Source organism: Hordeum vulgare, chromosome 5H, assembly GCF_904849725.1.
Source record: "Hordeum vulgare subsp. vulgare chromosome 5H, MorexV3_pseudomolecules_assembly, whole genome shotgun sequence".
Taxonomy (NCBI): domain Eukaryota; kingdom Viridiplantae; phylum Streptophyta; class Magnoliopsida; order Poales; family Poaceae; genus Hordeum; species Hordeum vulgare.
In genome coordinates this window covers 510,706,288-510,778,376 of record NC_058522.1, presented here as the reverse complement: position 1 = coordinate 510,778,376, position 72,089 = coordinate 510,706,288, and the positions used below count along the sequence as shown (strand labels likewise).

The window sequence follows — 72,089 nt, the reverse complement described above, 5'->3', positions numbered from 1 at the left end:
GGCATAACACTAACACCGGCTCCAAGGTCGCATAACGCAGTTCTAATGTAGTTGCCTTTAATGGAGCAAGGTATAGTGGGCACACCGGGATCACCTAGTTTCTTCGGAGTTCCACCCTTGAAAGTGTAATTGGAAAGCATGGCGGAGATCTCAAGATCAGGTATCCTCCTCTTATTAGTCACAATATCTTTCATGTACTTGGCATACGAAGACATTTTGAGCATATCGGTCAAACGCATTTGCAGAAAGACGGGTCTGATCATCTCAACGAAGTGCTCAAAATCCTCATCATCCTTTTTCTTGGATGGTTTGGGAGAAAAGGGCATGGGTCTCTGAACCCATGGCTCCCTTTCTTTACCGTGCTTCCTAGTAGCGAAGTCATTCTTATCGTATCTCTTATTCTTAGGCTGTGGGTTATAAAGATCAACACTAGGTTCAATCTCCACATCCTTTTCACTGCTAGGTTGAGCATCAACATGAACATCACTATTGATATCATCATTAGGCTCATGTTCATCACCAGATTGTGTTTCAGCATCAGAGATAGAGGCATCGTTTGCACTCTCAGGTGTAGCAGCAACAGGGTTGCTAGCGTGCAGGTTCCTATCATCTTTCTTCTTCTTTGTAGGATGACTAGGTGCATCAGTTCTAACTCCTTGAGACTCTTGTTCAACTCTCTTCGGATGACCCTCAGTATATGGAGGTTCCTGGGTCATTCTACCGCCTCTAGTGACGACTCTGACGGAATTGTCATTCAACTCGTTGAGCAAGTCATTCTGAGCTTTAAGTACTTGTTCTACTTGAGTAGTAACCATAGAGGCATGTTTACTCAGAAGTTTAAGATCATTGACATTTCTGTCCACACAAGCACTTAAATGACTAAGCATACGAGCATTCTGTTCCAATTGTCTGCTAACGTAATCATTGAAACTCTGTTGTTTGGCAACGAAGTTATCAAATTCATCCATGCATAAGCTAGCAGGTTTGTCAAAAGGAATATCACTCTCATCAAACCTACGCAGAGAATTTACTTCTACTACCTGTATCGGGTTATCGAGACCATGGATCTCTTTGATAGGTGGTAGATTTTTGACATCTTCAGATTTAATGCCTTTCTCTCGCATAGATTTCTTGGCTTCTTGCATATCTTCAGAGCTGAGGAATAGAATACCTCTTTTCTTCGGAGTTGGCTTAGGAGGTGATTCGGAAATAGTCCAAGCATTCTCATTGCACAAGATGTTATTCAATAGAATCTCAGCTTGTTCTACAGTTTGTTCCCTAAAAACACTATTGGCACAACTATCTAGGTGGTCTTTGGAAGCATCGGTAAGTCCATTATAGAAGATATCAAGTATTTCATTCTTCTCAAGAGGGTGATCAGGCAAAGCATTCAGTAGCTGGATGAGCCTCCCCCAAGCTTGTGGGAGACTCTCTTCTTCAGCTTGAGCAAAGTTGTATATTTCCTGCAAGGCAGCTTGCTTCTTATGGGAAGGGAAATATTTTTCAGAGAAGTAGTAGACCATATCTTGGGGGCTACGCACACATCCAGGAGAAAGAGAAGTGAACCAGGTCTTAGCATCATCCTTTAGCGAGAAAGGAAACAGCTTGAGCATATAGTAGTGGCAGATCTTTTCCTCGCTAGTGAATAGGGTGGCTATATCGTGCAGTTTGGTAAGATGGGCTACAACTGTTTCAGACTCATAACCGTGAAAAGGATCAGATTCGACAAGAGTGATTAACTCAATGTCGACAGAGAATTGATAATCCTTATCGTTCACAAAGATAGGCGAAGTAGCAAACTTCGGGTCGTATTTCATCCTAGCGTTGAGAGATTTTTCTTTCCACTTCCGCAGAAATTTCTCAACATCATAGCTATCCTTACACGCAAGAAAGTCCTCAGCTATCTCTCCCTCCATAACATAGCGCGTATCAGGCATAACAGGCAATTCAGGCATAGTAGCAGGTTCTACTTCAATAGTATCAGCAGTTTCAGAAGTATCATCACATCTAGCAGCAGCTCTAGCAATATGTGCATCAAGGAATGCACCAAGTGGCAAAGCAGTATCAGGCATAGCAGGCATAGTATCTAGCATAGCATCATCAGGCATAGTATCAAGCATAGCATCATCAGGCATAGTATCAAGCATAGCATCATGGACAACAGAAGTAGCATCATCAAGCACAGGCGACATATCAAGATTTCTAGCAGGAGGCAAAGTCGCAAACTTACTCAAAACTGAAGGTGAATCAAGTGCAGAGCTAGATGGCAGTTCCTTACCTCTCTTCTTAGTGGAAGGTAGGATTTTAGTTCTTGGATCTTTCGGATTCCTCATAGTGATCAGCAGACGTCAATCCCAAGTGACTCGGAGAATATAGTTGTGCTTCCCCGGCAACGGTGCCAGAAAAAGCCTTGATGTCCCACAAGCGTATGGGATCGCAGTAGTTTTCGAGGGTAGAGTATTCAACCCAAATTTATTGATTTTCTCAAAAGGGGAAGCTAAAGGATATTCTCAAGTATTAGCAGCTGAGTTATCAATTCAACCACACCTTAAAGAAGTGCGTACAAGCAAAGTATCAGTAGCAAGGTAGTACGATAGCAACGGCACTAGAAAAAGCTTTGGCAATTCCCAGCAACGGCGCTAGACAAGGCGTTGTTGAAGGGATGTTAGCACCAACGAAGTCTTGCAACAAGTAACAGTGGAGTAGCAAGGAACAATAGTAGTAGCAGCAGCAAAGTAACAAGTAACAGCAGTGGTGACAGCAGCAGCAAAGTGGCCCAATCAATTTTGTAGCAAGGGACAAGCCTAGGCAAAGTAACGTAGCGAGGACCAGTAGTAAAAGACTCGTAGGCAGTGGATCGGTGATGGATGAGTATTGCGGATGTGATTCATCATGTAACATCTATAACACTGAGAGATATGTGACTAGCTCCCGTTCATCAATCTAATGTAGGCATGTATTCCGTATGTAGTCATACGTGCTTAGGGAAAAGAACTTGCATGACATCAATTGACCATCCCTCCCATGGCAGCGGGGTCCTAATGGAAACTACGGGAAATTAAGGTTCTCCTTTTAATAAAGAACCGGACCAATGCATTAACACGCGGTGAATACATGAACTCCTCATACCATGGTCATCTCCGAGAGTGGTTCCGGCTATTGTCACTCCGGGGTTGCCGGGTCATAACACATAGTAGGTGACTACAACTTGCAAGATAGGATCTAAAACACACATATATTGGCGACAACATAATAGGTTCAGATCTGAAATCATGGCACTTTGGCTCTAGTGACAAGCATTAAGCATAGCCAAGTAGTAGCAACATCAATCTAGAACATAGTGGATACTAGGGATCAATCCCCATCTAGAACTAACTCGATTACATGATAGATCTCATCCAACTCAACACCGTCCAGCAAGCCTACGATGAGATTATTCACGAACGATGAAGAGTATCATGGAATTGTCGATGCAGAAAGGTTGATGATGACGATGGCGACGATTTCCCCTCTCCGGAGCCTGAAACGGACTCCAGATCTGCCCTCCAGATGAAGAACAGGATGTGGCGGCGATTCCATATCGCAAAACGTGATGAAACCTTCTCTCTGATTTTTTTCCAGGAGAAACGAAAGATATGGGAGTGAGATTGGGGGCGGTGGTGCCACGTGGGCCCCACAAGCCCTCATGGCGCGGCCAAAGGGGGTGGCCGCGGCCCACGGGCTTGTGGCCCACTGGCACGCCCCCTCACGTGAATCTTTGCGCAGGTATTTTTCTTTTATTCCAAAAAAATCTCCGTAAATTTTCAGGACGTTCCGAGAACTTCCATTTCTGCACACAAAAAACACCATGGCAATTCTGCTGAAAACAGCGTCAGTCCGGGTTAGTTCCATTCAAATCATGCAAATTAGAGTCCAAAACAAGGGCAAAAGAGTTCGGAAAAGTAGATACGACGGAGACGTATCAACTCCCCCAAGCTTAAAGCCTTGCTTGTCCTCAAGCAACTCAGTTGACAATGCACGAGCACAATTATTATTGTTCACATCGTTCGATCGTGCAAATTAAAGGCAATAATGATGATATATGATGAATTGACTCAGACTGAAAAGCTGGTATGTGAACTCTATCTATTTTGTTTTTGTAAATATGACTAGCTTGTCGACCCAGATTTAGCTTTGTTGTGAGAGATCCATGTTTGCAATGACAACTTAGAGATCATAGTTTATGATGCCATGCTTATTTAGCTGAGAGTTTATAATGGTTTGTCTTGAGAGCCAACATAGATTTTGAGATGACTATGATGTAGTATGATAGGATGGTATTCTCCTTTGAATGTTTCAAGTGGCTTGACTTGGTGCATGCTCATGCATGTAGTTGAAACAAAATCAACATAGCCTCTATGATGTTTGTATTCATGCTGATTTATATCTTGTTCATGCTTGCATTCAATGTTAGTCAAACTCATTGCATCTTGATGACTTTGTCGCTCTCTAGTTGGTCGTTTCCCAGTCTTTTGCTAGCCTTCAGTTGTACTAAGCGGAATACTGCTTGTGCATCCACTTGCATAAACCCAAAAGTTTTTCCATGAGAGTCCACCATACCTACGTATTTGCGGTATCTACCTGCCGTTTCAAGTAAATTTGCATGTGCCACTCTCTAAACCTTCAAGAAATAATCTGTTTTGCATGCCCGAACCGCTCATGTGGTGACAGGGGGCTATTGGTATCTTCCATGCTAGGAGTGTTATCCTCGACATGTGTTTATTCACTGTCATTCACGAGAAAGGGGCCCATAATTGGAATGCCCAGTTCCACGCTTAAATCAAAAACATAACTGTAAAACAAGACTCCCCCAGGATTGATGTTAGTATGGACGGTACCCGAGGATTCGCCTTGCCGTGGAGTGTGATTGATTGGTGGTGGGGGAGTTAAAACTTTACTTTTCTATTTGGGAACCGCCTATAGCATGAGTAGCATGGAAGATATTGAGAACTCTTGGTCATTGCGTTGACAATGAAAGCATGCCACCCAAAATTATTATCTCTGTTTTCAAAGCTTGAGCTCTGGCACCTCTGCAAATCAATGCTTCCCTCTGTGAAGGGCCTGTCTATTTATTTTCCTGTCGAGTCATCCTCCTCTTATATAAGCACCAATTAGAGAGCACCTGTGTCATTTTTATGCTTTGCTTTTGATTGATATTGAGTATGACTGTGACCGTATCTTCGTTCTTTTGAATTACAATGTTTAGTCAGCCCTTGATCTTTGAAAGTGCTCTCATTTATGTTTTGCGGTCTCAGAAAGAGCTACTGGGATACCACCTATTCATATTGCTTCATGCTTGTTTTGATTGAAGTGTTGGTATTTGAAACTCATTATTATTTGCTCGTTAGCTGATTATGCCATTGATATTAGTTTATCGTGAGACCTTTGTGTCATTTGCTTATGTGGTTAACTTGTGATCTTGCTGAAATTCTGGTTATGAGTTAGACATAGTTGCAACAACAAGATCAAACAGAGTTTGTCAAAGTTTTTCTTTCTCTCTCAGTTTGTCAACTGAGTTGCTTGAGGACAAGCAAGGTTTTAAGCTTGGGGGAGTTGAACGCCTCCATCGTATCTACTTTTCCAAACTCTTTTGCCCTTTGTTTTGGACTCTAATTTGCATGATTTGAATGGAACTAACCTAGACTCACGCTGTTTTCAGCAGAATTGCCTTGGAGTTATTTTTGTGCAGAAATCAAAGTTCTCCAAACGTCCCGAAAATCTACGGGGAGCATTTTTGGAAAATATGAAAAATATCTACGCCAAGTTCCACCTGAGGGGGTGGGACAGTGGGCCACAAGCCCTGGCTCCGCCACCACCCCCTGGTGGCGGTGGGCAGGCTTGTGGGGCCCACACGGCTCTGCCGCCCCCAACCTCAGGTCTATAAGTTCCCTTTCTTCCCAGAAAAAATAAAAAGAGAAGTTTTCGTCGCGTTTGCGATACGGAGCCGCCGCCACCACGTGTTCTTCATCTGGAGGGCAGATCTGGAGTCCGTCTTGGGCTCCGGAGAGGGGAAATCGTCGCCATCGTCATCATCAACCTTCTTCCCTCTCCAATTCCATGAAGCTCTTTGTCGTTCGTGAGTAATCTATTCGTAGGCTCGCTGGGCGGTGATGAGTAGGATGAGATGTATCATGTAATCGAGTTAGTTTTGATGGGGATTGATCCCTAGTATCCACTATGTTCTGAGATTGATGTTGCTACTACTTTGCTATGCTTAATGCTTGTCACTAGGGCCCGAGTGCCATGATTTCAGATCTGAAATTATTATGTTGTCACCAATATATGTGTGTTTTAGATCCGATCTTGCAAGTTGTAGTTACCTACTATGTGTTATGATCCGGCAACCCCGGAGTGACAATAACCGAAACCACTCCCAGTGATGACCATAGTTTGAGGAGTTCATGTGTTCACCAAGTGCTAATGCGTTGGTCCGGTTCTTTATTAAAAGGAGAACCTTAATATCCCGTAGTTTCCTTTTGGACCTCGCTGCCACGGGAGGGATCGACAATAGATGGCATGCAAGTTCTTTTCCCTAAGCACGTATGACGACACACGAAATGCATGCCTACATCACATTGACGAACGGGAGCTAGCCACATATCTCTCCGTGTTATAACTGTTGCATGATGAATATCATCCAAACAAATCACCGACCCATTGCCTACGATTTGTCCTACTGCTGCTGTTACTTGTCTTGCTCTGCTGCTGCTACTACTGTTGCTACTGCTGTTACTTGTCTTGCTCTGCTACTACTGTCGCTTGCTACTGTTGCTACTTGCTACTGCTGTCACTACTGCTTTTCCTTGCCGCTGCTATTGCTCGTTACACTGCTGCTACCTGCTACAATTTTGGTTCGCTGGTCGTTGACGGGAACTGACAACTTCCGTCAACGAGGCAACTTGGCGCCATTGATACGACAGTTAGGAATAGTCTGCCGTCAACAGATCGTTTCTGACACCGTTGTTATCATACTACTTTGCTACTGATACTTTTCTTGCAGATGCTAATCTCTCAGGTGTGGTTGAATCTGACATATTCAGCTGCTAATACTTGAGAGTATCCTCTCACCTCCTATAGGCGTACCAACAAATTTGGGTCGAATACTCTACCCTCGAAAACTGCTACGATCCCACGCGTTGGTGGGCCGTCAACAACATTCTTCTAATACTCGAGAGTATCCTCTCACCTCCTATAGGCGTACCATCAAATTTGGGTCGAATACTCTACCCTCGAAAACTGCTACGATCCCACGCGCTGGTGGGCCGTCAACAACATTCTTCTAGTTTCGATTGCCAGGGAGTGCTAGCAGCATTCTTCTGGTGCCGTTGCAAAGGGAAGAACAGTTGACATCAAGCATTTTTCTGGCGCCGTTGCCGGGGAGGTATTGCTATATTCTCTGAGTCACTTGGGATTTATATCTGCTGATCACTATGAAGAATCTGAAGGATCCGAAGACCAAAGTCTTGCCCTCAACTACGAGGGGAGGTAAGGAATTGCCATCTAGCTCTGCACTTGATTCACCTTCAGTTATGAGTAAGTTTGCGACATCACCTCCTGCTAGAAATCTTGATACATCGCCTATGCTTGATGATGCTACTGCTAGAGATGCTACTTGATACTATGCTTGATGATGCTATGCTTGATACTGCTAGAGATGTTATGCTTGATACTGCTTTGCCTGATGATGCTAGAGATGCTATTTTGCCTGATGATGCTATGCTTGATACTGCTAGAGATACTACTTTGCCTGATGTTCCACTAGGAGTGTTCCTTGATCCTCATATTGCTAGAGTTACTGCCAATGCTCGTGATGCTTCTGATACTGCCGATACTATTGAGATAGAACCTGCTTTTGCTCCTGCTAGATCTAGCTCTCCTAGATATGAATTGCCTGATATACCTGAGGGTTGCGTTATGGAGGGAGAGATAGCTGAGGATTTTCTTGCGTGTAAGGATGCCTATGATGCTGAGAAATTACTTCTCAAGTGGAAGGAAAAATCTCGGGAAGCTAGGATGAAATACGACCCGAAGTTTGCCACTTCACCTATCTTTATCACCGATAAGGATTATGAATTCTCTGTCGATCCTGAGATAATCTCTCTAGTCGAATCTGATCCTTTTCACGGTTATGAGTCTGAGACGGTCGTAGCCCATCTTGCCAAACTTCACGATATAGCCACCCTTTTCACTAATGAGGAGAAGATCCGCCACTACTGTATCCTTAAGCTTTTTTCCTTTCTCTCTAAAGGATGATGCTAAAGCCTGGTTCACCTCTCTTGCTCCTCGATGTGTGAGTAGTCCCCAGGAGATGGTCTATTACTTCTGTGAGAAATATTTCCCTGCCCATAAAAAGCAAGCTGCCTTGCAGGAAATATACAACTTTGCTCAACTCCAAGAAGAGAGTCTTCCACAAGCTTGGGGGAGGCTCGTCCAGCTACAAAATGCTTTGCCTGATCACCCTCTTAAGAAGAACGAGATACTTGATATCCTCTATAATGGACTTACCGATGCCTCTAGAGAGCACCTAGATAGTTGTGCCGGTTGTGTTTTTAGGGAACGAACTGTAGAACAAGCTGAGACCCTACTGAATAACATCTTGATCAACGATAATGCTTGGACTATTCCCGAACCACCTCCTAAGCCAACTCCGAAGAAAAGAGGTATTCTATTCCTCAGTCCCGAAGATATGCAAGAAGCCAAGAAATCTATGCAAGAGAAAGGCATTAGATCTGAAGATGTCAAAAATCTACCACCTATCAAAGAGATCCATGGTCTCGATAACCTGATACAGGTAGTAGAAGTGAATTCTCTTCGTAGGTTTGATGAGAGTGATATTCCTTTTGATAAACCTGCTAGCCTATGCTTTGATGAACTTGACAACTTTGTTGTCAAACAACAGAGTTTCAATGATTATGTTAGCAGACATTTGGAACAAAGTACTCGTATGCTTAGCCATTTAAGTGCTTGTGTAGACAGAAATATCAATGATGTGAAGCTTCTGAGTAAACATGCCTCTATGATTACTACTCAGGTAGAACAAGTACTTAAAGCTCACAATGACTTGCTCAATGAATTAAATGACAACTCTGTGAGAGTCATTACTAGAGGAGGCAAAATGACTCAGGAACCTTTGTATCCTGAAGGTCATCCTAAGAGAATTGATCAAGATTCTCCAGGAATCAATGCTGATACACCTAGTCATCCTAAGGAGAAGAAGAATGATGATAGAAGCCTGCATGCCAGTTCACCAAATACTGTCACACCTGAAGACCTAATGATATTTCTGCGTCTGATGCAGAAACACAATCTGATGATGAACATGAACCTGGTGACAATATGGACAGTGATGTTCATAATAATGCTCAACCTAGCAATGATGAGGATGTGGAGATTGAACCTTCGGTTAATCCAGATAACCCACAACCTAAGAGATACGATAAGAATGACTTCACTGCTAGGAAGCATGGTAAAGAAAGGGAGCCATGGGTTCAGAGACCTATGCCCTTTCCTCCTAAGCCATCCAAGAAAAAGGATGATGAGGATTTTGAGCGCTTCGTTGAGATGATAAGACCCATCTTTCTGCAGATGCGGTTAACTAATATGCTCAAGATGTCTCCGTATGCCAAGTACATGAAAGATATCGTGACTAATAAGCGGAAGATACCAGATCTTGAGATCTCCACCATGCTTGCCAATTACACTTTTAAAGGTGGAACTCCTAAGAAACTTGGTGATCCCGGAGTGCCCACTATACCTTGCTCCATTAAAGGAAATTACGTAAGAACTGCCTTATGTGACCTTGGAGCCGGTGTTAGTGTTATGCTGCTCTCTCTTTATCGTAGACTTGAATTGGACAAGTTGACACCCACTGAAATTTCTCTGCAAATGGCCGACGACTCAACTGCTTTCCCTACCAGCATTTGCGAGGATGTGCCTGTTGTGGTTGCTAACACCACTATCTTGACAGACTTTGTTATCTTGGATATTCCCGAGGATGATGTCATGGCTGTCATCCTCGGAAGACCCTTTTTAAACACTGCAGGGGCTGTTATAGATTGCAACAAAGGCAATGTCACTTTCCATGTCAACGGTAATGAGCACAACGTGCACTTCCGAAGAAACGATATCAAGTACATTGTGTCAATGCTATCGAAAAGACTTCATCGATTCTCATTGGGAGCTTTGAATGCCCTATTCCTCGTGTCAAGATGAAGTACGATTTGCTTGTTGGGGAGATACATATCCCCATTGAGGTGACTTAGTGGCTATCAGAAAATTCTCCATTCTCTCTTGCGATTCGAGAAGGTTTTGTCATAAGGACTTGATCAATCCCATTGATGGATTGACCATGAAACAGATGAATCAAAGAGTCACATACCTCTGTTTTGAGCTTTCATTTTCTGTTGCTTAGAAGAAAAATGATAGAATTAGTTTAGTTTTTCCTGTTTTCTGTTTTAGCGTCCCGGAGAAAAAATACCTCGAAAATAAAAGTTCTCCGATGGTCCTGAAAATTTAGTATGATTTTTTCTGGAATTTTTGAAAATTACTAGGCCTGAGAGCTGGCCTGGGGGCCAGACCAGTGGGCCACAAGCCCTGCCACCGCCACCCCCTGGTGGCGGAGTGCAAGCTTGTGGGGCCCACAGGGACCCCCTCCACTCATTCCAGCTCCCAACCTCTTGTTCCACCTCCAGAAAAAATTGTTTCGCAGCTCAAACCCGTGTACTTGCTCATTTGGCTGTGATTTTTGATCTCCTTGCTCAAAGCACCATTCTCCGAACCGTTTTGGGGAAATTACTCCTTGGTAAGTCACTCCTCCATTGGTCCAATTAGTTTTTGCTCTAGTGCTTTATCCTTCGCGTATTCTTGCTAACTTGGTGACCCTGTTCTTGAGCTAGAAATGTTGATTTTAGCTGGTTCCAAGTAGTTTTAGCGCGTGATACGGTCTCTAGGCACTAGTAGGAGTAGTTGCTACAAGGTGTGGTTGGTCTTTATTCACTTTTCTCTTGAACTTCAAAAATTTCAGTAAAAGGAAATTATGTTCAGGAGGAAGTTTCATGGTGATTCCTCAAGTAAGAAGGGTCATTTTCTTTCTTTTTGGGAGCCCGAACCTTTTCAACTAAGGGACGCACCGGTACAACCATGTGAATGGCCTTCTGATGAGTTCATGATCGAAGCAGGTTTCAAGGATGAGTTTGATACACTTGTCCGCAATGCCGGGTTAGAAGAATTCCTCTCAGATAAATGTGAACAGTATGCTATGCTCACTGCCTCTTTCGTGCGTAGATTTAAATTCTCAGTTGGCCGTGACTCATCCATACTGTTTGATCTATACGATAAATCCTATACCGTGGATTTGGAGGATTTCAATAGGATTTGCAAGATACCCGATGGGGGTAGTATTAATGATCCTTCTAAGTCTTCGGTCAGAGACTTTGTCTCCAGTATAACTGTTGGAGAAACCAGAGATATCACGCAAGCCACCATAGGAAGCATCCATTTCCCTGCCTTGCACTACCTTGCCCTCTTAATAGGTAGGTGCATTAACGGCAAGGGTGCACATTGTCACCTATGCGCTTCCGACCTTAGTATCCTTAAGAGCGCAGTAACAGGTGACAAGAGCTTCAATATGGGAGCTATAATAGCAAGGAGGCTGGATAAAAATGCCAGTGAGGGGGATTTCTTTGGTGGAGTTTATGCTACTCGCTTAGCAAATTTTCTTGGAGTATCCATCCGTCTAGAAGACCCTCCTCTCCGTACAACCTACCTTGATCGTGTCGCTCTAATACGCTACCAGTTCCTTGAGAGAGATCATGGATGCCTCCTATACCGCTTGATATTTAACCGGCAACGTGTTTTCCATATTACCCTTCCTGCTCCTGCTTTCTTTGACTTTCAGGTAAAACGAAGATACTACATAACCATAGGAGAGGCACAGGAGTATGAGAGGGAGGTCACTGCTGCTCGACTTCGTGAGGCAGCTATTCAGGCAGTGGCTGCAGCACTCCCATATAACACCCATTATGACTTTGGGTTTCGCCAGGATCATCCATGGGAGTAGATCAAGCTAGGCCAAAAGCCTAAGCTTGGGGGAGTACGTGTTCTCACCGACTTTACATTCATGCTTATGCTTTCACTTTGTTAGCCGGTGTTTACACTTTGCCACTGTATTATCCATGCTAGTTTATTTTTGTTTTTTTTCTTGTTTTGTGTCCTTTTGAGAAAACCCAAAAAGATTTTTCTTTCTTCTTTTGCTTGTTGGGAGCTTTCCCGTGTAAATAGTTTTCTTTTTCTTTGTGTCAAGGTAGAAGATATTGGTTACAATGCTTAGTGGTTCTTGCATGCTTACCTGTTTAGCTTTCAAAGAGCCATATTACTTTGTCTTCTCCTTTGTGTTTGCCTGCATATTCAGCTTAGTCCAATGCACGAGCACAATTATTATTGTTCACATCATTCGATCGTGCAAATTAAAGGCAATAATGATGATATATGATGAAGTGACTGAGACTGACAAGCTCGTATGAACTCTATCTATTTTGTTTTTGTAAATATGACTAGCTTGTCGACCCAGATTTAGCTTTGTTGTGAGAGAACCATGTTTGCAATGACAACTTAGAGATCATAGTTTCTGATGCCATGCTTATTTAGCTGATAGTTTATAATGGTTTGTCTTGAATGCCAACATAGATTTTGAGATGACTATGATGTAGTATGATAGGATGGTATTCTCCTTTGAATGTTTCAAGTGGCTTGACTTGGCGCATATTCATGCATGTAGTTGAAACAAAATCAACATAGCCTCTATGATGTTCGCATTCATGGTGATTTATATCCTGTTCATGCTTGCATTCAATGTTAGTCAAACTCATTGCATCTTGATGACTATTGTCACTCTCTAGTTGGTCGTTTCCCAGTCTTTTGCTAGCCTTCAGTTGTATTAAGCGGAATACTGCTTGTGCATCCACTTCCATAAACCCAAAAGTTTTTCCATGAGAGTCCATCATACCTACGTATTTGCGGTATCTACCTGCCATTTCAAGTAAATTTGCATGTGCCACTCTCTAAACCTTCAAGAAATAATCTATTTTGCATGCCGAACCGCTCATGTGGTGACAGGGGCTATTGGTATCTTCCATGCTAGGAGTGCTATCCTCGACATGTGTTTATTCACTGTCATTCACGAGAAAGGGGCCGGTAATTGGAATGCCCAGTTCCACGCTTAAATCGAAAACATAACTGTAAAACAAGACTCCCCCGGATTGATGTTAGTATGGATGGTACCTGAGGATTCCGCTAGCCGTGGAGTGTGATTGATTGGTGGTGGGGGAGTTAAAACTTTACTTTTCTATTTGGGAACCGCCTATAGCATGAGTAGCATGGAAGGTATTGAGAACTCTTGGTCATTGCGTTGACAATGAAAGCATGCCACCAAAATTATTATCTCTGTTTTCAAAGCTTGAGCTCGGGCACCTCTGCAAATCAATGCTTCCCTCTGTGAAGGGTCTGTCTATTTATTTTCCTGTCGAGTCATCCTCCTCTTATATAAGCACCAATTAGAGAGCACCTCTGTCATTTTTATGCTTTGATTTTGATTGATATTGAGTATAACTATGACTGTATCTTCGTTCCTTTGAATTACAATGTTTAGTCAGCCCTTGATCTTTGAAAGTGCTCTCATTTATGTTTTGCGGTCTTAGAAAGAGCTAGCGGGATACCACCTATTCATATTGCTTCATGCTTGTTTTGATTGAAGTGTTGGTATTTGAAACTCATTATTATTTGCTCGTTGGCTGATTATGCCATTGATATTAGTTTACCGTGAGACCTTTGTGTCATTTGCTTATGTGGTTAACTTGTGATCTTGCTGAAATTCTGGTTATGAGTTAGACATAGTTGCAACAACAAGATCAAACAGAGTTTGTCAAAGTTTTTCTTTCTCTCTCAGTTTGTCAACTGAGTTGCTTGAGGACAAGCAAGGTTTTAAGCTTGGGGGAGTTGATACGCCTCCATCGTATCTACTTTTCCAAACTCTTTTGCCCTTGTTTTGGACTCTAATTTGCATGATTTGAATGGAACTAACCTGGACTGACGCTGTTTTCAGCAGAATTGCCTTGGTGTTATTTTTGTGCAGAAATCAAAGTTCTCCAAACGTCCTGAAAATCTACGGGGAGCATTTTTGGAAAATTTGAAAAATATCTCCGCCAAGTACCACGTGAGGGGGTGGGACAGTGGGCCACAAGCCCTGACTCCGCCACCACCCCCCTGGTGGCGGTGGGCAGGCTTGTGGGGCCCACACGGCTCTGCCGCCCCCAACCTCAGGTCTATAAGTTCCCTTTCGTCCCAGAAAAAATAAAAAGAGAAGTTTTCGTCGCGTTTGTGATACGGAGCCGCCGCCACCACCTGTTCTTCATCTGGAGGGCAGATCTGGAGTCCGTCTTGGGCTCCGGAGAGGGGAAATCGTCGCCATCGTCATCATCAACCTTCTTCCCTCTCCAATTCCATGAAGCTCTTTGTCGTTCGTGAGTAATCTATTCGTAGGCTCGCTGGGCGGTGATGAGTAGGATGAGATCTATCATGTAATCGAGTTAGTTTTGATGGGGATTGATCCCTAGTATCCACTATGTTCTGAGATTGATGTTGCTACTACTTTGCCATGCTTAATGCTTGTCACTAGGGCCCGAGTGCCATGATTTCAGATCTGAAATTATTATGTTGTCACCAATATATGTGTGTTTTAGATCCGATCTTGCAAGTTGTAGTTACCTACTATGTGTTATGATCCGGCAACCCCGAAGTGACAATAACCGGAACCACTCCCGGTGATGACCATAGTTTGAGAAGTTCATGTGTTCACCAAGTGCTAATGCGTTGGTCCGGTTCTTTATTAAAAGGAGAACCTTAATATCCCGTAGTTTCCTTTTGGACCCCGCTGCCACGGGAGGGATCGACAATTGATGTCATGCAAGTTCTTTTCCCTAAGCACGTATGACGACACACGAAATGCATGCCTACATCACATTGACGAACGGGAGCTAGCCACATATCTCTCCATGTTATAATTGTTGCATGATGCATATCATCCAAACAAATCACCGACCCATTGCCTACGAGTTTGTCCTAGTGCTGCTGTTACTTGTCTTGCTCTGCTGCTGCTACTACTGTTGCTACTGCTGTTACTTGTCTACTATTGCTACTTGCTACTGCTGTCACTACTGCTTTTCCTTGCTGCTGCTATTGCTCGTTACACTGCTGCTACCTGCTACAATTTTGGTTCGCTGGTCGTTGACGGGAACTGACAACTTCCGTCAACGAGGCAACTTGGCGCCATTGATACGACAGTTAGGAATAGTCTGCCGTCAACAGATCGTTTCTGACACCGTTGTTATCATACTACTTTGCTACTGATACTTTGCTTGCAGATGCTAATCTTTCAGGTGTGGTTTAATCTGACATATTCAGCTGCTAATATTTGAGAGTATCCTCTCACCTCCTATAGGTGTACCAACAAATTTGGGTCGAATACTCTACCTTCGAAAACTGCTGCGATCCCACGCGCTGGTGGGCCGTCAACAACATTCTTCTAGTTTCGATTGCCGGGGAGTGCTAGCAACATTCTTCTGGTGCCGTTGCAAAGGGAAGAACAGTTGGCATCATAGGGCGCCGGACCTAGCCCCTCCTCCAAAGGAGGGATGGTCAGCCAAGGGGAGGAGTCCTCCTCCCACAAGGGAGGTGGGCGCCTAGGGGAGGAGTCCCTCCTGTTGGGGAACATCGCATGGAAAACAAAAAATTTCCTACGTGCCCGAAGACCTATCATAGTGATGTCCATCTACGAGAGGAGATTTGGATCTATGTACCCTTGTAGATCGCATAGCAGGAAGCGTTAAGAAACGCGGTTGATGTAGTGGAACGTCCTCACGTCCCTCGATCCGCCCCTCGAACCGTCCCACGAACCGTCCCGTGATCCGTCCCACGATCCGCTCCGATCTAGTGCCGAACGGACCGCACCTCCGCGTTTAGCACACGTACATCACGACGATGATCTCGGCCTTCTTGATCTAGCAAGCAATACGGAGAAGTAGATGAGTTCTCCGGCAACATGACGGCGCTCCGCTGGTGGTGAAGGATCTACTCATGCAGGGCTCCGCCCGAGCTCTGCAGAAATAAGATCTAGAGGTAAAACTATGGTGTCTAGATCTAAGTTGCACATGGCAAAGTTGTCTCAAATCAACCCTAAATCACCACTATATATAGGAGGGAGGGGGAGGGGACTTGCCTTGAGGACCAAGTCCCCAAGGTGCGCCGGCCAAGAGGAGAAGGAGGAGTCCTACTCCAATCCTAGTCCAACTAGGATTGGAAAGTGGAGTCCTCTTTATCCCCACCTTTTTTTTTTCTTTCTTTGGTTTTTTTCTCTATGGCGCATAGGCCTTCTTGGGCTGTCCCACCAGCCCACTAAGGGCTGGTGCGCCACCCATAAGTCCTTTGGGCTTCCCCCGGAAGGGTTGCCCCCCTCCCGGTGAACTTTCGGAACCCATTCGTCACTCCCGATACATTCCCGGTAATGCCCGAAAACTTACCGGTAACCAAATGAAGTCATCCTATATATCAATCTTCGTCTCCGGACCATTCTAGAAACCCTCGTGACGTCCATGATCTCATCCGGGACTCCGAACAACATTCATTAACCACACATATAACTCAACTATACTAAAACATCGCCGAACCTTAAGTGTGCAGACCCTGTGGGTTCGAGAACTATGTAGACATGCCCCGAGGTACTCCTCGGTCAATATCCAATAGCAGGACCTGGATGCCCATATTGGATCCTACATATTCTCCGAAGATCTTATCGGTTGAACCTTAGTGTCAAGGATTCATATAATCCCGTATGTCATTCCCTTTGTCCTTCGGTATGTTACTTGCCCGAGATTCGATGGTTGGTATCCGCATACCTATTTCAATCTCGTTACCAGCAAGTCTCTTTTATCATTCCGTAATACAAGATCCCGTGACTTACACTTAGTCACATTGCTTGCAAGGCTTGTGTGTGATGTTGTATTACCGAGAGGGACCCGAGATACCTCTCCGTCACACGGAGTGTCAAATCCCAGTCTTGATCCATACTAACTCAACGCACACCTTCGGAGATACCTGTAGTGCACTAGTCACCCAGTTACGTTGTGCCGTTTGATACACACAAGGCATTCCTCCGGTGCCAGTGAGTTATATGATCTCATGGTCATAGGAACAAATAGTTGACACGCAGAAAACTATAGCAATAAAACGACATGATCAATGTGCTACGTTCATAGTTTGGGTCTAGTCCATCACATGATTCTCCTAATGATGTGATCCAGTTATCAAGCAACAACACTTTGCACATAGCCAGAAAACCTTGACTATCCTTGATCAACTGGCTACCCAACTAGAGGCTTGCTAGGGACATTGTTGTGTCTATGTATCCACACATGTATCTATGTTTTCATTCAATACAATTATAGCATGGATAATAAACGATTATCCTTAAACAGGAAATATAATAATAACTATTTATCATTGCCTCTAGGGCATATTTCCAACACCTCCTCCCCAAGGCACCTCCCCACCTACCACTAGGGCACATGGGCCCTTAGGGGAGGGGCGCTCAGCACACGAGGGGTTGGTGTGCCTCCCTCTTCACACCATGTGCCCCCACTACTAGAATCCAGTAATTTGCCATCTGTCAGGCCTTTGCCGTCTGCTGACACATGGCAAAGATGCTCTTTGCCATCAGTTGACATAAAGTAGATGGCAAAGAGCTGGCAGAGGGCAAAGGTACTGTTTGCCATCTGCCAGATCTTTGCCATTTGCGAGTAGACGACAAAGGCACTAAAGGCATATGACAAAGGGGGTGTGCCCTGCCATGCCTTTGCCACTGGACCTTGGGCCTCCTTTGCCGTTCGCCCCGCCTTTGCCGTCTGCTGGCATGCTCTTTGTCGTCGGGGGGCAGGCGGCAAAGGGGAGCCCACTATAACGGTCGTTACCCCCACACTCTCTCCCACCCTCTTCCACCCTCTCTCTCCACCACCACCACCACTTCGGTGACTGCCCCTCCCCCGCGCCGCCCCTCCCACACGGCGAGCCCATGCCAGCCCTCACCCGCGCTGCCCCTCCCCCGCGGCGAGCCCACGGCGGCCCTCCCCCGTGCCGCCCCTCCCCCACGGCGAGCCCACGCCGGCCCTCACCTGCACCGCCCCTCCCCCGTCGAGAGCCCACGCCGGCCCTCACCCGTGTCGCCCCTCCCAGCGGCGAGCCCATGACGGCCCTCCCCCGCACCGCCCCTCCCCCGTGGCGAGCCCACGTCGGCCCTCACCCGCGCTGCCTCTCCCCCGCCCCGCGGCGGCCCTCCCCCACACTAACCCTCCCCCGCGGCGAGCCCACGCCGGCACTCCCCCGCGCCGTCCCTCCCCGCGCCACCCGTCCCCCACGCCGGCCTACCTCCACCACCGCGTTGGGCTCCTCAGGTGACATTTGTTTTTCGTTTTTTTCTATTTAGTTTTAGGTTTTAGCTTTGTTTTGGTTTAGGTTTAGTCTTAGTTTAGTTTAGGTCTAGGTTTAGTCTTAGGTTAGTTTCCTATTTAGTAGAAGAAAAGAAGAAAAAGTAGAAGAAGAAAAAAAGGAAAAGAAGAAGAAGAAGATGGGAGGAGGAGGAGAATAATAATAAGAAGAAGAAGGAGAAGAAGAAGGAAAAGAAGAAGGAAAAAAAGGGAAAAGGGAAAAACGGAAATAAGAAAAGAATAATAAGAAGAAGAAGGAGAAAGGAAAATAATAAGAAGAAGAAGGAAAAGAAGAAGAAGGAAAAGAAGAGGAGGAGAAAGAAGAAGAAGAAGAAGAAGAAGAAGAAGAAGAAGAAGAAGAAGAAGAGGGAAAGAATAAGAGGAAAAAGGAAAAGAAGAAGAAGAAGAAGAAGAAGAAGAAGAAGAAGAAGAAGAAGAAGAAGAAGAAGAAGAAGAAGAAGAAGAAGAAAAAGAAGAAGAAGAAGAGAAGAAGAAGAGAAGAAGAAAAGAAGAAGAAGGATAAGAAGAAGGAGGAGGGGGAGGAGAAGAAGAAGATGATGAAGTGGCCAAAGAGGAAGAGGAAGAAAATAAGAAGAGAAGAAGAAAAAAAGAAGGAGAAGAAGGAGAAGAATAAGAAAAGGAAGAAAAGGAAGAAGAAGAAGAAGAAGAAGAATAAGAAAAGGAAGAAGAGGAAAAAAAGAAGAGGAGGAAGAAGAAAACGACACCCTGACACCCCGACACGATGCCCCGACACCCCGACACGACGCCCCGACACCCCGACACAACGCCCTGACACGACGCCCCGACACAACATACCGCAACATCTGGTTATAAGATGTGCCTTTAACCTTGAGAGAATGAACTGCATATAGGGGATTAATATGGTTGGTTCCCAAGGTGAGCTTGAATGATCATGTAAAGGAATCCTGGCGAATAACAATTTAGAAATCCACCTAGATAAACTTGATATTAGCAAATGTGCTAGTAATATAAATCCACACTAGAGTGGAATCCCCGTGACATCTATTTTTTTAAAGATCCTCTATTTCAACAAATGCATCTCATTGAAGCTCTAAGTAAGAATATCCCAACATTGTTTAAAGATCATAAATCATACCATGCCCAATTTTAACTTTGTTGCCACTATTTCTAAGTATGAAATGCTTTTTCTTACTTCTTAATTATTTCAATCTAAGATAATATACTCACAAAAAAATCAAAGACTGATAATTCAGCTTTGAAAGAAGATTCAATGATCAGATACTAATGAAACTTATATCTGAGACAGATCTTCGTTGGTCCGTTACATGTCTACCTGCTGCAACGATACCATGTTAAGTACCGAGGGCAGCTCTGCCTCCTCGATAGTCTGACAAGTGGACCTGACATCAGTTCTCATGCTACACCGATGACTCCATTCCATGGTGTACTGAGCCTCAAAAAAGGATCAACAAAGAGGAAGGGAGGGAGAGGGACCTGTTGATTGACCAGGTGTTGTCGGGCTAGGTCCAGTCATGTCATCATGGCTGGAGTCATTGCATCCAGAGGAGAGAATGATGGCTCCATTTCTCTTCCACCTAATCAACGTCAGAACCAATATCCTCTGCTAGAAGTAGAAAGAGTCTAAGAAGTTTCTCCATGTACATTGTTTTTGCAAAATAAAAGTTTTTGGCCTAAATATGCATCTCTCATTCCTTGATATTAATGGGAATCCGCATATTACATTGATAAACATTTATAGTACATGGAAAAAGTTCACACTTAACATAATTTGACATGAGGCAACCTTATAAGCATCACTAATTAATACTCCCTCCGTCCCAAAATAAGTGTCTCAAGCTTAGTAAGATTTTGTATGAGAGTTAGTACAAAGTTGAGACACTTATTTTGGGATGGAGGGAGTATAAGGTAATGGTGGCATCAGAAATCAAAAGAGTACATTTTCTTAGGCCAATTGTTTCCATTGGTAATCATCCAATAGACAATGTTGCCAACCATCCTAGTCTAGTGCAAAGGGATGGAGAAATAATCACATTCATGTGAAAGAAAATAAGCACGAGACTTCTTAGTATATATATATTGGAACCCTATCACAACAAATCAATTCAATATCCCAACTCCACATTTAACAACCCAAAATGTAGAAATACACTAGCTTTAGTTATGCATTTTAATAGGTTATAAGATTCCTAAGAAACCCTCCTATATTTTTTGGAGATTAAAAGGAAATAGAACTTAATTAAATATGGAAATGGTGGCATAATTAGTCCAAGTCGCAACTATTCCGAAGCATTATTATATTATGCAGAGAATCCAACAAACATGGAGACTCGTAATCCAACAGTTTTTGGAATCACAATATTTTTTTTCAAGAAATAAAATAAACATTAAGGACAAAATAGGGGAAGGCATTAAGCATCTTATATTTGTTACATACCCTTCTGCTTGCAAGGGCAGATATTTTCAAAGCCATGAAGACCATTGTTTCCGCCCTTACTTTATACCTTCCCCAAGCCCGTATCCTCCCTTGATACATGACCAGTGAACTGGTGAAGATAGAATACAATGACTAAGAATGACACTGGCAAAATGATTAAAATATGATGAGCATAGAACACAACACATCAAGCCTCCAAGTGGCGCATCACGTGTGTGCTCATGGCTATGTTTATATAACATTTGACGAATAAAAGAGGTAATTAGAATGCATGAAAGAGCAATTCAGTAAATAGACTCATAAATAAAAAAAGTTAGAAGTTAGAATCATCTTTGGAAGAGCATGGTGGCCTCATGTTAGGTTTTGGTAATTGATGACAATCCTTAGAGACTAATGGCTGCCTTAAGATATATTTGAAGGGTTTATCCATAGGAATTTTTTGAAGACCATTTGTTGGGTTCAAGGTTATTAGAAGAGGATTTTGTGTGATCAAGGTGTTATTCAAGGAATTATCCAGAGATTAGTAATGTAAGAGTTGAGCCTATTGCAAGCATGTCTTGGAGAAAAGGATTGTGTGAACATTAATGTTTACCTTCAAGACATCATCTTTATGAGGAGAGAAAATAAGATACATGGTTGATCAAGAGTTCAATACTAAGGCAAAGAGTGATTCAAGTTGATCAACACACAAAGTGTAGACATTGTACCAAGTAGGATCAAGTAATCCTATTTTATGGTAAGAATTATCCATTACGCTTTTGTGCACTAAAACATGATCTTTGTGAAGTCTTCTATGTGGGGTTAGGTATCTATCCATGGGCTTGCATCAAAAACTTGTGTGTGTGTGTGTGTGTGTGAGAGAGAGAGAGAGAGAGAGAGAGAGAGAGAGAGGGAGAGGGGGAGAGAGTGCGAGAGGAGGAGAGGAGGCGAGAGAAAGAGTGTGTGTGTGAGAGAGAGAGATCTTCTGCGAGGAACCTATAGGTCGACTTGGAGCTATGATAATCAACATTGCTAGGCGAGGATGCTGGAGAAAGACCACTGTCGTCTCATGCGATGTGCCAAAGACAACTTGTGCTCTTGCTCCTTGACAACATCTAGTGGTGGTTGGTGCTAGGATTAAAAACCCTAGCGCAATGGGTACGTCGAGGACAACGGATCAGGGGACTCGATGGTGAGGAAGTGACCGATTGAGCAAAGGAAAAGGGAGAGGTGTGGATTTGGCAACCATAGTGGTTCGGGATGACGCACCGACACAAGTATAAAATGCAGGGAACTTGGCCGATCCTCCTTGCTTTAATCTAGACAAAGGCAATGTAGCAGAGGAAGTGGGGAGGGGTCAGGATGACATATCAAAAAGAGATGAATCGGTGGCGGCGCGGGGAAATGGAAGGAAGAGAGTGCGGCTGGGAAGAGAAGAGAGCGAGCAAAGGAGAACACGTGGGTGGGGTGGCAACTAGGGTTCTAACACGGGAAGCTGCTGTCTTTTTATGTGTCGACGTGAAATGACAAAACTACCCCCCATAACGGTATGGGATTTACAAAGAGATCAAATGGATGGCGTCGCGTTGTGATTTCAATTGAACCATCCAGAATCTCTGAGCGTCGAGATTTCGATCAAACGGCCTAGAGTCCCGGAGCTTCCAAAAGCGTCAGTTTCTTTCAATTCTTTACCTTAGGATGCCCTAACAACATACTACATACATATACATGATACAGTATGAATACGTATTTTTACTTTACTAATACGGATCCCGATCGCACGCAGCTCACGTGGTGTACAAAGAGACCCAGCCCAGCCCAAACCACCGGAGAAAAAAGAAAAAGAAAAAGAGAAAGAAAAAAAAAAGGGCGCAGAACCGCAGCGCACCAAAAAGTGTACCCACCCCCAGCACGCCCCCCGGCACACGCGATACCCACCCGCAACGCCCCTGCCGCGAACAGAGCGCAGACGCCCCGCCCCGCCCCGCCGTGCAATGGGCAAGCAGCAGCCGCCGCCGCGGCCGGCGGCGATGTCGGCGCCTCCCCCGCCCCGCCGGAAGCGGAAGAAGAAGGGCCGGCCCTCCCTTCTCGACCTCCAGAAGCGCAGCCTCCGCCTCCAGAAGCTGCAGCAGGCGCCCCCGCCGCCGCCCCCGCCCCCGCCGCCGCACCAGCAGCGCCGCCCCTCCACGCGCCGCAACCCTGCGCCGCAGGACGAGGACGACTCGGGCGACGACGACGACGACCCCCGCCGCGAGAAGAAGTTGCGCCTCGTCGTCGGCCTCCACGACGGATCGGCCAAGGTTTGCGCCCCGATCTGCGCCCTCCCCGCCCGAATTCGCCCAATTCGCCGCGGATCTGCACCGCCCGAGCCGCCCGCCCCGCCGTCCCAGCCGCGGAAAGGGCCTCCCCCTCTCCCTCCCTCTCTGCCCGCGCCCCGCTATTTATTTTACTGCCCCCCACTCTGCCCCCCTCTGCCGCCGCGACAGTGGTCAACGCCGCCCGGCTCGGCTCCCTCCCTCTCCCAATCATTCGGCGGATAAACCAAAACCCTGGCTCGCTCGCTCGCTCGCATCCCCCGGCAATAATTGGCGCCATTTCTTTTATGCATCGGAGCTTTTAAAGGCGTGCCTTTTTTTGGTCTGGCTTCGCCCTGCCTTTCGCGCCAAATATTTCCCCCGGCGACGGCAGGGTATATAAGTAAGGATCTCTCTGAGTGCTTGCTCGGTAACTGCCGCCTTTTCTGGCGCCTTTTTCTGCCCCGGGTCTCGCGATTTTCTCCCAGGGATTTCCGTCTGGATATTTTAATTCTTGTCTACTATACTAACTTCTTTACTTATCTTTTTGCTGCCGCTGCCGCTGCCGCTGCAGGGAGAAAAGAGGAGGACAGTGACGGATGGGCGTGAAGGTCGGTTTTCCCCCTCGTCCCATGCATTTATTCTTCTTCAGGTTTCCGACGGAGGCGAAATAATAGTAATACTGGACGACGAACGAATGTGCACGAACAAAAAAGATGCCATTTTTTAATTCCTGTACTGGTGGATGCATTCCGGTTCGTTTCCTGTTTAATTAATTAATGCTGATTGTTCCTGTGCTCAGAGCCGTCAGATTCCGGCCCCACGACGCCCCTGCCTGACAAAAAGTTATTGGTCTTCATCCTTGATAGGCTGCAGAAGTGAGTTGCTATGCTTTCTCTGCTTCTGCTTCTTCGTCTTCTTTTTCTTTTTGTTCCTCCCTTCCCGTTTCAGTGGCAACTTATCTGAGGCCGGTTTCTCTGTTTTCGTGCAGGAAGGACACATATGGCGTATTCTCGGAGCCGGTTGATGACGAGGAGGTGTGTTTTGAAGCGAATGCTTGTTTTCTTGGTTTTGTTTTATTGGAAGCTGATTGGTTTGCTTGTGATTGCCCATGTACTGTCAGCTGCCTGACTACAAAGATATTGTCAAGCACCCCATGGATTTTTCGACAGTTAGGAAGAAGCTTGATAAGGGGGCATATGCCAACCTGGAGCAGTTTGAGGTCAGTGTGGAATCTTTTTTTTTACTTGTGGTCGTGCTGTTTGACCTTTTCTGGTTTAATCAGCTGTTACAGCGATTTGGTTGACTTAGTTGCTAGATCAGCTAGATTATTCATCCACCCTGTGAGGCTAATGGTTCCTTCCATGCTGATGTTTCTCTTCTTTGTAACACCAGCCCTCACATTTTTGTTGAGATTCTTATAGATCAATATTCAGTTAGTAAAATTATGGCATCTTGTTTGCTTCAGAATATATTATGTACTGTTGTCATTGGAGTCTTGTATCCTGTATCGCTGCGCCAATGCACTGTGCTTTTGAGGACCAGATATTCATTCTGTTGGATCCTCTTCAATGGATTTGAAATAGTGCAAATGCATAATTGAAACCTGGAAGATTTGCTTCTGACAATGGTCCATGTAATCGATATCTTCTGATCTCATGTACTCTCAAGGGAAGATAGAACTATATAAAGCACAACACATTTCAAGACCAATACAGTAAATACAGTTTAATGTGTAAATACAGTTAACAAGTGTCTTTGAATTGAAACTGAAATCTAAATGAAGGTATCTGTTATAGTAAGTGAAGGAATAAGTGTTTATATCTAATGAATATCTGGTGCCGTTGTCTTTCTGTATCTGCATGCCCACTTATGTCAAAGGTTGTTTATGTAATTTGGGTACTAACAAGCCATGTAAGGTATGCGATTTATATATAGTTCCATAAGAATAACTAGCAACACAAGTAGAAAGAACGACATTCCTTCTAGCAGGTAAATAAATAAACTGTGAATTATTCTCAAAATGTGCATGATAGACAGGCCAAGCTGTAAATGTATAATTTTTCAAATGGAAATAATGCCCTCATGAATTTCTATGAAATAAAAGCTTTTTCATTCATTTGAGTCAAGATGAAATGACGCTTTGTTTAGAGAGAAAACACCAGTGTGTGTATGCTTGTACAATATTCACTACGAAGTTCCATGTTCTACTAAGTATATAAAAATCTTGTACATGCAGTACTTATGTTACTTATGGTCAAAGAAGTAGAATAAGATAAATTACAAGTAATTTAGAAAATGGAATGCTTGTACCTATGACCTCTTATGAAGTTTGTCATAGTAGTACTCAGCAACAAAGTGTGTTGGACTTCAGATTGAAGTTATCAGTTGTTTGTTATGCATGAGAATGGGATATATATTTAATGAAGTGAGTAGGTTTGCTCTGGTGCCACCATTTCTACTTGATGTACTTACTTATCTGCTGCCACCTCTGTTGCCACTTGAAAAATATTGGTTCTATATATACTATACGCCTGTAACCAGCATCACAGATCTGCATTTTCATTGAGCATTCGATTTAGTCTTACCTCAGATCACTAACATCATTTCCTTTACCTAGTTTTATTTATAGCATGCTTTCTTTTAAACCATGGCCTTGGTCATGCAAGTCACACCCCAAGAACAAATGGAACTTTGACCCGCTGTTGAATGCTGGCTGTACCAGTACTTAATTTATAATCAATGGTGTTTAACTAAGCTCAAAATATTATTTATATTATACTAAGCTCATTCAAAATGACATAAATTTCCTATTTACAGGATGATGTGTTTTTGATAACCTCGAACGCCATGTGCTACAACTCACCAGACACAGTATACTATCGACAGGTCAAATCTTGAACCTACTTGTTTGGTGATGAGTCTTGTGATGTTTTTTTTATTAACCCATGAGATGTGGTGCATATGTAACATTCACATGTAATCTATTATAGGCACGATCTATTCAAGAGGTTGCTAAGAAGGACTTTGAGAATCTTAGGCAAGATAGTGATGCCAGTGAACCAGAACCAGAACCATTGCCAGAGCCAGAGCCAAAACCACAGCGTCGAAGGGGCAGGCCTCCAAAGAACGCTGTCAAGCAGCAAGTTGAGCAGCCACCAGCAGAACGTGCTACGGCAAACTTTTCTGCGGCGACACTTGCTACTGCTGGAAATAGTGGACTTTATGCACACTCAGGGTATGATATACAGCGGAGAATTGCAGATGTACTGAAAGCTTCTTTTGCCCATAGGAACAATGAGCACACTTGGTCCAGCGAGCGCAAATTGGAAAGTATTGAAAATTATTCAGGTTTCTTCTATCATTTTGAAAACTCAGCATTTTTAGAGGGATGTTGCCGAAGGAAGACATCCATCCAGATTTGGCCAATCTGTTTCCCCCTTTAACATTCTTTGATGTCTTCCCTTTGGCCCAGGGTCCGGGAGTAAATGGTCAGGAAAAATGGGGAAGAAGCCACTTCTGGTAGAAGAGAGCCGTCGGACTACATATTATCAGAATCAACCATCCAGTTCACTATATGAGCTGCCAGTGGCAACCTCATACAACGGGACAAGGAAGGTTCTTGTACCAGTTGAGTGTCCAATACAAGTCACCTCCCCTAACGATTTAGGATACGCCAATATAGTTTTAGGTTTCTGTTGACTTTTCTGAACAGCAAGATGATATTACTCTCAGTTTAACACACTTTTTTATCAGATTGGTGCTCAGTTGCCGCAGGCTTATTCCCGCAGTCTGGCACGTTTTGCTGCACAGCTCGGCCCGGTCGGTTGGGAAGTTGCATCGAACCGAATTGAACGGGCCATTCCTCCTGGAATAACATTTGGTCGTGGGTGGGTAGGAGATGCCGAATCACCAAACACATTTCAGCCACCTGCACCGACTCCATCTTCGATACCAACACCACCACCAAGCAGCACAGCTGCATCAAGTGAGCAGAAAACTGTTGATGATCCTGCAAGTGCAGGCCATTCGGCTGGGCCTCATCCAGATGCCGCGTCACATGTGTCTGCCAACACCGCTCAGACGATCGATTCTCAGGCAGTACCAAGCCTGCAATGTGGATCGTTGCCACAGGTTCCGGTAGACCGAGATGAACATTCCGTTCAGCTGAAGAGCAGCCATATTGTTGATGAGGAACGGCCCACCATGCACCAAACTATGAATGGTTTTAATGCTGTGCCAGGTGCTAACCCAGACTGTTGGTTTGCCTCATTTTCTACATCCCCTGTCCCTTGCACCTCAAAAGTTGAGTAACTCACTCTCAGCACTGATCTGTCTTTGCAGGGTCAGTCATGTTTGCACCTACGGCGCAGCTGGTCACGAACCGGATACAGACGCATATGGCCGATTGATACAGACCCAAGCTCGACATGGATAATTTGACATTTGGAAGCATGATTCTGGCCACGGTTTCGCGAGCACCAAGCAAGGACTTTGCTGAATCATATTGCGCTCATTGTTTTTTTTTTCCCGAGTCGCTGCTGCTGTGCCGCACCGTGGCCTGGTACCCCCATTGTTTTTCTTTTCTTCTGAGAAAGGGTATCTCCATTGTTCTTTGTCTGGTGTAATTGCCTAGTTACTTAGGAGTTAGAATAGCATGCAGATTGCAGAGATATGTGTGTAGAGGGTATTAACAGCGTAATTAAGTCGGGTTCAGAGGTTCGAAAAAGTTCTGATGTTGTAGAAACCACAGGGGAACCAATCTGTATAGATTATATCGAGTGTTCTTGTATTGTTGCCGCAATTTGTTCGTTGCCTGTCTAATCTAAAGAAGAAGAAAAAAACTCTTTAGTTTGCAAAAAAAACTTTCAGGTTGAAATTGGTCACACATGGAGGGATTGATACGATGCACTTTCAGGCTGAAACTTCACACATGGAGAGATTGATATGATACGCTTTCAGCCTGAAATTGGTCGCACATGGAGTCATATGGGTTGTTTGGTTCATAGCCACACACTGCCAAATTGTGAGACAACTGTGTGCGCACACTGTTTTAGCATGTTCAACCTGTCAGAGCATCTCCAACAGCCGCGCTATACTAGCGCCGCGCGCGCAACGCAGCAGACAGCTCCAGCGGGCGCGCTAAAACGATTTGAGCGCGCTGGTCCTAGCCCCATCCCGCGCTGCGTATTTCGGGCGCCCACTTCGGCGCGCGGCAGACTCGAGCGCGCGCGAACTCTCCCTTCCTTCCTCCTTTCTCCCCCGCGCGCCAGCGCCCCGGCCACCATGGACGCGCACACCGGCGCCCCGCTGACCCCGCTGTACAGCCGCCGCCTCCGCCGAAAACCCTAGCGCGGCCGCCGTTGGCGCTGGCGCCGCCGCCGCCGCCGGATGAACTTGTATTTTGAACTTGGTTTGCATTTTGAACTTGGTTGGATGAACTTGTGGGGATGACCATCTACTTGTTTGTGTTAAATTTCGCATGTTATTGCATTTTGATGAATGTTTCACATTGCATTTTGGGCGCTGCTGCAGCGGCGCGCGCGCTGCATTTTTGCGCGCTGCTGCAGCGGAGCGCGCTCTGCATTTTATAGCTACTGCTGGAGCCAGCACTGCGCGACGCGCAAAACCAGTTGACCAGCGCGCGGCAAACTCGTTTTTTAGGCGCGGCGCGAAGCGCGCCTGTTGGAGATGCTCTCATAGGCATATATTTTTGGGCGTGTTTGGCCGGTGTAGTCGCTGGGACTGGCCCGTTGAGTCTAGTGAACAAGGCCTGACTGAGGTAAAACAAGCACAAAATTGACTTCTGCACTTAGTTTGATTGTCTGTTTGGTTGCACAGCTGTTTGGTGACATGCATCACCTCTTGTCTTGTAACCTCTTGGGCATGGTGGTGAGGTTACGAGCACACAACGACCTTAAAAAGAACACACATAACAGAACATAGTACCGAGCAGATATAAAAGTTATATCACACATAACAGATCAATTCAAACGCATAACAGTTCCATATTAAAGTGAAGCAGCTGGAGCATGTCGGGGCTGTCCTAGGGGTTCACGGCAAAGATGTCGTCGTGCTTCTCGCACCTGGTCACCACTTCAATGTCATCGTCATTGAACACGATGACCTTCAGCATGTCAGGAGTGAGCAGCTTGAAGGTCACCATGAAGCCAATCTTGATTTGATGGACGGCGACGAAGGTGGCCTAGCCCTGATCGAGGGTGACCCTGCCGATCAACAGCCAGACAGTCACCCTCCAGGAGCAGTCGGTGTTCGTCATCCACTTGAACTCATGTGGCACCGACGGGAAGTGCTTTATGAAGTCCAGCGGCATAGGTATGGCCCCCAGCTGGGGGGGGGGGGCATGATCACCATGTAGAAGTTGGTTGGCCCTCCCATCTAATGGTAGTGGCCGTAGTTCCGGCGCTTGCCGCCGGGGGGCTCCTCCGACTGGTCATCGTCCGTGTCAGGGTTCCGGACAGACGTCACCTGGACGAGCATCATCCGTGAGGGGGGGGGCACCACGTCCTTGCCCTTGTCTTGCTCCTTTGGTGGTACCACCTCCTTCCCCTTGCTCTTCGTGTCGATCTGCATTGAAGAGGTTCAAACGGTTAGGATTTGTAATATGAACGTTACAACATCGACATTAAAATCTATCATCCAGAACCCCTTTATTTACCCAGCCTGACGGTCACCACTCCACCTATCTCTCTCTCACTCTTCCTCCAACCCATCGAAATGAACTTCGACAATAAGTCAAACCACAACCCCAACCCCTTCCCTTGGGGCATTGGATGAAGGGCATTCTTCCTAGGGTGCTCATTCGGTGACCGCACTAAGTTTGGGAACACCATGGAAGTGTGCTCAAACTTCAGCAACATGGAAGAGCTGCACAAAGAGTGAGACGTTGTGGTGCAGAAGGCCATGCCGAAGGAGTTGAAGACATTGACTCCTGACCCAGCGAAGGGCGCTATGTTAGTTGACATACTTCGCTGTGCTATGAGTGAAGCCGACTCCGGCTACGTTGGACAAAGGGCAAAGCGGGCCAAATACATACGGTATCCTCATGACCATCGTGTGGTAGTGTACTTCACCACAAACACTGTGGTGGTGCCGCTGGAGGAGGATCAAGAACCGGTGGCTATGGAGGTGGAAGAAGATGCAATGGTCATGATTGTGAGGGCGCCGGATCCAGGACATTGAAGCATGCCCATCGAGCTGGACTCCAGAGAGGAAGAAGAGAAGAAGAACACCAAGACCAAGGTCAAGGCCACCGGCCGTTCCAATCGCCCCCGGGGTTCCCGATGATAAGATTTGTGTGTACTGTGTAAGATGAACCCTAATCCACATCCCTCTTGTACTTAACCCGATCGGGAACCTCATATGTAACGCTAGCCATGACGATGTTATGACACCCCGATTCCCCTTTTCCTTAATGCGGATCAAACCTAAACTCAAATAGGATGCAAACTAGTAGGTGCAGAGGGGAAAAATTGCTTACCGCCATTGCCAAAGTGCTGCGCCACGGATGCCGGTGAAGGTGGCCAGAGGTCTTGTTGTTGTTCTCAAATCCTGTTGCACGTTGCCGCTACCGTAGGTGAGTGGAGAGAGGGGAGAGGGAGCGGTGAGGGAAGGTGAGGGTAATAATTGTCGGCGCTTCGGTAAGCAACACAACTTCTTGAGGGTGGCTCCTCGCGTGCAACCCCCGCCGTCCACGTGCCTCGATAGGGCCTGGCTCGCGAGAAACTGCCGATTCGAGCGTGCCTCGTAAGACAAGCCCAGAGCTGCTTTAAAGTTCATGCGATGCATGCCCAATAGTGTATGCTGGTAACCAACCAACCCATTTTCTTTCCGCACGGGCCTGGTTGATCTTATGCGGGCAACTAAAACACCTAAATCCGGAAGTAATCTTAAACAAATAATTCAATTCTGGGATGCCCTTATCAAATCTTGTCACACTTGTAGTTTTCAATTTATTCACCGCACTTTTAGCAAAAAAAGCCAAACTTATGAAAAGTTAGCTACGCAGACAAACCTATACGGATATGTGTTCCAATCTCACTAATACGCCTGTTTGTTTTCGGGTGTGGGCCCAGGCTTCAGTCCCATAACCGAAGCCTCGGCCGACATCATGAATTTTCCTTAAGCCTCCACTTCATCCTGCAAGCGCCCTCTGTAACAAACCTCCTAGCCTAGACATGTTTACGATTCTGAAGTTGTAGTATTTTGGGAAGGTGATCCACCTAGTCTTATTCTTTCAGACACTATTTTTGATACTACAGTGTTATGAAGTTAGTTAATAAAGTGTTACAACGGGCATTCCCCTAAAAAAAACCTCACGTTAGATGTCACATCATTGAACTTCCTTTTTTAGAAAAGACACCAAAATAATATCTTAAACCTAATAAGTAAAATGCCAATACAATGAACAACTGGATGCAGAACCACCAATATAAAAAGTAAATGCATAGAAAATCATATTAAGGAAAGAGACCTTCAAACGACCTCGCCACTCACTGCTTGAGACGAGATCATAAAAATCGGTGAAGATCGGCTGGAGCATAACCCCGTTATAGGCTTGCATTCGATCACCACCGGTCCAGAGAGTTAGTGAAACTGAACAATACCACATAACAATATGGAAGAAGATGCAGAAGTCGTTGCACAAAGAGCAAATCATTTCCCCTCTTTGATAGACACATGAACTACCAAGATCCAAATAAAGCTAACCTATCTAGAACATGGAAATATTAGAAAGTTTTCAATTAAGTAAATCTATAAATAAATCATGATCATAGCAAAAACAACGTTAATCTTATACTGATATTACACATGTGAGCAAATACTAAGTACAGAACATGAACAAAGCAACAAGTACCCCCGCGATTTTTTTTACACCTAACACATGAATCCGTATATTAAATAAGGGGTGAATATATCATACCCTATAGTTGGCAAGGACAAAACCGCGTGCGGCGGCCGCTGCAACATTTACCTCGTCCCCTTCTTTGCGACTTCAGTGGGAGGTCGAGTATGTAGTCAAAATAGTGGGTGAAGATTATCAACAACGAGCAGCCACGCCCATAGGTTCCTCAGAAACCAAATCACCTTTCTCGAGTTGCACGACCATAAGAGATGGGGTTCCGGAGGTCAGCTCTGTTAGTGGGATGGGATCTCAGAGAACAACAACAACGAGAGGAACGACGATGGGTTGTGCACGAGGCGGCGAAGGAGATGCAATTCTATTAGGGTGTATGCTATTACTAACTACTTCATGGTTACCACCATAACAAAATAGGTTGCTAGGAAGGAGCGATTTTTTTTGGGGGGTGGGGGGTGGGGTGGGGGGGGGGGGAGGGGATGCCCAGTCCACCAGTATAACCAAAACTTAGTAGGGGAATCAGCAGATTCGGGAATCAACTTAATGTCTGCTGAAAATCACCTTGAAACTTAAAGAGATATATCCAAAACTGAGGGTTATTATGAGGGGCTGAGAATAAGTGTTCTCCACGAGGAAAGTATTTTGCCGTGAGCAATTGAACCCAATGACCCATAACAACTATGTTGGCACATTTTCCACCACTACTTCATCAAGAGGCATTTGTGCATGTTAGTCATGTTAATAGTCCCCAACCCCAAGGTTTTCAAGTTTGCACATAAATTTTCATTCACAATCAGAAGATCGTCCTTTTCAATAAGGATGATGCATGGTATCGTGAGCATATCGCAGGCTCTGGCCGAACAATATTCGAGTGTGCAAGTATTTGCTTTCAAGCTAAAAATGAAGACTAGTACTACTTGGTTCAGAATATTTTTGCAGAATGTTTACCTATTTGGATTGGTTGAATTTTCCAACTCCAAATGAGGCATGCAGAGCATCATCAAGACTAAATTAACATATAGAATTTGTGTGCAGTTTTATATACAAAAGTCATGGGAAATTTTGCAAAATATGCAAACAAAATTTACTGGCGGTGGTTCAGTATCCTAGGACTACTCAACCAAGAGGCTCTGCACATGGACATGACAAATTCATAGTGACTATCTTGTCAAAAAAGAAAAAAAACATCTCAATGTTCGAGCACAGAGCTAGTGTTATACAACAACAATAATAACGAAGCCTTTCAGTTCTAAACAAGCCAAGCACTGGTTCTTACATGTGGAAGTAAGTTCCATGCATCCCTTTTAATGACTAGTTCTTTGGTGATATTTTAGTATTTTGATCTCTCTTTATATATCACATGTCAAGTTCAGCCTGTCCCAACATCTCTTACATTATCAACACGCTTTAACTGGCATCTATATTCTGATGATTCTAGAGTCCTCCGTCGAATATGCTGAAACCGTCGCCCGTTTGAATTGGGGATGTGTGTTACCCTGGTGTGATAACCAACTACACCATGAAACCTTCTATACAGTTGAATAATGAATAAACCCACCACAAAGAAAATAAGATAATAGTTGAATTCAGAGTAAAATTGTCCTGGCACACACACTAAGTGAGATAAATAAATGACCTAATGTTGAAAACTGAATCAAATCTGAAATGAAGTCCATAACATAACATCTGAAAAGAAAAAAGTAGTAATACATAAGTTCATTACCAAAACGATGGATCATACTGAATCTACCAGGCATCAAAACATGCAATTTGATCTCTTCCTATTCAGTTAACTATGAGAGTGCCACTGATAATTTTCAACGTCCTCAGCAGTAGTAAAGAATAACCTGGGCAAGGCTCAAGGGGCGGTCCAGAGTGCAAAGTTTGAGCACCTTCCGGCTGCCGTCCTCAAGGTGATACTCATAAATCTGAATTCGACTGGTGGCATCGTCGCTGTAATACATACAGTTACCTTGGACGGCAGGAAGATGATCAACGTTTACAGAGAGGCAACAACGGCGACCAAGGAAGATAGCACGGTTTCCGATGTTCTTGACCGGCTCCAGGACCTTGCCCTCCAAGTGAACCTTGAAGACATGCGTGCCCTTCGCAGACAGCCTAGAGTGCCACGGCACACACACAAGCAACAACGCCCTAGCATTATCCACTGATGTATACCCGGCCTCGGAAGGACACCACCGTGCAGATTGAGGTGCTGCTTATATGCTCGATCCAAGACCACATAGGGTAAGGATGGCTCGGGTCACACGACGCACACACGGTCGTCCGGTGACAGACGAGAAGAGAAAGCGCCCGCAATGAGATACAAGGATGTAAGAGCATCTCCACTCCTCGTTTAGCGTCGGATTTGTTCAAAACTAGCCCCAAATCAGACCAACCCCAACCCCTAGGAGGACGACGCTTTTTTTACATGTAGAAACCACACCGACCAGCCTTTCTCCTTTCTCTTTCCTTCCTTTTTCTGCTAGGCACATCATATGCATACAAAAATGGAATCTCTCATCTCTCTTTCTCTGTGCATGTGTCATGCTAGGATGAGGGACGGCTGGAATTTTTTTCATCACAGAACAAAAATTTCGCTGGGGCAACTCCAACAGGCCAAAAAATGCCTATTAGGGGCACAATGGCTGAAGATGCTCTGAGGGAAGAGAGCCATGGAGTCTGTGAAGGAATTGAGGACACATATGTCGTAAGCGCGCCCACGATCCTTTTCAAGAACGAGGAGGCCGTCCGCCGCGCCGATGTAGCTGTAGCCGTTGTTAGGGGGCAGGTCCTTGCGCAGGAAGCGCCCGGTGTCGACGATGAGGAAGAGGCTGGAGTCGACGCGACGGGAGAGGTCGTCGCGCTCGAGCATCACCCATCTGTGCGGTCGGAAGGGGCGGCTTAGACCGCACGGTTCGTCGGTGGCGGCACACGACGCAAAGGTTCACGTAATAGTCGGTGTCGCCGGCGTCGAGGAAGACGTCTCCGACGCAGCTGACGAGGTCGGGGGACAACGATGAACAGTCCGTCGGCGGAATGCGCGTAGGTGCGGCTGATGGTTGGCGACTTGGCGTGAGCTGGTGCAGGTAGATCTCGCGCTGCCGTGCACGGTGATGGCGGAGAATCTAAGGAGGTGTTCAGAGTCCCTCCGCTCCAGATTCTGCCAAAGAGCTGGTGGAGCTGTAGTGCAAATTAGTAGAGCTGGAAATTAGGTGCTCCGCAAATCCACGGAGCCGATGAACATCCGAACAAGCCCTAAACCACCACGATTTGTTCCGATAGATCAGTTGGTACTTCCAAAGCTTAAAACTGTACTTGAAATACAATTTCTTGTAGAAGAGGCCACGTATGTACTCCAGGTAAGCAAAACATTTGGGACGAGTTTTTGTTTTTTATGCATAATCTATTGCCATTCAATTTTTATTTGAACACAATACAAACACAAGCGTTCATATATACACGGATACACTTATCCCAATGCATGCAGACACGCAGACCTTATCCCTATGAGCATCTTCAAAAAACTAATCTCGTATATCATCTTAAAATTTTACAAAATTATCATAGACGCCTCATAATCAACGGAAACGTCCCCTTTCTTTAAAAGCGTATCACCGAACGAAAATTCTGAAAAGATCTAGTAATAAATACGATCAACAGGATTTGACCCTGACGGGCTGGAATATCACTGTCCTCCTAACCATCAGATCGCATGTTAGTTTGCAGTGTCATTCAACTTTGTAACGTGTACATCATACATAACAAGACATGTTTTAATTTTGTTTGGAATATCTAATGTCACTTCTCAATAAGTTTCCTCAGTCTCCCATGCACAATCTTTTACTGAAAGACCCTAGCAGTCGAGCTTGTAAGATTGACGAAGTCGTCACACACACGGGCCGAGACAATACTCTGATATTTGCCGGAACACCGGAGCCCGTGGAACTGGTGCGATGGAGGGAGAAAGTCATTGCATCTACCAATCTTGGAGTGGGAGCAGATCGGCGTTGCCCGTGCGCTCCAGGACGGCGCGCACGGCGGCCTGCAGCTCCTCCGCGTCAGCCCGCGCCTGCTCCGCTATCCGGTGATTGGCGTCAGACAGACAGATTGATGAGGTTACGAGTATTAGGATGGCGACGCCGACGGTCAACACGGCCCAGCCGACCAAGCCGGCGATGAAGGCGCCGAGCATGATGCCCAAGACGCCCACGGAGGTCAACGCCAGCTCGGACACGGTGAAGAGCTCTGGCAGCATTGGGCGCCGTCGCAGGACCCTCAACACCCTGCCGACGTCCTCCTCCAGCTTCCAAACCTGCCACGGCTGCAGCCCCGACGCCACGAGCCTCTTCACGCGCCGCTCCCGCTGCCTGCGCCGCCGCCGCTGACGGCGTCGCCGCAGCAGGCGGCGCTCCTCCGGGCCCAGGTCGTTGTCGTAGTGGTCGTCATATTCGTCGTCGTGGATGGGTTCCTCTGCAGCCGCCCTGCTCACCGTTGTGAATATCAACCGATCCATCTCCCCGAATTTGCTCGCAACGGGCCGGTGTTCCTCTCTGATTTGGGCGATCGAGATTACAACTCGTTCGCTGCGCGCTTGTCCCTCACGTATACTTGTAGCAGGCAACAGCGAAAGACACTCCGACTCGGACACGAGGTTCCCCGAATTCTTGGGCTTACGCTCTCTGAGGGTGAACTCAAAGTATGAGTAGTACGTCCATGACCGGGGGGCGGGCTGGTCTTCGGCGGTGTGCCGTGCCGCAACCTCTGCAAGGCAGCTCGGGAGCGACTCGGGAGGGGGGCCGGGGCAGGAGTCGAGAGGTGTGGTTGTGGCCGTCACGTACCGTTTTTTCTTGAAAAACTAAGTGTTACGGTCACCATCTCGCAGCCAAGCAATACGGGATCTTTACATCCACATCATTTCCTCTCTATATATCTCTATATAGGAATCCGTTCATCCGGTCAATCGCCTCCCATATTTCCTTCCTGTCTACATTCATAGACATAAGCTCCTCTAGGCGAGAGCGAAATTTATTAATTTCTTTAATAACATTACCAAACTTTTCCGGCTCCAATCTTGCAATTCTTGCATCACGCTACCCAGACCAGAAGCAATATCACCAAGATGAAGCATAGAACCCATCTCAGTCCACGTGTTCATAATTACCTCAGGGAGAGACAGATCCCTCTCCCACATGACCTCATATTGTCTGCATGTCCTCCCTGGCGTCGGGGGCGGCTCTTCCAGCACACACTGGAGTAGGATAGCTAGGTGGTCCGAACCAATGTTTTGGATTTCGTTTTGCAAAATTTACCGGGGCTGGGCAAAATGGGCAAAGTTTGGGTTTTTGGATTTATTTCGAAAAATTTCGGACGAAAATGACTAATCAAAATTTAAAATTTGAACAAATCTTAACAAAAAATTACCCAAATTAAAAAAAAACAGTGCAAAAATCGTACTATCCATGCATCAAATTTTACAGACCAGACTTGAACATTACATTAACAATCCAGTAGGCCAACAATCTACCGCTGTCGTGCTTCATGAGCCAGCCAAAGAAGAACGCCTTGTCACGGCCGCGGCCTTACCCTCCATGTGAAAAAAGAACGGGGAGTAGAGCAGGAGGAGGTGAGAAGAAGGAGGTTGGGAGGAGGTGAATCGCTAGAGGAGAAGGAGAAGGAGGTTGAGCGCTGGAGGAGGAGGGATGCAGGCATGCAGCCGCCGCAAAGACGAACAGGAGTGGAGAAAAGAGAGTTTTTTCACTGTTCTGTCCTTAATCTGAAACTATAGCACAAAATGAACTCTGTACAAAATTATTTTACGATCTGACTCTTTTAAAAACGCTATAACCCGTGGCGTTGCTGCTGCACGTAAAAACGTCAGTCTACCGGTGCGTTTCTGATCCAGATACAAACGTCAGTCTACCTCGTGTTGCAGCCCAGGCTAGAAACGCCATTGAAGCTGGCGTTGTTGTGCTGTGCAGCAGCGTGGCGTTGCTGATCGCATGTTTGCCCCGGCGTCAGAGACGCGATCGTCAGTCGTGGCTGGTTGCGTGTGTCCTTGTGCGTCTGACCAGGCACCACGGCCCAAGTGAGGAAGGGAAGGGAAGGGAAGGGAAGGGAATGGTGGTTGGGTGGGTGGTTGGTTGCATCAAACTGCATGCGCAACGGTATGTCAACGAGGATCCTAATATTTTAATGGAAAAAGTCCAAAATAAACCTTGAAGTGATAGACGAAAGCTAAATCAAACCCTGAACTTTGAATCCCGGAAATTGACACTCTGAACTTGTAATCCCGATCTATTTTAGACCTTAGATCTGTTTGGCACGTCGGGAATACTACAATCCCGACCGGGATTACGTACTACTCTCCGGGATGAGAATTTGGGCCAGCCCACTTTACCAGAACAAGAATTCATGAAGTTTAATTTTTTTTGACGCATTACTAAAATTGTCCAGAAGTTAAAAAATGTTGTTTTTTTGGCAGAACTCAATTCCTTTTTTTTAAGTTTAGAATTTTCAAATTCTATTCACATTTTTTAAAACTGTTTGTGATATAAAAAAAACCACATTTGTCAAAAAACTTCAGACTTCCAACAGTTTTTCACATGCTACGAAAAATGATGCGGATTTTCCAAAATTGTGTCACATTTTTCAAATAATGTTTTTTCAATTTTGTAAATTATTTGTGTTTTGGAAAAAACTGAAGCAATGAACTTCGAATTTATTTTTTGGGCAAACAAATATTCAAAATGTAAACTATTTCGGAATGTACGAACATCTTGTAGAGTGTGAGAACTTTTTGAAAATTCTGAATACTTTCAAAAAAGCTATTGTTTTGAAAAATAATCAATTTCGAAAAGCAAACACTTTCTGAAATATATTTATTTTTAATCCAGATTTTTTTTTTAAGTGCAAACACTTTTTCTAAACTTTAAAAATGGGAAAAAAGTTTAAAACCTGAACAAATCTGTAAAGAAATGTTTGTGACATCTAAAAAATATCACGAGTTTAGAAAAAAGTACGTTGCATTTCAAGATTGTTCACGAGTTTAAATAAATGTGCTTGTGACATTTTCAGAAAGAAGTGTATACAATGTAAAAAAAATCATGATGTAAAAAATGTGTCATACCCTTAAAACAATATATGTGACATGTGTTTGAAAAAGTTTAGATAATTTTAAAATGTCTGACAATTTAAAAAAATCATGTAATTTTATAAAAATATATTTTCATTAAGAAATGTAAAGCGTCTATTTGAAAAATATTAGCGTGTATTCAATTTTTTGAAAAACTAGTATCCAAAAAAAATGTAAATACAATGTATTAAAAATATATTTGTGCTAAAAATTTACTATGGCATTGAGAATAACTAGACATGTGTAAAAAAGAAAGCCGGTTACTGGTAAAGAAACAAAAAAAAGTAAAAAAATGAAGAAAATAAAGAAAGAAACAAGAGAAACCAAACGTATAACAAAGAAAGAAAAACCAGATAAAGTCGGCAAAAAAGTAAAGTATAATGATGGAAAATACCAGAGAAAAATCAATGAAAACCAGACCAGCGCGAGTGACTGCATTAATGGGCTGACCCAGTTCAGCGAATCCCACCTAAATCTTCTCAAGGTTCAAAATAGACCGGGATAAAAGAGTTTGGTGTGTCAATTTCAAGGATTGGGAGTTCAGAATTTGATTTAGCTTTCACCTATAAATTGAAGGTTTGTTTTAGATTTTTCTTATTTTAATCCACTGCATGCACCACGGCCCAAGGGAGGAAGGGAGGATCAGTCATGGCATGTGGCTGATCCCATCATATCATGCCAGCGAAACATGCAACGCCAGCTCCCACCCCCCGTTTCCCCGGTCCGTGCTGGCGCCGTGGTAAACGTGCAACGCCAGCTCCCATGGCTTTGCTAGCGTGGACATCAACGTCAACTATTGTGGCGTTTCAGCCTGGGCTGCAACGCGAGGTAGACCGATGTTTGTATATGGATCAAAAACACCGCGGTAGACTGGCATATTTAGATGCCACAACAACGCCACGATTTCTGGCGTTTCTAAAAAGGGTCAAATCGTGAAATATTTTCAGAGCGAGTTCGTTCTATGAATTCTTTACGTAGCTAGGGTCGAAACAGTGAATTTTTTCGAGAAAAAAAAGGAAGTTAAGGTTAGGGATGCTCGGTTGCAACATTTATACGACTGGGGGATACATGCGGGCCTTTTTGAACCATGGGCCGGCCAGAAAATTCGAATGGGACCAGATTTCTTGACCGGTTTGTATTATTACCGAACCCAAACACGATGGACGAATTTCGGACGAATTGATTTTTTTCGGACGAAATCCAAATCTCTGGTCCGAACTAAGCGCCACCAGGTGATCAACCCTGGCAGGAGCAAATATGTCTCTCCACGCATTGTTGGTGACGACACGATCAAGGCAGACCAACAATGCATGTTTTTGGCATGGACTCTACGAAGGCGATGGCGTTGTGGAATGGACTCCCGCTGGCTTCACATAGTTTTTTTTTAACATTCCGATTTATTTATCAATAATCACGACAGTAAAAAAACATAAGCAATACAAATTACAAGCATTGGAGTTGAAGGCGCGTCGCCGTCATCGCGCCTCCCTCACATGAGCCCGACAAACTTTTCTGTAGTAGATAACATCGGGAGTTGGCATGCTAAGGTCTTGGAAATCGCACAAGAATAACAACCGTTGTAGATGAAAAGATGCTTACATCAAACCTTTCCTGAATGTTTTTTTTATCAAAGTTGTATATACACAAACGTAGACGAATGAAAAGACCAGATCCAAGTAGATCCACCGAATCTTGTGTGATACGTCCGAGACAAATTTCCACACGCCCTCCTGTAACAGGGCACTCCATCGGGATGGGGGCTAGGTGGGTAAAACCTTATTCTATCATTAGAAATTGTCGCGCCGACACCACCTTGCTTTTTGGAGCATGACATAAACCCTAATGAAACTCAAGAACACCTAAAAACGAAGCAGAAGCCATCCTGTCGGCACGGGTCAGGGTCCACCCAAGATGAGGCAGACCGTTGCAGGGAACCCTAGATCACAATTCACAATTAGGTGTAGCCACATACTAGTGAACTCGGCCAGTCAAATTGAGATTGAAGCAATGAACGGGAATGGTAATTCTCGTTCTCCTGCAGCAGCGATATTGGCAGAATGCGCACAGCTAGCACATGAGTTCTCGAAAATAACCTTTGCCCACTGCCCGGGAGAAGCAAATGAAGCGGCAGTTCTCCTCTCAGGCATACAACTAATGTTCAATCTCAGGATTGGCTGGATGAGCCCCTGTATTTTTAGTGCCCAAGCTTGTAAACGATCTGTTACTATTTGAGCAATAAAAAAGGTTAATTTTACTCAAAAAAGAAACTCTAAAATATTGCCCAGGTTATTCAGCATTCAGCACGGTCATGTCCTATAAGCACATGTAGTCTTGAACAAGATACTCCCTCCGTTCCAAAATAAATGTTTCAAGCTTAGTATAACTTTATACTAAAGTTAATACAAAGTTAAGACAATTATTTTAGGATGGAGGGAGTACGTTACCAGGCCAGCATAGTTGCAGAACACATGGAGCTATTTTTAGAAAAATATTGCAGTAATGATGGTTACCTCGTACGAGTTCAACGAGTCTTACAGAAAATATGTGTATTACAAGCCAGCAGAATACACACCAAATGCTTCCATAACACCAGTTCTGGACATGCACATGTTTATGATAATAATATTAGCGATGGCGGTGTATCCTTGCCAACGCGGCCCAACCAAAGGTAACTAGGAAGGGCCAAAGTGCAAACACAATTCTGACTAGGCCACCCCTTACTAACTGTAGCATTCCTTGGAATAAACCTTTCCTAATTAGTAATGGTGGAGCAAGTGTAACCATTGTAGTAATAGCTTCCATATTTGTACTTAGCATTATGGTAGGAGTAATAACACAAACTGAAACAGCAGTAATGCGAGTAACCGGAGCTAACGCCATGTACACACCCAGCGCAAAAGCAATAGACATGCACGTTACTGAACTCCACAAGACAAGCGCTGATAAAAGAAAGTTCTTTGTGCGGGCCTTTAAGTTAACCATGGGAACTGCAGCAACTGCAAAGCCACCTGTAGCTAGTGCAGAGCAGATGAAAGCTAATGTGGTGGCCATTATGAACGCGTCGAAAACATAACTCCCAGCAAGTGTTGGCGTGCCTCCGTTTGTATGATCGTCGGCTATGAAACCTCCAGGAAGGGCAAATGTTGCACTGAAGGCCACAGTTGATATTAGGACCGAAACAATGATAAGCGTTTGTGTCGCATCTTTCAGCCTCTCCGATTCTTTCTCCTCGTGATCCGGATTTATACGCTGCCTATACATTTCCTCAATCTTATCCCAGCGAAGGGCACCCTGGTTCGCGCCGACAGACCATAAGGCACGGTGTATTTTATTTTCAGGGTTCTGAAATGAAAACAAGCAGAAATAATGAGTATGAAATGAAGCAATGTGCTATGGATGAGCTATATATATAATTCCAGGGGTGAAGTTGAAAGTAAAACAGATCGAGAATGTATTAATTACATGTGCATAACCTATTCCGCATGGAAGTTTATTTCTTGATAGATCAAGGGGAGTTTCCCCGTGGTTATTTGTTAGATTCAAATTCACCTCCTGGTTTCCAAATAGAGCACAGAATATCTTAAAGCTTCCAGCCTGGATAGCTAAGTGCAATGCAGTGTTCCCCTCATTGTCTTGTATATTCAGAATCCCCGCTAAAGATCGAGCTCGACATACAGCAGTGACTATGCCCAGTCGTTCTTTCTCGACAGCAACATGAAGGAACGTCCTTCCCTTAGCGTCACGCAAGTCCACACTATCCCGATAGGTTTCAGTGAATAACTTGATGGCACATACGAAACCTACAGAGGCAGCCACATGTATGGGGAAAGATCCATTCTTGTCTGCTTGATACAGTGCTAAGTGGTTTGCACTGAATACATTCTCAAGGTTTCGGTGTACATCTCCAGGGTAACCATTGAAAACGACACCAAGTGGGCCAGTTGAGAAATAAACAGATGAAGCAAAGTGAAGCGGCGTACTCCCATCTTTGTCCACCTGTGAAGTAAGGTTCTTGTTCCAATGTACTAGGAGTTCTACCATCACTGGGAAGAATGTACTTTGTATGTTAGTATTAAAAAATGCCTTCAATATATATGCGTATTCGATCATCCTCAATAGCGTATTCAATAATGTAGTAACATAAGACAACAACGTCCAAGTGTAAGATGACTACATGCATGGAGAGGAGAAATAGAGAGATATGCTAGCTAGCAATATTCTATACTAAAGCACAATATATGTACACAATTAATGGACAAATTGGTTTTGCTAAGTCTCAGCCGCATGAGAGTTTCTATTTTTCCACCAAAACCATCAAAATGACTTTGAGAATCGTGTATTATTTAACGTTTTAACTACGGAAATGAACACTATTATCACCGTATGAACATTTTTCTACAGCATGTGCTCTAAATATTTCTATAGAAATATACACATGAAAAGACTTGTAAAGTTGTCCAAGATTCTTGGTTTATTGAGGCAATCTACATTATTTTTCACTAGATGAACGGATTGTTACAAGACACAGCTAGCCTAGAGAAATTTGAAGATTATTGCCATCATCCAATGCTCTATAAAAAGTCATAGTTCCAATTTCATTTCTGCCCCTAGTTGTGTTACCTTAATCTGATTTGCCCTCAGTTTTCAAGGGTGCTAAGTTTTACCTCCTACACGAAAATAGTCTCTCTTCGTGTACGAAGCAGGTCACCCGAGGCGCTATTCATCATTCCCATAGATAATGTCCTTGCTGAGCCTATCTGCCTTGTGCAGGAGCTTTTCCTTGTCTACCCCATCACCACCGACAATGGAATCGACATAGAGCATTATGGCAGTTCTAACCCATCCCTTAAAAATAACGGAGTAAAATCTTAGTCGAGTATTTTTACTCCATTAAGATTTGGCCAGACCTAAGCGATCCTCTATATATAAAGGAGTAAAAAAATTCTTTTTCGGCCACCGATACACACTTCTTTGCTTATTTATTTCATTTATCGACATTTTGATACATTGGAGAACATAATTCATTAATTGTTCGCTACGAAAGCAAGGCCAAACAAAACAAGAACCATAATTAGACACTGTAAAACATGTCCAACTTCCATAACTGCTTTCACTATAGTTGAATTAATATCGTCTCTATGTCTTCATTAATGATCTACGGGTTCTTGAGCTTGCACACTTTTCTTCTTTGATTCTAAAAAAACTAGACAAGCTACACATCTAGTTTCATCTTTCTAGTAACGAGTGCACGGGAATCTATTTGTGATATCAATATATCGATGTATTCTTCTTTCCAATAAAAAAATGTGCATCCATCTTACACACAAATACGAGAAAACATTAAGCTACCAAAATTGCGCCGAATCCGGTGAACCACCGAATAAAAAGAAGTATATATCCCATCATTTTGCACTTAAGAACACCCATCCGTGATATTTCGGCGTGGTAGAAACTCGGCGCACCATCTGCCGTGGGCAGTCGTCGCACTTTATGAACGACAACGATGAGCCAACGAGCCATTGGGCCAGCGCCGAGACCTGACGACAGCCGGGAGTTTTTGTCGGCAAATCACCGACGGAAGAGATTTGAGTGGCTAGAGGCGAAGCCAATAACTGCATGCGGCATGGAAGCGTTGCCGGGGCTGTGTGGCCCGGTTCCCAACCAATCCATGGCAATGCGCAGTCGTTGGCACCCGGAAGTGCCAAATTCGGCAGCGCCGGCAGCAGCCGCAACTCCATTGGATCTGACGACGGGACGAGGAGGCATAAATCCAGGTGGTCGAAGACAGCGACGGAGCCTATGGAACATCCGCATCCGCATCCAAACTTTTACTTCTCTAACCGGTTATAGGGGATCGGCTATATCGGTAACTTTCCTAGGCCATTTTTAGAGGCTATATCGACGAATCGTGCCAACATTACATCGTACTCCTTTCACGGCGAGCATATCGCCAGATTGTATTACTGATCTTCACTTTTCTCCCATGTAATCACTTGCCGAAATTATAGACAAGCAAGTTCTGAAAATAGAAGAATTTAGTAGGTACCTGGGTCTCTGTCTCGAACAACAGCAACATGCAAGGCGTTTTGTCCATCTGCCCCGGAGTAGGAGAGATTGCCATCACTCTTATCATATAGAGTCAGTGCAACGGTACTCTTCCCCAGCAAGATGGCTAGGTACAATGGTGAAATGTGGTCTGCAGGATAATTAGCCAATTCGGGATCAGCACCCATTAGCAGCTTGACTATGTTTTTCTCTTCTAGTGTGACATCAGCACCATCCTTATTCTTTGCTTCTGCCGCGATGTCAGCACCACCAAGCAATGCTTCTCTCTCCTTTTCACCCAGCATTCCACCGTCTTCAAATCGGACAGCCTCGTGCAGGGCCGTCTCGCGACGCTTGTTTTCCATCCTCAGGAGTCTGAGCTTCGCGTCGGTACCCTCACGTGCAGCTAGATCAATGAGATGAGAAACCATTTTGGAGTTCCCAGCTCGGGCAGCAGAATGCAAGGGCGTGTCACCTTTGTGATTCTTCTCGAACAGGAGGCCGGTGTCCCTTCCGTAGATGATGCCGGCATACTTCAAGAAATTCTGGTCATCCCCTTTGCCGGCGACCGCATGTAGTGCAGTATCCCCATCAGGTGTGACACCTTTGAGAAGTGCCCCAGGTGCAAGCGAAGCACCAGGATGGTGGTCAACGCCCTGTTCTACATCACGAGCAGTTGACACCACAATTCTTGCTAACTCCAAATATTCTTTAGTAGGAATCATGATTGGTGGAATTTCAGCATCTTCCATCTCGAGGAGGACTTTCAATTCCCCCCAGAAACCTCTTCGCGCAGATGAAAGCAGTAGGGGGTTGATGTTACCAGTTGAGGATTTGTCTTCCTCGGAAGGCTTCTTGCTCGTCGCAGTAACCACGACCATTGCCACGGCATCGTCCTTGTTCAGGACAGCCTTCAACTTCTTCACATCACGAGGATCTGTGGCCACCATCAGTTTGGCATCCATGGAGCTGTGTGGTTTGATAGTTGGATGGAGTTTATGAGGTTGGTTGTGTTCCCAACTCCTATCTCGGTGCACCCTTAGATCTTAAGACAAGTTTGAAGTCTTCTCTGTTCTCCGTTTAACCAAGCCATGTTATTAATTAGTTGCTTTCTCCCTTTCACAAGTCTCAATCTTAATTGTTTATGATTTCATGGTGGAGGTTCTTCGGGGCACATGGCTCTCTATTTGGTCTACACTTGTATTACTTAGGGGTGTTTCACTTTTTGGTGTAGGGACTAAAAAAAAGTCCCTTTTAGTCTCATGTGAAAGAAACAGAAGGGACTTTTAGGACTAAAAGGAGATATTTGAGACTAAAGGAAAAAGTCCCTATGGAAGGGACTTTTTGGGACTTTTTTGACACTTTTTCCAACAGTGTCCCTACTTTTAGCATGTCATTTAATACTCCCTCCGGTCCTTTTTACTCCGCATATTAAAATTGTATCAAGTCAAACTTTACAAAGTTTGACCAAATATATATTAAAAAATATCAACATCTACAGTACCAAATACACGTTTCATGAAACTACATTTCGTAATGAATCTAACAATATTAATTTGACATTGTGAATGTTGATATATGTTTCTATAAATTTGGTCAAAGTAGAGATACTTTGACTTCGGACAAAGCTAATATGCAGACTAAAAAGGACCGGAGGGAGTAACTTCTAGTATATTACTAGGGGTAACATGGTCTTTTTGCACATCATTTAATGACCTTTAGTCCATGTTTAGTCTTTAAAAAAACAAATAGGGATTAGAGACTTTTTAGTTGGGACTAAAAAAATCATGGGACTTTTTAAAGAAACATGGCCTTAATATTCACAATGTCCTTGAGATGCTCAAGGCCACATGAAAGTTGGCTCTAAACCTACTGCTGTATTAATCTATCGGTATCTTCATGATGACCTCATAAACCTACTCTCGTAATTTATCTTGATGCCGTGCTTGAGTTGTAAAAGGCCACATCAACACCCCACCATCCTCCAAATTGTCAACAACGACCTGGTCTCATATATATAGGTTCTTCAAATAGCAGCATTGCTGCCGGTTGAGTATTCACTCTTTCACAAAAGTTCACACAGTGTTTTGACGGCTTTTTTCACATCATGTTTCATGGAACTGCAAGGGGCAAAATAAAGTTAATTCCACTTTTTACCCTCAAACATTTCGTTTTTTTGATAGAATTCCCCATTTAGCAATTTTTTAATTTATACCTCATTTAAGCAAACTTGTGCCACTTTTCACCCCATTTTATTTTCCCCAAATTTTGGTGTTGACTGGGCGCGCCAGATAGGCGGGATATCTTTTTTTTTTTTGGTTTCTGTCCGGTTTACTTAACAATATCGAAACCGAACACATGTTCCACGCGCACCAACCGACAACACCCGACCTGACCTGGTCGGGCCGCACCCCAGTGGCGCACCGGAGCTGGTCAGGTCACGCCGAACCTATCGACCATGTGGTGCGCGATGCTGCAGTTGACGGAGTCATCGGGCATGAAGAGCCTGCTTGGATTGGCGCGTTTTGTCAGGGCAGATGTCCTAGTGAGAGAACTTAGGTGTGAGGCCATCGCAGCTATGTGACGGCTTGAGAGGGGTTGGTCTGAATCGAGAGACGCGGATTTATCCAGGTTCGGTCCCTCCGATGGAGGTAAAAGCCTACGTCCTGCTTGTGTTTCATTGATGAAGATGATGATCTCGATTACAAGTGTGCACACTCGCCACCTCTAATCTCGTGGGTGTCTAATCTGTCTATCTCATGATTTGTCTTGTCTAGACCTAAGTTGTGAATCTTGTCCCTCTTGGGGCGCCTTACCCCTCCTTATATAGGTGGAAGGGGTAGGTTTACATGTAGAGTCCTACTAGGAGTAGGAATAGGACTAGTCTCTCTTGAATCCTAATCCGGGTCTTGTTTCCTTTGTGAGGGAGTCTCTCCTCTTCTTGGGCCTTCTTTTGTGAGCCGGTCCTCCTGGCCTCTCTATGAGCCGCCTTATGCCAGGGTGTACGTCGGGCCTTGGGCCTTCATCATTTATCTAAGTCGCCTGTGGGGACAAGTATGAGTCGCCCGCCAGGTCACTACTGAGTCGCCGGTGAGTCGCCAAGTCCTTGGCGGGTCATACTTCAAGCTGGGTTACACTGGGGTATATCCCCGACAGCGTGGATGCCCCGTTATCGTCAAACACCGATCCATCGTGCCTGGGGATGCGGCACCAGCGAGCCGGTTGGAGAGCCCGGCAACGGTGGCCTTTTTGGGATCTTGAAGGTGAAGTGAAGGTAGCAAACGTGGACGGAGGACCATGTGTCGTTGTCGATGCAGTGGCCGCCACCATGGAAGTAGGCCATCACCGGAATCCATTGCCGCTCCTTCCCTTCTCGGCGTGGCATGTACATGTACACGACAAGCCTGAGGCCATGGGCTATGGGGTCAACACCATCACTCCACTTGACTCATCTGTCTTTGCAAGATGGATCTTAATAGCAAATCGAGCTCAGGTTGCACCTAACCAACAAAAAAGATTAGAAAAGAGGGCACCCTTCATTGGATCGAAACTTGAAGCGGCATAGCTGAACTCAAGTGCTGATCAACATCCCCCAGCCGCCACCAGCTCCCCCTGCTCCCTCCCCTCGCCGCCCCCTGCCGTCGGATCAAAACTCGCATGCGGTGATCGAGGGCCAGGTGAGGCGTCTCGGTGGTTTTCTCTTGTGCATGGCGTCGCCGTACTTCTCTGACGGTAAAGGCTCGTGATCTGGCGATGATCCAGCTACGAGGAGTGATATGGTGGAGAATGCGAGCCAGTGTTGACAATGGAGTCACGACTGCTGCATGGCAGGGGCACCCATGTTGCTGCGGATGTGGGCACCGATATCGCACGACTAAGATGGGCTTGGGCGGCTCGATGGCTGATAACACCTTGGAACATGTCGGCTTCTTGATTTCCATATCAGCTTATGAGCTTTCGAGGGCGTGGTGCGAAACTCTGTTGGCTGATGACACCTTGGGACATGAGAACTTCTCGATTTCCATGATGAAGAGACCGGTGAAGAAGGTGATGATGGACGAGATCATAGGATCAATTACATGGACGGAACCTTGAAGGCTATGGAGTCAGCCAGGCCGGTGTTAGATAACTCTCAGGAGCTACAATGATAGATGGAGGCTTCAACATTAGAGGATTTCATCTTGGATGGTACATCTCGGATACCGAGTCGTAACTTTTAGCGTGAAAACCTAAGGTCTGGCCTTCATTGGTTCTGCCTCGCGATTGCCTGCTGAAGGAATTGTTTTGAGAGCGTGGACTTTCTCCATGGTGAAAACCCAAGATTTCATGCAACAACGACGCTTGTCCAATGTTACCTTCTGGGAGGCGTTGCTTTTTGAGACCTTTTATGTTCTTCGTGTTGTATTTGGTGGTGGTAGAAGTGCTGCTATTAAGAGAAATTGATCGCTGTGTTGGGACCTTTTTTTTCTTTGGTTGTGTGCATCCTAGATGTCTTTGTGACATCTTATAAGTGCAGAGGTTGAGTGTAATTGGTATACTTTGATATGCGACATCCTGGATGTCATATGCTATTAATGACAATATTTCAGTCGAGGAATACTTTGATACTCGAGATGCAACAGATCATTTTCATCTACCTCTTTCTGTGGAAGTCTTCCAACAACTCAATACTCTTAGGGACAACATGCCTTAGCTAGTTCCAAGTGAAAATGATCTTTGGTCTTCCAAGGGATTTGAAAGAAGCTACTCATCCATACAAATGTACAAACAATTGATGGGAGAGCATGAAGGGCACCCAATCTTTAAACTCATTTGGAACAACTCTAGCGGGCTAAAGTACAAAAATTTCTACTCGCTAGTGGCCCACTGCAGAGTTAACACAAGAGCTTTGATGACAAGGAAAGGGATGCAGTTGGATGATCCCCATTGCCCAAACTGCAATCAGCAAGCTGAAGAAACACGACTCCACCTGCTCTTTTACTGCAACTTTGCAAGAGAATGCTGGAATAATTTAGTACGAGGAAAGAACAAAGGCACATCTGTCTATGAGGAAACCATGTTGGCTATGGAAATGCTGCCCAAAACATTTGTTGCAGAATTGTTATTCTTGCTTGCTGGAATATTTGGATTCATAGGAATGGAAAAGTTTTCAGGGCACAACAACAACCAATTCAATCCTGAAGATTTTACCTTAAGAAGGATATTAAATTGCAGAGATTCAAACTAAAAGAGAAGCATGCTCAGGAATTTGAGCAGTGGATAGATAATAATTTTTGATACAATGTTCCTTTCCCCAAAAATTGGAATTGGGTAGTTCTGTTTCCTTAGTTTTTCTATTTTTTCTGTACCATATCTTTTTAATTAATGAAAATATACCGTAGATCAATTGTTCTACGGTTTGAGGTTAAAAAAAATGATCCGATAATTATGGCATTATCCCACAACTAGCTCCACGTCAAAATTGATCCACACTAATCAAGGCAAGACCCATAGAGAAAAAAATCATGGGCTCACGAGCTACACTACACTAGTGGAAAACGGGCCTTTGGACGGGACCATTTAGTCCCGGCTGCCTCTGGTAGTCCCGGCCACGTCGCCCCAATTCTCAATGCCTCCCTTGAGGCTTTAGTCCCGGCCCGTAAGGAGCCTTTAGTCCCGGTTCGTGTCCCAAACCGGGACTAAAGGGCTACGCGGCGGGCAGTGGTGGTGGCAACCGTTCGTATCCCCCTTTAGTCCCGGTTGGTGGCTCAACCCGGGACTAAAGGACTAACACGTGGCCTGCCGTAGTGGTGGCGACCGTTGGTATACCTCTTTAGTCCCGGTTGGTGGCTCAACCCGGGACTAAAGGCCTAACACGTGGCCTGCCGTAGTGGTGGCAACCGTTTGGTATACCTCTTTAGTCCCGGTTGGTGGCTCAACTCGGGACTAAAGGCCCAAATGGTTTGCATCCCGCGTCGTTTCGGGCGATGAAAAGCACGAACCGAAGCGTAGAGTCGCCATTTCTCTGTTCTTCTTCTCTCTCGCGTCGCCCTCTCTGTTCTTCTCCTCTCTTCTTCCCTTCTCTTCTTCCACCATGCCAACTAGCTTTCATGAGGTGGTCGCGCATGGCACGACCAATGTCGGGACCCCGATCCTAAGCCATAGGAATCCAGCCTGTAACACATCGCATCCCTTTGCGGTCTCACGCACGGTTAACTCCACGGCTGCAGCCTTACCTTAGCCGGGACCGTTTGCGTCTTTTGACTCACGTATGCAATAGTGTCGCTAGCATTCCAATGTCAAAGAACCCGGATCGACATGTCTAGTCATAAACCAAAGTGGCAGTACCGCACAAGGACAGGCATACATGACCCAACAAAGCAGGTGTCGGTCACCAACGAGTGTAGACGAGTCGTAGCAAGCTACAAGGACTCCATTACATCGCGTGACATTTTCCCAAAGAGGACAGACACAGCAGCTAAGAAGGACACATGCCGGTCAACCAATGTGTCCGGAGCAGTAGCGAACTACCAAGGCTCGTTGGATCACAAAGGGGCATTTCCTTGTAAGGAGTGCTACTAAGTTCACGACTAGGTAATCGAACCCCATACATATCAAGTACGACACACGTACGCATGGCATACCGATATGTATAGATACATCGATGGCATCACAACATAACCATAAACATGCAAGCTTTATTTAAGAGGCTCGGAAGAGCCACAAACATAATATTACACATTAAGGGTCTCACGACCCATAATAGCAGTCATTCAGTTACAAGCCAGCGGAAGAGTTTAAACTGTCTGAGTACAGACAGGGCAACTAGAAGGCACACGACCTAACTATACTACAGACCCAGAGTAGGGCCAGATCGTAGCTGGGACACCAGCTACTCGTCGTCGTTGATGTCTACGAAGAACCCTCCATTGGGGACATTAGCAACCTCTGCAACATTTATTAAGCAAACATGAGTACGAAGGTACTCAGCAAGACTTTAGGATATCTAATTACTCATGCAATGTATCAACAAGGTATGGTGGGGTTTCATGCGGAAAGCCAACATTTGACTCGTGGCTAAACAACTTGCATTTTTAAATAATTTTGACAACTTGATTTCTCGCACACGAGTCCACTAACACCACAACAATACACTATCGTGGAATCATTCCGTCTCCATACGGAATTGCCGTCCACGACACTCACGCTTATCTTGAAAATTTTATTAGTAGCCATTGAAGTTATCTATGAACAACATATGTCTTCAAGTAGTCCATATCCGCGGACGCGGCTATTTGAATAGATCATAACCCTGCAAGGGGGTACTTCGTCACACACGCTCTCGCCACTTATCGCCATGTGCACGTCATGCACCTCGGCAACCTTCAAGCGGAAGCCCAGCGAGGGAGTCGGCCACGACCGTTAACCACACTAGTACCTAGTCCAGGTTTATCGCCAATCTGAGAGTAACCCGTACGGAAGTCCGGCCTGGGTTTCCGCCACGGCCTCAAACGATGTGCGCAGGGTTCCCAAGCCCACCATCCGGGTGCCACTTAGTACACCGTGCCAGTGCCTACCGCATGACGGCCCACCTCTCAGGTCAGCACCATGCACGGCCTCGAGCATGACTATAAACACCAGAAACTACTTGCAACTCCTGGACCGAGTACTAAGCGATTAATAAGTCGAGAGGGTCAATTAAGTATCCCAACGTGTGGTAGTATCTAGTCTTGGATTACATACACGGAACTCAGTTCCTAAGGACGGTTCCAATGAAACAACCCGCCATGTACTCCTACACAACCTTTCACTGGTACCTTTACCAAATTAGGTTCAACACACAACCTTTGCTTACCGAACACATTCTCACAATTCTGTTCATCTCCCAGATGACAGACCATACACAACTCTAAGCATAGCATGCATAGCAGGATAAGGCACAACATAGCTCAAGAAACTACCAGGTATGCTAGGTTGCAAGGTTCGGCTAATTACTGTGACAAGGTTAGGTCATGCGAAGGAAGTGGGTGCAACTAACGTGGCAAAAGCAGTTGAAGCATTTGATCCTAATGCAATAAATAAGTGCAGGAGCAAGAACATGGGATTTATCGGGATGATCAAAATGGTTGCTTGCCTTGTTGCTCAGAGGAGGGACAATATCCGTCAGACGGATATTCGGTGGAATCCGGGGGTGCGGAGCCTACCGAGATGAAGGGCAACAATCAATAACAATCATATGCAAGCAAGATGATGCATGAGCATGGCATGAGAATGCAAGGTGGTAAACTATTATAATCAACATATATTAGGTTTGAAGTTGATTTGAATCACATTCAAATATCAATTCAAACGAGGTATTCTCGGATACCGATTTAATTGATTCGACCTGATGCTCAGATCAACTTGATGTTAGCATGCATGAGATGTCATGTTAAGGTACTGGTTTGTTATTAGAACATTGTTTGATCATGTCATTCATAATGAAATTTGAATATTTTCCAAATTCCATTTATAAAATATTTATAAGAATTGACTTATTCATTAATCTACATGTTTGGGTTCTGTAACTTTTTCAAACATGAATGAAAATAGCATATTCAGATTCCTTGAATTTTTCTGATACTTTTTCATATATAAATTATTTTCATTGGAGTTACAGATTAATTTCTATGAATTTTTGAAGTTTTAAACATTTCTGGAATTAGTTTTATACTGGAAAATACTTTTACTGCATCAGCATGACATCAGCAGGTCCATCTGGCCGTTGAAAGTCAAACCTGACCAATGGGACCCACTGGTCAGTGTCTCTGGTCAATTTTAGATTAGGATTAATCTTATTTAGTTAATTAAACTCACTAGACCCACATGTCAGTGTCTTATTTATTAATCTGATTTATTTTTATTATCTCTAAACTATCCAAAGGCTGGCCCCACCCGTCAGTGGCTCAGGCTAGCTGAGATCCACCGGCGGCGAGGTCGTCCTCGCCGGCGGGGAGCCTCCGGCGACCACCAGAACGGCGGAGGGGCTCGGAAACGGCGCACAGGGGGCCAAACGCTCCGCGGAGAGCACCAGAAGAACGGCACTACTCCCGCGGCTCCATTTCTGCGCTTAGATGGGGCTGAACTGGCCGGAGATGACGCCGGCGACGAGCTTGGCGGCGGCCAAGGTTCGGGCGTCATCGGGGTCTTTGATACAGAGGGAACTACACGCGGTTCTTAGCTCCTACGGCATCTACGCGACGGCCTGAAGCTGCTGGTGCCCTCAGAAGGACGAGCTGATCACCGGAGGGTTACCGACGACGAGCTGTAGCGACGGATCTTGTTGGGCTCCGGTGGAACTAGGCCTAGAGGAGGGGATCGACGGGGAGATCTTAGGGGAAATGACCGCATGCTCACGGGGAGTGCAGTGGTGGTGCTAGTTTGCTCGGCGACGGCCTGGAGAGGGAGAACGTCGGCGGCGATCTTCGGTGACCCGAGGAAGAAGATGACAACTGCTCGTCGATTCACTGCATCTGGGCGTCGGGCTCGTGGCTAGGAAGCTTCAGGGGGTTGCGGCGGAGCTAATGCGCGGCTCAGAAGGAAAGAGGGGAGGCTAGAACGACGGCGAGCTCGAGCTCTGCTCGGGCTCCAATGGCGGCAGAAGGAGGGAGGTGAGATCCGAGAGGAGGGGGAGAACTGGCGCTGGGAATGGATAGCCACGGGCTCGGGGAGCTTATCCCCGAGCTTGCCAGCGCGAGGTGGCAGCCAGGCAGGCGCACACGTGCGTGGCTGCGCCAGAGTACGCGGCGGCCACCTCCTGCTCCTACTGGCGAGGTGGGAGACGACTGGAGGAGATGGGCTGGGCCGGCTAGGTGACAGGTAACTTCTTTTCTCTTTTTTTTCTGTTTTTGTTTCTGTTTTAGCTATTTCAATAACTTGCTATTTATTTCAGTTCCCAAGTAGTTTGTAAAAATTATTTTAAGCACCCTAGAATATTTGTTGGAATATTTCCAACCATTTCCAAAGTTTTCAACATTTTTGAGAATTTAAAGTTTCTGATTTCAAATTTAAAACTTGAAACCAGTAGCTTTTTGTATTTATTTAAAATGCTTAAAGTGTCAAGAAAATGGTTTTCTTCATTGCTCATTTGTTTTCATGATTTATCAGAAAGTTTGAACTTTTCTTGAGGCCATTTTGGGTTCAATTATGTTAACTAGTTTTGAGATTTCCTTTATTTGGAGAAATGGCTAGGGTTTGAGTTTTTCCTTCACCTCTTTCTTTGTTCTTGTTGAAAATTTCTTAGATGAAATGCAAAGAAGACATGAGCACAAAGCTAACTTGCTTAAGGTGTCAGGGATGTGACAACCAAGCTCCGTGTCGTGTACACGAACCTGAGCAGGGAGGTGCCATTTTTTCTTCAACAGTTGAAGGGACGATGGTTTGACCACGCAGCGGATCATGAGAAGTTCTTGGGGCTTGATCTGGAGTACACGGCCGATCAACGCGGTGTTGTCGTCATCCAACTATGCTTCGCACACCATGTCTTGATCTTCTAATGGGCGAGGTAAGTTTTGAGGCTTTCTTTGATCCAAGATAATGACATTGTAAGTTTATTTGTTTCAATCATAGTTGGTTACCTTCAAATAGTTGTAGTGAAACAATTTTGATTAGTTGAAGGGGAGCACAATCTAATTGGAATAGTGTTCCATAATCTGAAAAATCGTATTAGAATCAACTAATGTTTAATATGTTCCATTGGAATCATAGTTGGTTCCCTTCAAATAGTTGTAGTGAAACAATTTTGATTAGTTTTAGGGGAGCACAATCTAATTGGAATAGTGTTCCATAATCTGAAAAATCGTATTAGAATCAACTAGTGTTTAATATGTTCCATTGGAATCATAGTTGGTTCCCTTCAAATAGTTGTAGTGAAACAATTTTGATTAGTTGAAGGGGAGCATAATCTGATTGGAATAGTGTTCCATAATCTAAAAAATCGTATTAGAATCAACTAGTGTTTAATATGTTCCATTGGAATCATAGTTGGTTCCCTTCAAATAGTTGTAGTGAAACAATTTTGATTAGTTGAAGGGGAGCACAATCTGATTGGAATAGTGTTCCATAATCTGAAAAATCGTATTAGAATCAACTAGTGTTTAATATGTTCCATTGGAATCATAGTTGGTTCGCTTCAAATAGTTGTAGTGAAACAATTTTGATTAGTTGAAGGGAACACAATCTGATTGGAATAGTGTTCCATAATCTGAAAAATCGTATTAGAATCAACCTGTGTTTAATATGTTCCATTGGAATCATAGTTGGTTCGCTTCAAATAGTTGTAGTGAAACAATTTTGATTAGTTGAAGGGAACACAATCTGATTGGAATAGTGTTCCATAATCTGAAAAATCTGATTGGTTCAATATGTTCCATTGAAATCATAGTTGTAGTGATACAATTTTATGCGGTGTTCTTTGATCCAAGGTTATGAAAATTGAATATAGCTAGTGATCTCTCTAGGTTCCATTGGATAGCAATAACGATATGTCATAGTCATGAAAATTGCATATAGCTAGTGATCTCTCTAGGTTCCATTGGATAGCTATAGTGATCTCTCTAGGTTCCATTGCATATGTTCTATTTGAATCCTAAAGATAAGTTTCTCTTTAGTTGTAGTGAAACATGTTTCCTTATTGCAGCAGTATGTAACATTTGTTCCATTTTAATTTGTTTCTGTTGCATGAGTGACAAGCATTGTCCAGAACTCATGCAGTTCCTTCGCAGCGGCATCACTTTTGCTTCCGTTGACATAAGGAACGACAAGCTGAAGATGAGGCACAGCTTCGGTATTGAGATACCAGCTGGTTGCCTCGTTGATCTCCAAATGATATCCAGGCTTCGACATGACAGGACTTCGATGGCTCATATGGCAGTTGCCTTGATCGACGAGTCATATGGTGATATGAAGACCAGTTTCCCAAAGTATCAGCACAAACTTTGGGAGAAGGGCCCACTTGATGATATCAACATTGAGTATGCAGCAAAAGATGCATACGTTTCATACGAGTTGTACCGCAAGATTCGAGTCGTCAACTATGGCCAGCGTCACCTCGAGGAACGTGGACATTCTGATTTAGATGATTCAGATGAGTAGTGTTCTGAACGTCGAACACTTGTATATATATCTATGGTAGCTATTATTATGTACTGTTTGGACTAGTATCATGTACTTCTTGGACCAATTTATATATGTCTAGTTTCTGTTTGTGCCATTATAGTTTCCAAATTTGAATGGTTTAGCCCTTTCTAACTTCATTTGCTACTTTTGAATGGTTTAGCCCTTTCTAACTTCATGGTATCATGCATTTCGACCACATATATATACAAAAAGTCTTCAGTTCAAATAAGTTCAAAAAATGAAATCCCTTTTGTAACAGATCTGTTTTTGATTAAAACAATCATTTAAAAATGAAAGACCATTAGTCCCACGTGGCATGCAGCGGAACCACGTGGCGTGCATCGGAACCACGTGGCGTGCCGCGGAACCACTTTTGTTGTGGGGGTCGCTTCTCCTTCTTCTCCTTGTGCTAGATATTGGTTATGCACTAGGGGAAGTAGGAGTAGCGACCATCATCGACGGTTGAAAAATCAGGTGAGCTAGTGTACACCATATATGAGAGAAGAAGAATGTCGTCTCTTATTGTGGGGGTCGCTTCTACTTCGAGAGATATTGTCCATTTTGTGATGTGCCTTTGAGTGGTGCATTTTGAACACACGAAAAGTATGGAGTTCAAATAAGTTCAAAGAAATGAAATCCCTTTGTAAGAGATGAGTTCTCGTTCGAAACCCTGCTACTTCGAGAGAGATTGTCAGTTTTGTACACGAACCGCATCCAGTTTTTGTCGTAGCCCTCTCAACTTTTTAACACATGCTATGTGGGTGAAATGATGATAGCATGCCAACTTTCAACATTTTCAGAGTTCATTTGTAGTGCTTTTCAATTTCAGGGTCAACTAGCTTAAAAAAAATAATAAATGCACGAAATATACCAAATGAAGTCAGAAATTGTTGAAATTTTGTGATGTGCCTTTGAATGGTGCATTTTGAACACACAAAAATTATGGAGTTCAAATAAGTTCAAAAAAATGAAATCCCTTTGTAAGAGATGAGTTCTCGTTCCAAACGCTGCTACTTCGAGAGAGATTGTCAGTTTTGTACACGAACCGCATCCAGTTTTTGTCGTAGCCCTCTCCACTTTTTAACACATGCTATGTGGGTGAAATGATGATAGCATGCCAACTTTCAACATTTTCAGAGTTCATTTGTAGTGCTTTTCAATTTCAGGGTCAACTAGCTCAAAAAAAAAGTAAATGTACGAAATATACCAAATGAAGTCAGAAATTGTTGAAATTTCGTGATGTGCCTTTGAATGGTGCATTTTGAACACACAAAAAGTATGGAGTTCAAATAAGTTCAAAAAAATGAAATCCCTTTGTAAGAGATGAGTTCTCGTTCGAAACGCTGCTACTTCGAGAGAGATTGTCCGTTTTGTACACGAACTGCATCCAGTTTTTGTCGTAGCCCTCTCAACTTTTTAACACATGCTATGTGGGTGAAATGATGATAGCATGCCAACTTTCAACATTTTCAGAGTTCATTTATAGTGCTTTTCAATTTCAGGGTCAACTAGCTCAAAAAAAAAGTAAATGCACGAAATATACCAAATGAAGTCAGAAATTGTTGAAATTTTGTGGTTTGCCTTTGAATTGTTGAAATATACCAAATGAAGTCAACATTATCATAGTTTTGTCAAATTCTCAAATATGCAAAAAGAATTTTTAATAAACATAGTTTTTAATTGAAAATAACAAAATAGATAATAGTTTGGATAGTCAAAATTATTAATTATGAAAATAGAAAATATTTTTGCATGATTTATTCAATCTGAAACACTTTTCATTATCATAGTTTTGTCAAATTCTCAAATATGCAAAAAGCATTTTTAATAAACATAGTTTTTAATTGAAAATAACAAAATAGATAATAGTTCGGATAGTCAAAATTATTAATTATGAAAATAGAAAATAGTTTTGCATTATTTATTCAATTTCAAACACTTTTCATTATCATAGTTTTGTCAAATTCTCAAATATGCAAAAATAATTTTTAATAAACATAGTTTTTAATTGAAAATAACAAAATAGATAATAGTTTGGATAGTCAAAATTATTAATTATGAAAATAGAAAATAGTTTTGAATTATTTATTCAATTTGAAACACTTTACATTATCATAGTTTTGTCAAATTCTCAAATATGCAAAAAGAATTTTTAATAAACATAGTTTTTAATTGAAAATAACAAAATAAGTTAATAGTTTGGATAGTCAAAATAATTAATTTTGAAAATAGAAAAAAATTGAAACTATATGAGAAATCATGGACAAAATTCAACCTGAATTCACTTTGAATTCAGATTGAATTTTATCCACAATTTCGAATATAGTTTCAATTTTCAGTAAGTTTAGGCCCGTAAGCCTGCTTTAGAGAGGAGCTCGATGGACAAGCTGCGACGGGGCTTATAAACAAGTGTTAGTCCCCCTCGCTGGGCGAGGTGGGACTAAACTTATCGTGCAGCCGAGGAGGGGCTTTAGTCCCGGATGGAGCCACGCCCCGGGACTAAAAACACCTTTTAGTCCCGGCTGGAGCCACGCACCGGGACTAAAGACCCCCTGCTTCCCGCCTCTTGGTCTGCCCGAAAAGAGGCCTTTAGTCCCGGGTCGTGGCTCCACCCGGGACTAAAGGGGGTCTTTAGTCCCGGCCCGAGCCACGCACCGGGACTATAGATCCACCTATATAAGCGGGACTTCGAAAATTTCCAACCCAATTCGTCCATTTCTCTTCTTCTTCCTCTCGTTCTCCTGCCCGGCGCGACACAGCGATGAACTAGCCGACGCCGTCAGGCTGCCCGCCGTCCTCCTCGCCGCCACCTGCCGTCCTCCTCGCCGTCGGCCGTCCTCCTCGCCGTCGCGCCGTCCTCCTCGCCGTCGCGCTGTCCTCCTCGCCGCCGCGTCGCCCCCCTCCTCCCCAACACTCCGGCCAGTATAGAAGAAAAGAAGAAAAAGGAGAAGAGAAGAAGAAAAAGGAGAAGAAAGGAAGAAAAAGGAGAAGAAAAGAAGAAAAAGGAGAAGAAAAGAAGAAAAAGAAAAAGATTTTTTTGTCATTTAATTCCTATTGTTATTAGGTTTGTGCTAGATTATTAGGGTTAGTAATATTTAGAATTAGGTTAGGGTTACAAGAAGAAGAAATATGAACAAAAATAAGAAAATAAGATTAGGAAAAATGAAAATAAGAAGAGGAGGAGAAGAAAAGAAGAAAAAGTGTATATTGTATAGTGTATATGCTTAAGTGTATAGTGTATATAGTGTATAATGTATAAGGAGAGGAGGAATTTTGCTATAGTGTATATAGTGTATAGTGTATAAGAAAAGAAGAAAATAAGAGGAGGAGAAGAGAAGAAAAGAAGAGGAGGAGAAGAAAAATGAAAATAAGAAGAGGAGGAATTTTGCTATTGTATAGTGTATATGCTTAAGTGTTAATAGTGTTTCTTAGATTATTGCTTAATTTTGCTATTGTATATGCTTAAGTGTTAATAGTTTAATTTTTCTATTGTATATGCTTAAGTGTTAATAGTTTATTTTTAGCAAGAAAATTAATAGAACTAGTTTATTCTTTTAGTTCATTTTACGATGCCTATCCCGCATCCTCGTCGTCGACTCGGCGGAGGACACCTGCTTGATCAGAGGGGCCCTGTCCGGGACTGGGCTCCGCCCGGCTGGTATTGGGAGGTGCTACCTTCCGGGGGGCGTAGGTTGGTGAGGAGCCAGCCCGTCGTTGACCCGATCCTTGTTTGGTGGCGGTCGCGTGGGCCAGTGAGGGTGCCGAGGCTTCCGGACACCGCGGAGGTGGTACGTCACCGTGTCAGCGAGGAGGATGAGCACGTCCGTCACTACATGGTTGCGTTGGAGGGCAGGTTCGAGCATACCTGGCAGGTTCTTCGGGGATCTCACTAGAGCTATGATCCTGTGATGGTTCCTTCTCTTTGGGTGTCCACCGCCCGCGCCGATACCCGTCGGGCGCTACGGTTCTAGATGTATTAGTGATGCTATATGTATGATAGTATTCGAGGAGTATTAGTGATAATATTCGACGATGTACGGACAAATGTGATGATGTATTAGCTTATAATTGAATGCATGCTAATTTGAATACTACTTTATTTTACGATTTGGTTTTGCTTATTGAATGCTCGAATTGGAAAAGTACTCCTACTTTGAATACTATGCAGAAATCTAGGAGTCCCGGGTGGAGCCACGACCCGGGACTTCAGTTGTTTTGGAACGGAGTTCCTGATAGAATAATTCTTTTTTGGTACAAAGGTTAAGAGAATCCGTTTTTTGCAGAACTATAGATCCACATATCAGGAACCTCGAAGAGGAAGAACTTCTCGAAGATATAATCAAAGACGACCCTGACGTTGAACCAGCTGAATCTCCGTCGTCATAGCTAAACCAGGACGTTGGAATGGAGGTCGAGCGACACGAAGATGAAGCCGATGGGGCAGGAGATAGGTGCAATGACGGAGAAGGTGATAGCTCCACTGATGGAGAAGCCGGTGAAGAGGAGAAGTCCGGCGAGGTATACATATGAAGTTCGACAATCACTTGTAATATGTGAAAAATATTGGAGATAGCTCTATATTGTATACATATACATTCATTTGACGAATGTTTCTCCCTCTTAGGCCTCCACATCGAGCAAAACTACGAAACGAGGCCCGACTAGAAAGTTGGATGCACGGACGCATTACACATTTGAGGTGATATTTCCTACGGGCGAACCCAAGCTTCCTAAGAATGCTGCTGACACATTCAAGAAGAAATACGGAGTTCTCGTTAGGGATCACGTCCCGATCAGCGTTCGGGAGTGGAACAAGCGCAAAGGGGCAGCCGATAGTGACTATGTCGCCGAAAGGTACAAAGATAATCTTTGGAATTATCTCATGTCACATTGCTACCTGCTAGAATGTGAGAATGAAGACGCCGCAGACAAACTAAGGGCCAAAGTCAAGCAGTGGACTCTGAAGAAGATGGCCGAACTGTTCCGTAGCTGGAAGAAGAAGCTATGGAAAAACTATCTGAAGACACAGAAAGTGCCAATATTCGAGGGGTATCTAGCCAAGCAGGCGAATCACTGGAAGGCATTTCAAGAGTACAAGGAGTCAGAAGATGCCCAGGCATTATCAGAAAAGAACAAGATAAATGCCGACAAGAAGAAATATCACCACAAGCTGGGGCCAGGGGGCTATGAGACTGCCATCCCAAAGTGGGATAAGAAAGAGCAAGATCTGATAGATAAAGGCATCGTACGTGAACCGCGCCAGCAAGATCTGATAGATAAAGGATTAACGAGCAACAAAAGCAGATTGCTGAGCTTAGAGGAGTACCGCGCCAGGAAGATCCTGCAGTTGATATTATCGGCGCCCCATCTAAGCGGAAAAACAGCGTGGCTGAATCTGAGGCCCCGCCCGACGATGAACGAAGAATGATAGAGGGCGGCCCCGTCTACCCCGTGGATGGAATCAAGGAGTCAACATCATGTGAACTCCATCAGAAATTCAAGAACATATCCATGAAGGTGGCCGTCGGACAAGCTTTACCTTCTGGCCCTGATGCACGCTGGCATGGCCGTGAGATTCCAGCTGGCTTTGCTAAAGTCGGGGTGGATGAAATCATGAGGGGGTTTAATGATATGGAGCTCGACATAGCTGGACCCGAAGATGAGAGGACACTCGGAGAAGTACTGGGTGGAGTCATCCTATGGGACAAGAACTACACCAAGCTTCCAGGATCGGCCCCAAGGACAACACCGCCTCCGAGTCGTCGCATGTCACCTACACCTCCATTACCTCCAAGCCCTCCACATGACGTCGGCCAGCACAACACGAGTCCATCTCGATCACCGCCGCCGGACTTGGGTCGTCCGTCTCCGCCGCCCCCCGCACATGATACTAAGCGGAAGCGTGCCAGCAAGAACGCTCCGTCGATGATTTCTAAGCGACGGAGCTCCCCAAAGCGCAAACTGTCGCCCCTCCCAAAGGTACCTCATGCTAATCTTCCTATCAGACCTTATGATCGTACCCCCGAGGAAAACGCCAGGATAGCAAAGGAACAACATGATGCGCAGATGAAAAGGAAGGAACCCGAGCCCCGCCCGGAATACACCGAGAAGCACATAGCATGGGCAAAAGACTTCATAACCACTCCATCACAGTATGACTTACACTATAAGCCTGATGACTATACACGCACATTGCAGAAGGAAGTGAAAAAGAGCAGCTCACGTGCAAGTGCAAGTGGGAGCAAATCAAGTTCAACTACAAGCAAGAAAAAATCAGACGTTCCTCAGCTTGGACAACAGGCCAAACAGTCGATCCCACCCCTCAAGGTGTTAACCGAGAATGTTCCTCCTCCGGTGCAGGGGCAAGCTTTTGAAAGAGCAAAGGAGTTGACAGATGAATGTGGTATCTCGGTTGAAGATTTGCTGGCTTCCCAAGACGACATGATACCCAAGGCTGTGGTAGCCCCTAAGCCACAGTTTGTCATGGGAGAGCCTTTGGTCAGCAAAGATGATCTCCCAACAAATATGCGTTACTTGCATAAATGGTACTTAAGTGAATCAAAGAAGGGGAGAACGATGATCGTGCTGAGTGTCCCACGGGAGTACTACGACCGCTCCGAAGAAATCCATATCGACTTTGATGAACTATTCCAGATGTACAATGGCGACGCCCTCGACAAATCGCTTATGAGTTGCTATTGTCTGTAAGTTTTTTAATTCGTTGTCTACATATAACTTGTTTAGTTATTTCAATTCATTGTCTATATATAACTTGTACTCTATTATGCAGAATGAAGATTCTGGAGTGTAAAAGTAAGAGCATCCTAAATATTGGGTTTATTGACCCAGATAAAATACATATAGCGACGCCAACTGACAAACCCAAGGAGACGGAGGAAAACCTTCTAAGGTTTCTAACAGATCAAAATTTCTATGACCACATACTGTTTCCATACAACTTCAGGTGAGGGTCTTTACTCTGTTGTGTCCATTCACTTATAAGTGTAATTGATAAGTTACTGACACACACACACACACACACACACAAACACACACACACACACACACACACACACACACACACACACACACACACATATATATATATATATATATATATATATATATATATATATATATGTATGTATGTATATATACATGTGCAGCTTCCATTGGATTCTGTTGGACATTCAAATTGATAAGGGAAGAGTTGATGCCTTCGACCCATTATCGAGACCCTTGAAACAGTTCCAAAGCCTACAGGACATGCTCCAAGGGTAATTTTAATCAGTCTTGCGCTCTATCGGTCTCTTTCGATGATTTTCTGATATATTAATTAATAAAAAACTTAGCAAATCATTATCCTTGTCGGGCAGGATTTGGAAGCGGTTCAAGTGCGTGACTACCGGTAACTTTCCTGAGAAGCTGACCTTTAGAGCGGCTCAGGTAAGTAGTAGTATGATATACTTCTACTAATTTTCAATACATTTATGATGCTAGATTATTATTTTGATTATATATATTCTATTCTCGTAAAGTGCGACCAGCAGCCACGGGGAACGCATCTATGCGGATACTATGTTTGCGAGACCATTCACACGTTTACCTCTGAGTTCAAGGATCACAGATTCGACGTAAGCAATGAACATTCACACTTCTATTTTTACCCGTCATTCTTTGTTATCATGATTGATATTCATATTCATCTCCTCTTCTTACATAGCACACGGCCATGAGGACGAAGGTCCTACCACAGCAACACGCGATTGCTGTTGCAGAGGAGCTTGCGGGATTTCTGAGGACGGAAGCTATAGAAGACAAAGGACGATTTAGTGTAGCTAAGGGCCATTACTGATGTTCGTTCATGTAATCGAATAGACGGGCTCTAGTCCCGATAATTCAGATCTCCATATAATTGTATATATATGATCGCTTGTAAGATAAGTTAATCTTATATATATGCATAATTATTTCTATTTAAATTATATGAAAACTAATTCCCGAACACCAAACGAGGCATCACGTTAATCTCCCGAACACCTAAACCCTAAAACCCTAAAACCCAAAAATAATTTCATTAAAAAAAATCCAAAACCCAGCAAAATCTGAAAACCTTTAGTCCCGGTCCGTGTAACGAAACGGGACTAAAGGTCCTGCCCCTGGGGCGCTACGAGGCGCCCACGTGGAGCACCTTTAGTCCCGGCGTGTATGAGGGCCGGGACGAAAAGGTTAGGCCTTTAGTCCCGCCCCTTTAGTCCCGGTTGGTGAACCGGGACTAAAGCCCCTTACGGGCCGGGGCTAAAGGCCCCGTCCTCACTAGTGCTACTTGCATGTACTTCTTCCATTCTAAATATAATTTTTCTAAAGGTATCATTAAAAGACTACATACAGACGTATATAGACATATTTTACAGTGTAGATTCATTTATTTTGTTTCGTATGTAGCCTTTAATAAAATATTTAAAAAAATTAGATTTAAAAACAGAGGGAGTAGTACAATGAAATGAAAACCGGTAAGGAACTAACATGCGTTGGTCATTTAGATGGGACGTCCTGTGGGAGCATGGCGTTTAGATCAGGAACGGCTGTTACGCATCTATACTACTATTAAACAAGCAAACGAAAACTTTCTTACGTGCATCCATCAATTAGTACAACAAAATACACGAAGCAATCAGCACCACACACACAAATCCTAATCCAACAGCCAGCATTTACCTAATACATCTATGTGTGCACCTAGCAAATTCCCATGACTGACCGTGCTCCACCTTCACCACCCATCCTGCAGCATGTAATCCCACTTCAAAATTAATGCTAACTTTCCCTAACAAATTATCGCACGTCCCACCAGATCTCACCCCTCCTCGAGCGTGGGACAACCACCAGCGAAGGAGCTCGAGCTCGCGGCGCGGTGGCGTCCGCTCTCTACTTCCATCTCCCTCCTCTCTCTCCTCCTCGCCGCTGCCACATGCCACCGCTACGGGAGCGCACAGAGGCGAAGGAGCGGCGAGAGGAGCTCACCAGCGTCGATGGGAAGGCCCGGTGCAGTCGGAGGAGCTTGGAGAGAAGAGATCGACGACGGTGAGCTCTCGGGCCCGAGGTTGAAGAAGGGGAACGGGGCGAAGCTGCGTGGTGCTCCGGTTTGATCCAGAGCTCGAGGGGGTCGAGGAGGATGTTGTGGAGCGTCTGGGCTCGACGGAGAGGAGTGAGGCGGGCGGTGGCCGCGAGCTCACCGCAACATGGCCATGATGGCGTTCAGCCGGACATGGGGAAGGGGGCAAGAGAGGAGAGGAGCTCCTTGGGGGCGCGAGGCGAGGCGAAAAGGAGGCTAGGGTTGGAGAGGCGCTCAGGGTGGCATTATCCGCGTCGGGGAGCAGTGGGATGCTCGTCAGCAAGGGCATCCGCGCGCGGACGGCTGTGGCGCCATGGCCTCCCCTGCCTCTGTCGTGAGGTGGGAGAAAGGCCAACCTTGCTGGGTCGGGCCAGCCTGTAGCAGCTGGGCCTAAGTGCCCGTAGGTTTCTTCTTTTTATTTCTTCTTATTTTTTTTTGTTTCTGCTTTATTTAATTCCAGCAACTATTTCCTCTAGCAAAAATGTGTGACATGGTCCAACACATACCTTACAGTATTTTGAATGACCACAAAAATAATTGGGCTCATTGGAATATGTTTGGATTTTTCCATGGAATTTAAGAGCACTTTTAAATGCAAAAATGACTCTGTTTTGATGGTGGGGTCCACACCAACATCGAGGGTGATGGTGTTTTCCTTAATAATAATTGTTTTGGATTATTCCACAATTGTGCAACATTTTTTCGATGCTGTTTGGGGAATTATATTATTTCCATATAATTCAAGTGGCTTTTTACGTGGAATTTGAAAAGAGATATGAATTTCAACTTGATCATATCCAATTTAGCAAAATGATTTGTTGTTGATCATGGTCATCACTGTAGCTTAATTATAATGCTTACTATAGCAAAAGCTGAGGATGTCACAAGACCGGCATACCCCATTAATAAGCCACAATTCTTCACGTGTGAGGTAGCTCTAGAAGCTTTAATTTCACGTCAACCGATTATTATGATTTGTGCTCAGCAAAGGACCTACCTATTATTATGATTTTACACTACCGTTTCCGTTCACTGGTTATATATGTTGGGACTGTTGATATTTTTTGTGATTTGCAGTTACTCACAACGGATTTCTATTTGATTTTTTGGAGTTTCTGCAGGTGATACCTCAACCTTTATATGCAAGTGCAAAAAGATCTCAGGTTGTATATATTTTCTTTGAAATACCAGGTTGTGTCCTGTTCTAATGCCAGATTATCTGTATTTTAAGCCTTTTTTCAGACATCGAAGCTAGATATAATGCATCAAGTGAAGAAGTTATGATTCATTCCAGCTTGCTGCAACCTTCAAGTGAACCCAATGTTTCTCCTTGTCTTATGTTATTTCAAACATTTTTTCCATTATTCCACTGAATACATTTGTTTTTAATTTTTCAATGGAATGCAAGTAATGTGTATATTGTGTGTGTTTTAATATTTTTACATCTATATATATATATATATATATATACTAAAATTTTAATATAAAAAACAATTTATAAATTATTTGGTTAGTCGTGCCTTACACGTGCATGCTAACTAGTGAAATGAAGAGAGCGAACACTGAAAAGCCGCACGCCAGTTGCACATCCTGTGCGGGTATGCCGTTTAGATCGGGCACCTTCCATGACATGCGTGCATGCCGTTCAGATCGGGCACGTCCCGTGCGCATGCATGGCGTGAGTGTCGCTGGTTCAAGGTTGACAACGACAATGGCTAACGGTCACGGTTCATGAATAACAGCCGCGCCGCCCAGCGCACACATCGCCTACCTTGTCGCCGGCGCTCGAAAAATCATCATGCTAAGGCCTCATAAAATCAACGCACCAGAATAACAATCATGACTGATAAAAAGAAGTGTAGATCGAAAGGATCAACCTTCACACAGATGTAGACGAACGAAGACCGGATCCCACAAGATCCGTCGGAGACAAACCTCGACATGCCCTTTGAAGACGCTTGAAGCATCTCAACAATCCGTCGCCACCTCGTCTTCTTGAGCATGGCGCAAATCCTAACAGAACTCGTAAAATCCCTATAAATGAAACCCTCCCGCCCTAAAGGGTCGTGATCCATCGCCCTTCCATGGTCCAAGGATCATAGGAGATGTGGCGGACCGACGGCGGCACCGGCAAGAGGTAGGAAAACCCTAGACGAATGTTTGCCCAAGGGAAAGAGATAAGGAGTACGACAAGTTTCTTTCTTTTCCTAAGGATTTTTCATCTCGGTAGCTGATACGTCTCCAACGTATCTATAATTTTTGATGGTTTCATGCTATTATCTTGTCAAACTTTGGATATTTTGCCTATCTTTTATATATTTTTCGGGACTAACTTATTAACTCAGTGCCAAGTGCCAGTTCCTGTTTTGTCCATGTTTTTGACCCCTTTGAGAGGAGATTTTGAAACGGAGTCCAAACGGAAGAAAATCCCTGAAAAGATTTTTTCTGGAACGGAAGAAGATCGGGGAGCTTGGGAGCCAAGGCAGGGGATCCCCAGGGGCCCCACAAGCTCCCACCCCGCGGCCAGGGGGTAGGCCGCGCCACCCAGGCTTGTGAGCCCCCTGAGCGTCCCCTGACCTAGGGGTTGCGCCTATAAATTCCCTAAAAATCCCAAAAGAATCAGGAGATCATCGAAAGTACTTTTCCGCCGCCGCAAGCTTCTGTCTCCGCAAGATCCCATCTGGGGCACGTTCTGGTGCCCTGCCGGAGGGGAGATTCGGACACGGAGGGCTTCTTCATCAACACCATGACCTCTCCGATGATGCGTGAGTAGTTCACCATAGACCTACGGGTCCATAGCTAGTAACTAGATGGCTTCTTCTCTCTCTTGGATCTTCAATACAAAGTTCTTCATGATCTTCATGGAGATTTATCCGATGTAATCTTCTTTTGCGGTGTGTTTGTGGAGATCCGATGAATTGTGGATTTATGATCAGATTATCTATGAATCTTATTTGAGTTTCTTCTGATCTCTCTTAATCATGATTTCATATCCTTGTAATTCTCTTCGAGTTGTGGGTTTTGTCTAGCCAACTAGATCTATGATTCTTGCAATGGGAGAAGTGCTTGGTTTTGGGTTCATACCGTGCGGTGACATCACCCAGTGACAGAAGGGGTAGCGAGGCACGCATCGTGTTGTTGCCATCAAGGGTAAAAAGATGGGGTTTTCATCATTGGTTTGAGATTATCCCTCTACATCATGTCATCTTGCTTACGACGTTACTCTGTTCGTCATGAACTCAATACACTAGATGCATGCTGGATAACGGTCGATGTGTGGAGTAATAGTAGTAGATGAAGAAAGTATCGGTCTACTTGTCTCGGACATGATGCCTATATGTATGATCATTGCCTTAGATATCGTCATGACTTTGAGCGGTTCTATCAATTGCTCGACAGTAATTTGTTCACCCACCATGATATTTGCTATTATGAGAGAAGCCTCTAGTGAACACTATGGCCCCCAGGGTCTACTCCACACCATATTTTCAGCCTTACACTTTTTACTTTGTTGTACTTACCCCCTTCAGATCTCACTTTGCAAACAATCTTGAAGGGATTGACAACCCCTTCGAAGCGTTGGGTGCAAGCTTGTTTGTGTTTGCGTAGGTACTCTAGACTTGACGAGGCCCTCCTTCTGGATCGATACCTTGGTTCTCAAACTGAGGGAAATACTTACTGCTCCTGTGCTGCATCACCCTTTTCTCTTCAAGGGAAAAACCGACGCAAACGAGAGAAGTAACAAGAAGAATTCCCAGCGCCAAGGAAGGACTTTTGTTGCCGCAGCAGAAGAATTTCTGGCGCCGTTGCCGGGGAGGAAGATCAAGTGAAGGACTCATCCAAGTAGGTGTCGCAAACTCATCTCTTGCTTTTACTTTGTTCGACAGTTGCCTCTCATTTCCTCTCCCCCACTTCACCAATTTGCCTTTTTCGTTTGCCTTTTCGTTTGCCCTTTTTCCCGTCTTCTCTTTGTTTGCTTGTGTGCTTGCTTGCTTGTTGAAGTCATCATGAACGAAAACACCAAACTTTGTGACTTCTCGAATACTAATAATAATGATTTTATTAGTACTCCGATTGCTCCCGGCACTAGTGCGGAGTCATACGAAATCAATGTCGCTTTGCTGAATCTTGTTATGAAAGAGCAATTCTCTGGCCTTCCTAGTGAAGATGTCGCATCCCATCTCAATACCTTCATTGAGCTTTGCGATATGCAAAAGAAAAAAGATATGGATAATGACGTGATTAAATTGAAGCTTTTTTCCTTTCTCGTTGCGAGATCGCGCAAAAACTTGGTTTTCTTCTTTGCCCAAAAATAGTATCGATTCTTGGGATAAGTGGAAAGATGCTTATATATCCAAGTATTTTCTGCCGGCTAAGATCATCTCTCTCCGTAATGATATCATGAATTTCAAGCAAATTGATCATGAACATGTTGCACAATCTTGGGAGAGAATGAAATTATTGATTAGAAATTGTCCCGCTCATGGCTTGAGTCTTTGGATGATTATTCGAATCTTTTACGCTGGCTTGAATTTCGCTTCTAGAAATATCTTGGACTCCGCCTCAGGTGGAATGTTCATGGAAATCATGTTAGGAGAAGCCACAAAGCTCTTAGACAATATCATGACGAACTACTCTCAGTGGCACACTGAAAGGTCACCTACTAGTAAGAAGGTACATGCTATAGAAGAAATTAACTCGTTAAGTGCTAAGATGGACGAGTTAATGAATTTGGTTGCTAGTAGAAGTGCTCCTTTGGATCCTAATGATATGCCCTTGTCTTCTTTGATTGAGAGTAGCAACGTAGCTTGGACGTTAATTTTGTTGGTAGGAATAACTTTGGCAACAACAATGCTTTTAGAGGAAACTATATATGTTCCTAGGCCTTTTCCTAGTAACTACTCTAATAACTTTGGTAATTCCTACAACAATACTCATGGAAATTACAATAGATTACCCTCTGATCTAGAGAGTAATATCAAAGAGTTCATCAACTCTCAAAAGATTTTCAATGCGTTCATAGAGGAAAAACTACTCAAAATTGACGATTTGGCTAAGAGCGTTGATAGAATTTCTTGTGATGTTGATGCTTTGAAAGTTAGATGCGCTCCTTCCAAAATCAACATGGATGGAACTTTGAAAGCTATGCGTGTTTCCATGATTGAGAGCCAAGAAAGAACCGCCCAAATTCGTGCTAGACATGAATGGCTTAAAAAGGCTTGTTCTCGTGATGAGAATCACGAAGATCTTAAAGTGCTTGGTGTGACTCCCATTGAATCTTTGTTTTATTTTGTCAAACCTAATGATTATGGGGCTGGATTGAATCCCCTTTGGTTGAAAAGTGCCCCAATGATTCGGAGTCCATCTATCTTGATGGTAAAAGCATTAAAAGTGGTGTAGAAGATGTTAAAACTTTGAGTAGTAATGAAATTAATACCGTGGATTTCAAGGAATTCAATTATGATAGTTGCTCCTTGATTGAATGCATTTCTTTGATGC

General features: G+C 44.3%; 2 protein-coding genes across 2 annotated transcripts; one reads left to right on the top strand and one right to left on the bottom strand.

Annotated features, from left to right (window-relative positions):
• Positions 1-22,635: 22,635 nt before the first annotated feature.
• LOC123451862 lies at positions 22,636-28,083 on the top strand. Its single transcript, XM_045128407.1, has 10 exons — positions 22,636-23,285; positions 23,854-23,890; positions 24,082-24,157; positions 24,271-24,316; positions 24,403-24,501; positions 26,100-26,168; positions 26,273-26,630; positions 26,755-26,909; positions 27,036-27,522; positions 27,624-28,083. The coding sequence occupies exons 1-10, from the start codon at positions 22,980-22,982 to the stop codon at positions 27,689-27,691; spliced, it is 1,701 nt and encodes a 566-aa protein (XP_044984342.1). The 5' UTR covers positions 22,636-22,979; the 3' UTR covers positions 27,692-28,083.
• A 13,946-nt stretch (positions 28,084-42,029) lies between these two features.
• LOC123399800 lies at positions 42,030-46,351 on the bottom strand. The gene is made up of 2 exons (XM_045094181.1): positions 45,342-46,351; positions 42,030-42,637 (listed from the first exon to the last, which is right to left on the bottom strand). The coding sequence occupies exons 1-2, from the start codon at positions 46,303-46,305 to the stop codon at positions 42,630-42,632; spliced, it is 972 nt and encodes a 323-aa protein (XP_044950116.1). The 5' UTR covers positions 46,306-46,351; the 3' UTR covers positions 42,030-42,629.
• Positions 46,352-72,089: the final 25,738 nt, after the last annotated feature.

Excerpts from the sequence above, each read along its gene's own strand:
- LOC123451862 (XM_045128407.1), top strand. The coding sequence starts at position 22,980 with ATGGGCAAGCAGCAGCCGCCGCCGCGGCCGGCGGCGATGTCGGCGCCT. Across the intron at positions 24,502-26,099 it reads CCAACCTGGAGCAGTTTGAG|GATGATGTGTTTTTGATAAC; the intron begins GTCAGTGTGGAA and ends TCCTATTTACAG. Across the intron at positions 27,523-27,623 it reads TGGTTTTAATGCTGTGCCAG|GGTCAGTCATGTTTGCACCT; the intron begins GTGCTAACCCAG and ends CTGTCTTTGCAG.
- LOC123399800 (XM_045094181.1), bottom strand. The coding sequence starts at position 46,305 with ATGGATGCCAAACTGATGGTGGCCACAGATCCTCGTGATGTGAAGAAG.